This window comes from Cyphomyrmex costatus, unplaced genomic scaffold (assembly GCF_001594065.2).
Source record: "Cyphomyrmex costatus isolate MS0001 unplaced genomic scaffold, Ccosl1.0 scaffold147, whole genome shotgun sequence".
In the NCBI taxonomy this organism is placed as follows: Eukaryota; Metazoa; Arthropoda; class Insecta; order Hymenoptera; family Formicidae; genus Cyphomyrmex; species Cyphomyrmex costatus.
In genome coordinates this window covers 299,193-371,281 of record NW_017275468.1, presented here as the reverse complement: position 1 = coordinate 371,281, position 72,089 = coordinate 299,193, and the positions used below count along the sequence as shown (strand labels likewise).

The 72,089-nt window shown below is 30.1% G+C and overlaps 3 protein-coding genes across 5 annotated transcripts; 1 reads left to right on the top strand and 2 right to left on the bottom strand.

The window, feature by feature from the left end:
* Window positions 1-29,334: 29,334 nt before the first annotated feature.
* On the bottom strand, window positions 29,335-36,013 carry LOC108783303 (facilitated trehalose transporter Tret1). The gene is made up of 7 exons (XM_018551844.1): window positions 35,972-36,013; window positions 35,563-35,698; window positions 35,042-35,212; window positions 33,029-33,177; window positions 31,888-32,426; window positions 29,915-30,050; window positions 29,335-29,690 (listed from the first exon to the last, which is right to left on the bottom strand). Exons 1-7 carry the CDS (start codon window positions 36,011-36,013, stop codon window positions 29,355-29,357), a joined length of 1,509 nt encoding a protein of 502 aa, XP_018407346.1. The 3' UTR covers window positions 29,335-29,354.
* On the top strand, window positions 34,165-59,571 carry LOC108783302 (facilitated trehalose transporter Tret1-2 homolog). Of its 3 annotated transcripts, none has more exons than XM_018551843.1 (5): window positions 34,165-34,228; window positions 53,596-53,652; window positions 57,150-57,291; window positions 57,865-58,184; window positions 58,592-59,571. In XM_018551843.1, the coding sequence occupies exons 2-5, from the start codon at window positions 53,596-53,598 to the stop codon at window positions 59,555-59,557; spliced, it is 1,485 nt and encodes a 494-aa protein (XP_018407345.1). In that variant the 5' UTR covers window positions 34,165-34,228; the 3' UTR covers window positions 59,558-59,571. The 3 variants fall into 3 exon arrangements, with proteins under 3 accessions (XP_018407345.1, XP_018407344.1, XP_018407343.1); XM_018551842.1 differs by lacking the exon at window positions 34,165-34,228 and adding an exon at window positions 40,529-40,599; XM_018551841.1 differs by lacking the exon at window positions 34,165-34,228 and adding an exon at window positions 50,288-50,634.
* A 4,189-nt stretch (window positions 59,572-63,760) lies between these two features.
* LOC108783300 (cytochrome P450 307a1) lies at window positions 63,761-68,074 on the bottom strand. Its single transcript, XM_018551840.1, has 3 exons — window positions 67,404-68,074; window positions 64,626-65,417; window positions 63,761-64,089 (listed from the first exon to the last, which is right to left on the bottom strand). The coding sequence occupies exons 1-3, from the start codon at window positions 67,801-67,803 to the stop codon at window positions 63,761-63,763; spliced, it is 1,521 nt and encodes a 506-aa protein (XP_018407342.1). The 5' UTR covers window positions 67,804-68,074.
* Window positions 68,075-72,089: the final 4,015 nt, after the last annotated feature.

Here is a 72,089-nt window from a genome sequence, read left to right as displayed (position 1 = left end):
AATTTGATTTACAATAGTAAACTCATGCTTTCTGTACAAATCGCGTGCTCTCAGTCTTAAAAATAGTCTTGGAAATATCAATGTCACTAATGGATTAACGAATAAGCCGGATTCGATATTTGCCGTTTCGTTTCGTCAGCATAGTCGTTCTATTCTTGGAAGAAAAATTAACGATAAAAGAACAAACTGTACAGAGGCGAATCGATATAGGATAGAAGAGAAACAGCGCAAATGAAAGTGGTGAAACTTTTAATCGGGTTACGCGAAATTTGCGACGATGAAATTGTTATCTTTGTCACCGTTGGCGTTTGCGCATTAAGTGTGCTTTAACCGCTATAGATCTTGACACAAGTGTTTTATTTGCACATCGCAGACTCATAATTGTTTGAAACGAAACTTTAAAACAGTGTTATATTTTTACGAGTGTTTCAAGTAAGAATTCAGAACGTAAACACGAGACACATTAACTAAACGTATTTGTTTCCATTCCACCAAATTCAAGTTGCTCCTTAGAGCAACGTAGGAAATAATCCATTTATAAGCAAGCGCGCACTAAGCTTTTAACTTGTAATTTTTAAAAATAACAAGTGCAACGCCGGATATTCTCACAATTCGAAACATATTAAGAAATTTATTATTAAAATTATCGTTTATAATGTGAATTGTGTGTGGAATTCTTTGTATATATCATATCTTTTTTATTAGACTAGCCTTTTCCTGCGCGCGCTACGCGCGCGATTCAGAATTATTAGGGATACACAAACAAATCTGGAAAAGACCAAACTGGTTTGTTAATCCCCCTAAAATTACAACGTAGGTTCTCTCTTTACTTAATTTTTTAAAAAATTTAAGCATTTATACATCCTTAAAATTTTTTTCCGGATCTGTCTAATTTATGAGATTATTATTTGTTTTTTCATTTTTTCCCGTTAGTTTTAATTAACTGTCTTCATTTTAAATTATTAATTTTCGTATTCTTTTTATTTTTTTATTTTTCCCCGCTTCTTGAAATAGTCATGAAGATGATGATTTTCGTCTTCTTTTAATCTTATTCAGTTGATCTTCGTTTTTTTTTGATATTTTTCATTGGTACTTTTTCGAAAAAATCATTAATTTAATAAAATGAATTCTCAAGCAATCGATACGAACTCGAAAAATAATCACTTGGAGATGTTACAATCTTTTTTTGTGTATAACTTTTTTTTGGAGGGTGGACAAATGAAAATAACGGGTGGACAAACGTGGACAAACAGTGGACAAACGAATGTAATAATAATATTACCAATATTCGCATTTACAGATTCCAACTTTACAGAGCTGCTTTGTGAAGTTGGCACCTTAAATGCGAATATTGGTAAAATCATTATTACATTCGTTTGTCCACTGTTTGTCCACGTTTGTCCACCCGTTATTTTCATTTGTCCACCCTCCAAAAAAAAGTTATGCATAAAAAAAATTTTAACACCCCCAATTGATTATTTTACATTATTACGAAAAATATAATAAAAATAGGGTGGACAAATGAAAATAATGGGTGGACAATCACGTGCGCGTTGTGGACAAACGATACCCGTACATAATTATGAAAAATTATCACTTGGGGATGTTACAATTTTTTTTTGTGTATAACCTTTTTTTGCGGGGTGGACCAAAGAAAATAACGGGTGGACAAACGTGGACAAACAGTGGACAAACGAATGTAATAATGATTTTACCAATATTCGCATTTAGGGGTGCCAACTTCATAGAGCGCTACGCGCGCGATTCTTTTTTTTTTGAACGACCATATAATTTTCTCTTACAAAATTTACACCAAAGCATAGTCGATTAAGCTTTAAATTATAATTATATTTCTTTGCGTCTTATTAAATTCGTCACATTCGGAAAATGTTATTGATTTCCGCAACATTTCCGTCTGCCATATTGAATTAAAAAATTTGGAACACGGAATCAAAATCAGCGTTCGCGGTAACCCCCATTTACCTAATTTCGCTGAAATTTTTAAATTTTTATGTATTTCGCAACACTTTCGTCCGCCATTTTGGATTAACCATTTGGAATTTCCTAATTTTGATCACGGATTCGAAATCAGCGCCCGCGTAAGCCCCCTTAATCTAAATTTCGCCGAAATCGGAAAACCTTTAAGATTTTCGCATCTTTTCCGTCCGCCATATTGGATAAGTCTTTTTTAATTATCATAATTTTTACCATGTTTTTAAAAGAGCGTCCCCGAAAATTCCTTGTTACCAAAATTAAAAAAAATAAATTAAGGCACATATGTCTATTTTTTATTCTTTACATTATAATTTTCTTCGATTTACGACACCACTATATTTTCTCTACGTTTACTTGAATATGTGAAGCCGTCCAGATTCCATTATATTTTTACGACAATAATTTTCACGTACAATGCATAGTATAAAGCAATGGAGATGAACGCAAACCTGAGAGATTTCTCACACACGACGATTATAAAGAAACCAAATAAATGGAATTGCAAATTGTTAGTGGTGTAAAAGCTATTCGAATTCCATTCTTTCTTGAAGATAAGTAATGATTATTATTGTGTTTCATAGGTTAAAATAGAAAAAATACAAGAGAAGTCATAAGTAATCATAGAATTGTATTGTATTGTCTGTTTTTATTTATATAGATATAATTTTATAAAGCAATTTTTAATTTAATAATTTGCAATATATATCATTTTACAAAAGAAATTGGTAGTATATAATTATGTCTTTTTAAATTTTTATACTATCCGCAAGAAAGTTATTAAAAGAAAGTGCCACTTTTACAAAAGTTCTTTCAGCGCAACAGAAAACATCTGCAAACTTCTTGAATATCTACGTTCGCGAAATTCATTTCCTTTGCTACGTAAAATTTAAAGTTTAGTTCAACTTCTCGACGCAAGAGATAATGGCAACTATTAATTTGATTATAGCACGGAATATAGAATACGAAGACATTGCAAATTCTGACCAACTTGCAAGTTTCCAAGGCGCAATCTACGTCTTTAATATTCACCGGTTAATCTCCGAAATGCACAATAACGCGGGTCGTTTTACATGATTAAATACACATAATCTTGCTAGGCGCTAGTAGATTATCACATGTAATAACATGCAAAATAATATCAAGAAAAGTTCACTTTTTAAAAACATAAATTTATATGTATAAGAACTCTTGGATTAAAAAATATTACTAATATTCATACAGGAATTTTCATTTAACAAAAATTACAGCGACTTTATGACTTCAAGAATCTTCATTTTAAAATATATGAAAACATTTTTGATTTATGATGAAAACAGTACGATACTTTTCGCTATAAGAGAGAAATTAGTATACAATTAAAGTTTATATTTACAAATTGATTAAATAAAAAAAGTATAATGAGAAAAGTGACTGTTTTAAATAGGGTTGGTAAAAAACATGTTTTAAACACTTTAAAACATGCTTAATCGATGTTTTTAATATGTTTTAAACATGTTTTTTTATAATATGATTTAAAGCTTACTTGAAGCATTAAAAACGTTTAAAAAAATTTAATGTTTTATTCTTTAAAAGAAAACATTAGTCTTTGTCAACCCTGGTTTTAAAGATATTATTTTGCTTCTTATATATTTTTGGAAGATTTTATTTTGTACAGGAGATTCTTATTCTACACTTAATGGCACTTCCATATTTTAAGTGTAACGTTTGGCATGTATACTTATCTAGAAATTTTCTTTCGTTTCTCAGTCGTGCTTTTATTTCTCTTAACAATAAATTGCAGAGACTATATATATGTTCAATGTTGTCATTTGGAACCCTTAATACATCTTTTTTTTGAAATGATGTCAAAGAACGCGTCGATAACTATTTTGATATCTGCAAATTAGAAGGATGTTTTCTAGTAACATATCCATACTTAAAGCTGCGATTAATAATTAATGTTCCTGTAAATAGCACAATTTGTGCATGAAATAATTATGCGAAGAGTTATATTATATTTTATAGAATATTAATACTAGTTCTATAAATAATAATAGTTCCATAAATATAACATCATTGATATTAATATTAATTAGATAATTTTAAGAAAATTAGTTTTTTAGTAACCTAGAGTGGATTCGTTAACCTTATGTGTATTTTGTTCTAAAGGATATCATTTTATTATTAGTAACTGTCGCTTAATGATACTGTAAAACCGCTGAGTACATTGGAATAGCTCTCTTGAGAAACTTTAATAAATCATGAGTTGTTGAAGGAGACTCTCTCGAAAAAATATCAAAGCTGTGTTGAGGCACTTTACGATTCTTCAGGAAAAATTTCGTTATATTACATATTACATTTGATTTATCTTTACAGCTACCAAAACTTTCGTTGCACAACCGCAAAGTATTCAGTAGTCATATTTTATGAGGTAAAACCGTGAACTGCCGGAATGCTTGAAAATTTAAAATCTATTTATGCACAGTGCGACATTATGTCCTCACAGCAATTTCCTCTCGTTCTATTATGCAAACGCGATTAAAACTTTCACACAATTTAGAAAAACTGTAACGAAATTACGATGTCGTCAAGGGAAAAATTAAAATATATAAGAGCTCATGCAAAATTTATATGTCTTAAAGAACAGATAAAAAAAGATTTTGTAATAACAGAAGATATTATTAATGATAAATTGGTAAAATACAAGAATTAAAATACGTAATAAAAGAAATGATAACATAATTATACATTATAATTATAAATTTTAATATAATTGTAATGTATAAATAGCAGATATTTTTGCGTCAAATACATAGTCTCAGAAGAATTGATTAAAGATAAAATCAATATCAAAAATCGGAATAACGTCTTGATAAAAACTTTCTCGACTTTGAGAAACATCATTATATTTTCCTAACAATAAGATCTAATTTCTGTTGATTGCTACGGCTTGATTGACTTGCTAATTATTATGGATCAATATTGACAATAACTATTTTGCATTTTTTATATCTTTTTCGTACTACGTGATCACTTTTGCAGTAACATTCACGAGAAACATTATGTGTAATAAAAGTGCTTTAAGAAAGTATTACCTCGGTGGACTTTAAGGACATATCTGAAAACGATATAATAATAGTCAACACGTAAACCCTTTGGCATATATCAGTAACAGTATACGACGCTATAAAGAACGTTATTTGTGCAATAAATTCGCCGTAATGCAGATATATTTGCGGTTTGTATTCCGATGCGAGAATAGGTATAGCAATTAAGTTTAATATAATTGTTATTAAAACAATATTTAGATTATTAGTGGCGAGTATTTAAAAAGATGTTAATATTTTACGCGTGATATAATAAATTTCATTATGACAAAATCAATTTCATCTCGCTTAGAGACCTTACATAGTTATAACGGAGTCTGGTTACGAGCAATTTTATTAAAATCCTACGAATCGAGAGAAATACTGTAACTTATATATTACTTTACTCAATAATATTAATTAAAGTTATAGAATGAGAATGAAGTCAAAGTGTGCTGGTAATATAAGTATTTAAAGAAGAAGACATATGAACCCTCTTCTCTTGTAAGATTTTAACAAAATTGCCAAACTCTGTTATACAGTTTCTATAGTGTTTTGGGAAATTATTAAAAAAGAGACATTTTTATCCGTAAAACCAACATTATTTACGCGACTTAATTAGATTTCAAAACACAAGCTCGAGGTGACAAGTAGAAAAGCTTTTCCTCTTGTGTGATCCTTCTTCTAGAGGCATCGTTTTCGACATTGCTATGATCTACCGGTGCCAGGTAATGCTGAAAAGCATATACCTTTGAGTAGGAATTTGCGCTAACGATTCACGGTCCACTTCCCATGAGCTCGTTAAATTCACTTTTACAGTTCACCCTCTGTCTTACAACTTCACCTTCGCCTTCGATGATTTTTCAAAGCCGTCAGAAAGAAAAAACGTTCGTGAAGTCATTAAAGCGATCTCGAAGAATGCGCTCTTAAGTCTGACGCAAAGCAAGCGAACGTTATTTTTATAAATGAATAAAAAAGAAATGAATTTTATCATTTATTATCTGCACTTGTAAATTACGACCATCTAGTGGTTGATAAAAAAGTGTGCGTAAATTCTATTAAAAGATTCTTAGAACTTTTCACCAAATATTTCAAGCTTTTGTCGAATTATTTTGAAGTCGAAAGTCCTTCAACATTACTTTCAATCGTACGTCTTTAAATTTCTTGACTTATTCGTTTTCCAATCCTTTTCAGAACGGTTTATTTTCTTATCATATTTTCAAAACCCGAGGAGATTTTGATCTTCGATTCCATTATATTAGACTTTATGAATATTTTTTTCTTTGAAAAATCAGGACACTTTTCAAATAAAATTCAAGAGTTACTATCAATATTTTTAATCCAATTTTTAATCATGTTATGATTTACTATGCTAAGTATATGATCGAATTACATTTTTAACATAAAAACTGCATTGTGTGTGGATTTGAAAAGAATGATTTTAGATATTTACATTACTTAGCGTTTATATATAACTTCACAAGCAACTTATATTAAATACTTCTATGATCCTTGAACATAATGTTCTTTTAACAATGTTTTATATCGATAACGCTAATGCAAACAATTTTTCTTTATACAAAGGTAGATTAAATATAAACAAGAATTTATTTTTAAAACTTATTTTAAATTTATTTAAAAAAATTAGAAATAGAATAAGCTATTATAATTTCCAATTAAGTTTAAGAGTCGTAGGCATAAAGCTTTCAGAAACGGATGTGGTACAGCAAACAGTTTTTTTGTGACTTTCTTTTTTATGTAAATAAGAATTATTATTTTATTTAATTTAACTTTATTGCAAAGTACTAATAAGACTTACATAAAGTAATATATGGAACAATCGACAATAGTAGTTTGTAATTAGATAGGTATCAGCAAGACCGTTGTTACAAAACCTACCAGTAACAAAAAATCAAGACAAAGACAAAATGCATAAAATAAAAAAGTAACATACATACGCATGTGCGCTTATGCGCGCGCGCGCACACACATAGATAAATTCAGACAGACCCGTTTGTAACGAAATAATGAGTTTGGAAGTCGTGAGTTGTGAGTGATACGATGAAACGCGAAGCAGCAGAACGCAAGGTGGATAGAGAGGGTGATGTTTTTATTAATATATAGGAAGAGGATTGAAGTATCAGACTAATTATATGTAGGAGAAAGCGGCACGGAGAACTTGGAGCGATGCAGGGAGTAGGATAAGTAGTCTTGATATCTGGTGACGAGGGTGTTATTAATTGAGTGGAGCTTAGAGTTAAAATGCAAAAGGTGTGTCGCAGATATAGAGGAATATTGGATCGAAAGAGAGAGAAGACGAGACAGCACAAATTGAGTATAAAACGTTGCAAAATCCTACACCAACCAGATCTCTGGAAATATGGAGATACATGGTCATATTTATTGTCAACATGATAATTTAGTCTATTTTGTATGATGGAGAAAATAAAATTAAGAGGATAATCATTATCTCTAAAAATGTATGAATAGTATTAATAGGATTGTTTTGTTGAGGATGAGAATCGAGGATGAGATAGTAGTAAAATTCTGTCAACTGCATCTACTTTAATAGCGCCGCTTTTATGACAAATCGGATGATGATAATGAAAATTAAGAAGTCTTCTCGAGAAAGTTGGCTACCTATCAAAAATGATTTTATTTTCATCAACAATGACATTTCCAGAAATTTCAGAAAAAACAGCTAAATTCGTTATCGTCACTATAAAAATGTAATGACGTTATCGTTAAAGACAAAAAAAAAGTAATGATCGTTATTGAAGAAAGGTAACAAAACAGTAACGACGCGTTACTACAGTAACGCGTTACAATATGGCGTGTTCTAAAAAATCCATATGTGACGATACTTCGATTAATATTCTCAATGTGCATTTATCCATCCTCATATAGCACATGTGACACGCCCCCTTCGCCAGTGAGGAATCACGTATTTTGGATTAAATCGATTAGCCTGCTAAATCTCCCCGGATCTCAATTTGATAGAACGTTTGGAGAATAACTGCAAATTTGTGGGATTCCAGGCATGAGAGAACTAAAGCACATCTGGTTGCGCATGCGATGAATAAGTGGGAAAATTTAAGGCTCAATATTTTGTTAATTTGAGAGGTCCGATAGAACGAAGATTGCAGCAAGTACACGTAGTTGCACGAGAAGGCTTTTGGAACGATTACTGAATTGATTTCATTAACATCAAGCGGTTCTTTTCAGAATGGTTCTTTTAAATCAAATGGTTCTCTTTTAAAAACTACAAATTATTTATACTCATGCGTAGAGCCCGGATTGTTTTGAGATCGCAATGATTGTAGCTATCTCTTCCCACTTTCAATTCGCAAAGACTGCGACGCGCGGTGTAATTTCAATAGTGGGGAGCAACGGCGGTTTTACTCGAAACGAGGAACGGAAAGCAAGTGAGAAAAATACTAAAACATATTAGATACATTAAACAATTACTTTCAGATTTTCCTCATCGTTTCGAATACTTTTAAAATAACTTGTCTCAACATTTTGTAATAACTTTTATGTTTATTTATAAAAGTAACGCACAATAAATTACAGAAAAGTGCAATAGAGAAAGAATTTTGTTTTCGCAAGACCTTGGAGGCTCTCTAAGTTGCTTTTATTGTCTCGTAAAACCGCTGCTAATTGTCTCCGCCGCGTTCTCCCCTATAATCGATGCTCCACCGCAACGGCATCGAACATAACGAGTGATAGTGGAGAGCAACGTGTTACGATCGACTCGAATCGGTACGTCCGTCGGCGGAAAATCCGCGCTTTACTCATGTGCATAATTAATTTAATTTTAATGTAAATAATAATTTAAAGACAATTTAACATCAATAAATAACCTGTTCCCTTATCTTTCCCGTCTTCTCTGATATATAGTTATCTCCGTTATACTCATATATATAAATATAATTTAAAACGACAAACAAAAATAGAGCATATAACCACACGCAAGTTAGTAATAGCGAATATGTCTTATAATTACAAAATTTCTTTCGTTACATAATCAAATCATTACATGTTAGCCAAACGTTTCAGCCTTTAATATGGCGATCATCAGTGGTGTTACAAATACGCAATAATTCTCAAATATATGTTAAAACTAATAGCAACATTTGTCGTTGTCTAAAACTAAGACGATTGTTAATTGTTTTGCATTCAATCCGAATTACAATAAACTTGTTCCTTACAATAATTATAAAATATAGTAAAGTATCAACCATGTTAATTTTATTATTTTACGGATAGTTGTATATGTAATTATTCATGCCGTTTAATTAATTTCGTGATTTCTGTTCTTCATTTAAATATAATTTATATACAATACAGCCTTGTGCAAAAGTATTAGGCATCTTATAACTGCTAATTAGTCAATATTTATTATTTTTATTACTATTCAGTAGGTGCAAGATTTGGAATCGTATTGCCTGAATAAATTGTTTGTGACCTCATTTTTTACAAAAGATACGTTGATAATATTTTAATGATTGTTGATTTTTTTGATTCCAATGAAATCCTGGACATTTTTAATTCTTATCATTCTAGATTAAAATTTACTATGGAATTTGGAGGCAACTCTTTAAATTTCTTGAATGTTCAACTGATTAAAAAGGATAATTCTGTCATATTTCATTGATACCGTAAACCGACTTTTTCTGGCCGCTTCTTGAATTATTTTTCTTGACATCTACACTCTCAAAAAATAGGTATAATAATTGGCTACAACCTTTAAGGGACTTCCCTCTTGGGATGGGTATGTCTGTTCGCTCCACAAGAGGGAAGTATCTTAAGGTTGCAGCGTAAAAATTGAAACTGTGCATATGATAGCGCATAAATAGCACATAAATCCTATGTATTTGTTTTTCCAAATCGATTGTTTTTAATGGGTGGGGGAGCTTTGGAACTGACTGACTGCCTACTCAAAATTTTTTTTTTTGAGGTTTGAATAGTGCATAAATAGTGCATTATTATATAATTTTTTTATTAAAACTTTATGTACGTAATATTTTATTTAATGTATGTAATATTTTTTTAAAGTAATTAAAAATCTGTTCTATCGATAATAAAAGCTGTTCTAGCATCACCTTAAATTGGACTTAATTTAAAAATACCGCAGTAGATGTTAATATAGAGATTTCACAAAACTTTTGCAATACTCGTTCGGTAAATAAAAATTATATTGATACCACAGATGGTAGCGTTTAGCAGACTCAAAACTGTTGTGGGTCGGATCCGTGAGCGTTTATCGCTAATATTCTTCTAGATCATTCAATAGCAGCGAACGATGGCATGGATCCGTTCCGCGACAGTTAAATCTGCTGAACGCGACCATTGTACGTCTTATCCTCTTATATTTTGAGCGCGCGTGAGTTCAGTGTTATCGACTAAACGTCGGTAAGCCAAATAGCTACTATGACATAGCAAAATACACAGTAAAATAATGTTTAATTGAACCAACGGACGGTAAAACGTGGCTAAAGTATTTCGATACATTTAAGAATGCAAAAGTTGTTTTGCATGTGATATTAAATGCAATAGTTTGAAAATAAATACATTTTTTGGTAAATAATTAAGAAAAAAGAGAACAAGAGAGAGAGAGAGAGAGAGAGAGAGAGAGAGAGAGAGAGTGCAAAAGGCAGTTTTTCGCTTGTATAACTGTTGATTGTATGGAAAAAGGTCAGTATGAAAAATGTACATATGCGAACTACAAACTACCTACAAAACGTGGAATATTAAGATCGGTTAAGTCGAAAGAAAAAAAACCACCAAAAGAGGCCTTTTTTCACTCGTTTTCTGTTCATCGAGATTGAAACGCAAAGCTTTGAAATTTTCATAAAACGTAGTCCTCGTGCATGATATGTCGGTCAGACTGGCAAACAACTTAAAACTAGAATTGCACTTCTACCCGATCTGTGATTACTAAACATAGATTGCAGACTGATCATGATTTCAATTGAAATAATATTCAAATTAAAGATGAAGAACCCTAGCTGTTATAATAAACGTTTAGAAGTTTCTGAAATATGTTCTATAATGAAAAACAAAAAAACAGTCACAATCTTGGAACCGCTACAAAAGAATTACATAAAGCATATACATCCATTATAAACAAAAGGTTTGACATTGTTACTTCTGTAAAAACTTTTTAATTATTTTTCTCAGTTATTGAAGAGATATACGCGTATCAAAGTACTTGCGAGAATTTACGAACATCGATAGATCTCTGATGGCAAGTCGACGTAGTAATATTTATCCAAAGTAAGAATAACGTCCTATTAAAGCTGACGTGTATTTAATTAATAATTATAAACCAATATACGTAGTCAACCCAAAGTTATATTATGAATTCCTTGTATAGATAACCAAGATGTTACTAACAATCGGTTATGAAATCGGTTGTGAATAGCTCCAGAGTCATGGAAAAAAGGAAGTAATCATTCTAATCATTGCAACCAAGTGTTTCGACTGTTTAATAACACTGGCCGACGTTTTAAGATCTTTTTCTGCTGTTTGAATAAAAGATACCATTTCCAATGTATTTTCGCGGGCAGAACACAAATCCGGCAGTGAAATTGCTCTATCACGTCAGGTCTTTGAGAAAAGTGAGGTAAAAAGAGTAAAAATTGACGTTTTTGACATATTTGTGATTTTTTTGCTAGCGAAATAAATTTTTCTTCTACTTTCGTTTACGTCATATTAAAGTGCCAACTTTTATCTTTAAAATATATATATTTTTTTAAATAACGTAACTTTATTTTCACCGAGAAAATCAATATAAGGTCAACAAGGATTTTTATTTCAATTTATGTAAATAGTAATTTACATAAATTACTGTCAGTGATTCTTTAGTACTATAAGTAAATACTTAGTAATTTTTCTGTTTGATACCTAAAATTAGGAAAACACAAAAGAAAAATAAAAAAGGTAACCAATAAGGTATCCGCTGCTTAGTACGTATTTAATTCAATGAGATGGTGTCGGTGATAATCTGTTTTGTGCTATGGGCATATACCTATATAGATTGTTGGTCAGTGGACCAGCAATGGATGCATCCAGAAGCACGGTCACTCACTGAGCGCTTAGTGAGCGGTCGTGCTTCTGGATGCACTCAATGGCTGTGTTCAGCAAACTCAACGGTTGAGTGAGAAATCATCATTATTGGTGTATACTTTTCAATCACCCAATCAAATTTTTTAATTTCGAAAAAGTCATCAATAGTAGTGAGAGCTCTTTCAAATGATCAGTCTGCTGTTTATACGCAGTTTATAATTTAAATTCGTAATGTGTGTCGAAGAAGAGAGATCAATGACGCATTATGGTTATCAAGATATCTGAATGTTGGTCATATTGCAGCTACGTTCTACAGAAGAAACAGCTTTGCAACTGACGTATTCTTTAACATCATTTAATTAAATTGGGATCAAAAGAAACATAAGGACAAGTGCTAGTCATATATAGCCTGTTGAAATTCGAATTATTCTACTGAACGCAGTCAATGCTAAATCATTTCGCTTACATCGTTTTGGAAATTATTTGAGAGAAGCATTTGATCCAAATTAATATAATATGTGTAATTATGTAACGAGTTGCAATCGTAATGATATGTGTAATATTAATGTGTTAAATGTTACTAAATCAAAACATTACGTTACGTCGAAAGATTAATGCGACAAGCTGTAAAGGTAACGATTAAATTATTATTTTTATTAAAGAATTAATATGAAATATTAAAAATTTGCAATGAAAATTACAAATTTTATCCAGTTATCTATTACACGTCAAATATAATGTGAAACAAGGAAATCGTATTATTTTTTTCGTTACAAATGAATATCTGATAATAGGTATACAAAGTTATCAAATTACCTGAAATACAAACATTATTTGACATTATCTTCAAAGTTTATTGTCGTAATACATTACAAAATAAATTCGAAATTCAATGCAATATTTCCCAAATATAGTCCAAACTATTAATTAATAAATATAAAATCTAAGATCAGTACATACATACTTATACTTTATTAACAATCGTCTTATTCCATTTCTAGGATTATATACTTTTCTATTCCAATATTCAAATATTTAATAAAATTAAATAAATTTATTGTTTGCTTCGTCTTCTCGCTCAATCGCTTCGTTTCACGTTATATCTTTCATGAAAGAGTAAAGACTTTGACAACCATTTTAAAAAAGTCACGTTACAAGATTACACAAAAATTGTTTAATTCAGCTACATAATTTGAAAAACCATACGCCAATACGTTGCATTTCTTTTAATTATACAATTATGTTTTTTGAAGTTCTATTCCCATATACAGTTACATGATGCATGATAATAGTTTGTAATAATAATTTTTAAATCACATGATTTCGAAGATTGCGTAATGATTTTGAACAACCCGTTAAGTTTGATTTATTAACATTAATTAATTGATGTAGTCATGTAATACCGTCATGTTACTTTTTTAGTAAGTATCTATCGGACATCAAAGGAAAGCACAAATAATACTTACAGTAGTATACGCGCGAGAATTGCACCTATATTTACGATCGTACAGTCGCGATAATATCATGTATTGTTTAACCCCTTCCAAGATTCAGCTACGGTATCCTCGCATTCAATTTTAGCCATTGATGGAAAACTGTTGTCTACACATGTGTGAATATCAGAAGCGTACTCTGAAGAAACGAACACGGATATACTCAGCCTAACGTAACTCATTGCTGTCCAACGTTTCATAAAATGGACTGACAAATGATTATGAAAATTTAATCCTTCGGACGGTTTCATTTATTTTTAGTCAAAAGTTTGAAAATTGTAAGACACAATTTTTCATAATCACTGTTTTACGCTTCATCATTGCAATATCGTTTCGAATTAAAATATCGGTAATTAGCTTGAGACCTACGAAGAAAGTCACGATATTTTCGTGAACTTTGTATACATGACGAACATAAAAGTAAAGCACCTAATTGCTCACGTCTCAACACTGAAATGAAACGTCACTGTAACTGCAAAAGTGAATGCACTTTATTTAGTACAACTTGTAGCTTTAATTTCAAGAAAGGCGTATTGTCTTTAATTGGCGTAAGTATACTACATTAAATTAGGCGTAGACGTAAGTGAAAGTATTAATTACATTTAAATAATTGACACACAAACATAGTTAAAAGTTAAAATAAGTTATTATAAATTATTACTTTCATAATTTATATTTTTTTTCAATTATGAGACTATTCTACTGGTGTTATACGCCCATTTATGTAGTATCCTTCGTATTTTTTCCTTAACATCACTAAAATATAACAACGTGTGCAATTTGTATATACAATAAAATAACAAAAATTATTTCAACAGTCAATGTTGCTAAAATGACATTTAACGTCCGTATTTTATTATAGCATAATTAAATAAAAAACTTTTAGAGGTAATATACTGTTATTAGGCTTAAACGTACAATCATTCATTAATAGTGCAAGAATATACGATAATTAACATTATAATTATTTTAGCGAATAATATTTCTCCTAATAGGATAGAACTGAATTTCTAGAATATGTGTAATATATCCTGAATACACGATATTTGAAATTGATTGACTTTTATATCACAGATTGATGTCACAGTATGTAAATTTTTTATAAATAAGCATTTTGAAAAAAGTTAGATTTCTTTGACAAAACGTTGATAAAATATCGTTCATCTTTGCAAATTTATAGAGAATATGGTCGATATAACATTAAAAAGGGATGACAGATGATTCAATATTGATTTCATTCCATCTTGTTAGTGGCTAAATGTTACTTTTAAGAAGGAATATGCGCTCCTAAAAATGCTACTTATACGACTATATAAATCAAGTAATCTCGTACGAAAACTATATCCACACTGGATAATTCCTTTCTATGAGATTATATCTCTCGTATGAATATTATATCTGTATCCTCAACTACTTTTACTTTATTTCGCATTACATTTATTAAGAATAATTATAATTGTATTCGATTTTCTATACCGTTCACAATAGCGGATAGTTTCTATGACATTATGGTTGTAATATGCGATCCTAAAAAATAAATAATTTTTCCTAGAGAGTCTATGCAACTTAAACGTGAAAACTTTGGTAACGCTTAAATATCGATAAACTACGAAAAATACTTGGAGGAATATGTTGGTTTTGTTTAGCTTTGGAGAATGTCGCAAAAAGAAGATGAAATAACAACGGTTTTACATTTTTATGATTTCTCCGAAACGCAGCAGAGATAAATATATTTATAGGAGACCTTCTTTCATAGCTTATCGACATTCTACACATTCCCAGAAGTCTCGGCACGTTAGTTCTGGACTAAATGTTAAACACCATGTGGTACAATAAAATTTAACATCATAATGTTATTATTACATCATAATATATATAATGTTAATGAGAGACCGTCACTGGATATATATATGTTTAGTATAATTCTTTATTAGATTAAAACATAGACGTTTCAATTGTGGACACAGTTCTTTTCAATACGATTTGACATTATATAAAATCTAATGGACATGAGATATTATAAGTAGAAAAGTTCTACATATGAGAAGTTGTATACATAGCAAACAAATCTCTACAACGTATGGAACGACATCAATTTCTCATGTACATACATTAGATTTTGTATAAGGACTAATTGTAATTAAAATTATCGTATTCACTATCGAAACGTATAAATTTTAATTTAAACATATACATCCAGTGTCTGGCTCTCATTGGCATTTTATATATTATGATTTAATTCCACAGAACCTTCTTTATACATTTTTTAATTGTGTTATAATTACATACAATAGAAGTGAAAAAAGTTAAGAATTTTATAATTGTTTTTATAATTTTTTAATGAATGAATAATTTCGATGGAAGACATATATATAAAGTTCTGATTTCCTTTAAAGTTCTTTAAAGAAACCTTCTATAAAGTCTTCTTTCACAAACGAGAAGGTATAATTTCTATCGAAGTATTTGCAGATTTATGACCGTTGAATCTGATAACGAAGACATGCAAACAGAAAATTAACATATTTTTAATTAATGTGTAGATGCCAAAACACAAAGGCGTTTAAGTGAGAAAGAATTGAAATGCAATAATATTAAAGGTAATATGTAATAGAAAGTTGTATAAGTATAAAGAAACAAAGAAATATGAAGTGATTTCGATGATGTCACATAACGCAATCTATTATAGTATTATACGTATCTATTACGTTATCTGACATTATCGAAATCACTTGCTCGATAATATTACGATTGCAAACTTGCTCACATTTCTAAATGTAACAATTTCATAACTATGATGAGCATTTCAACTATATCTGTGTTCACCTTTATTATTTATGAATTTTCAACAATTTATCTAGTAAAACTATGTCTGTTTCTTATTCATGAACTTTTTACATTTTATCGTTTTGACTATTTTAATTTATATACTCAAAACAGTAAAGGGAAAGAGGACTACGTTACCGAAAATTTTATAGGGGTTTCAAGAGCTTCATAATTATAATTAACCGTAACATTGATAATGACCCGAGCGGCGTCAAAACGTTTGCTGTAATTTATATATTATTTTGAATTAAAGCTTCTCTGTTACACATTTGGCTATTAGCTCTCCATTTGTTTGTAATATTATTAAAGGACATACCTTGCAAAGATGTTGTATTTATATTCGTGCTTTGAATCCACATGATAATCAAGTACCATTTAGTATGGTAAACCTTTTCATTAAATTCGCAATAACGTTAATTATTTTAATGAAACAAAAATTTGTGCTGTTTTAGAGATCGAATGTGTCTATAAAGTTACCATTGCAATATATCATTTGTTTCAAAATAATTTAAGTTATATGTATATAGGACGATTTACCAAATAATTCCGTTTATTCTTGATATTCAAGGATACCCACCTAAATATATCTCCACAAAACTCACAGTGATAAGATTTTTCGCCTATATGAGTTATCTCATGAATATGCAAATGCGCTTTGTTTTTAAACTCTTTTTTACACGTTCCGCATTCGTATGATACATCTCCAGTGTATAGGTCCTTATTAGACTTTAAACATTCATCATTTCTGTGCTTTCTTTTCACATGACTTGTTAGGTTTCCCTTTTGACTGCAAATGGACCATTGTATTATTTATTATTTTTTACCAGTTAATTTAATCATTGATATTGAATTACCGAAGTATTTTCCTAGCTCCTGTTGTTCACTTAAATACTCACCCACATTTATATTCACAAAACTCGCATTGATAAGGTTTTTCGCCTTTATGAATTCTCTCATGAATATGACATTTCGTTTTGTCCTTAAACTCTTTTTTACATATTCCGCATTTGTATAATTTACCTAGATTATATAGATCCTTCATAGATTCGAAACGTATATCGTTCTTATGTTTCGATATCAAGTGTTTGTTTAGGTGTACCATTTGGCTGCAATTAGACTATTGAATTATTTACTATTTTTTAACAGTTAATTTAATCATTGATATTGAATTACCGAAGTATTTTCCTAGCTCCTGTTGTTCACTTAAATTATACTCACACACATTTATATTCACAAAGCTCGCATTGATACGGTTTTTCGCCCTTATGAGTTCTCACATGATTACGAAAATTCGTTTTGCTTTTAAATTCTTTTTTACATATTCCGCATTCGTGTGATTTACCTAGATTATATAGATCCTTCTTAGATTTGAAACATTTATCGTTCTTATGTTTTGATATGAAGTGACTGTTTAGCTGTGCCTTTTCGCTGCAATTAGACCATTGTATTATTTACTATTTTTTACCAGTCAATTTAATCATTGATATTTAATTACAGATGTATTTTCCTAGCTCCTGTTGTTCACCTAATTACTCACCTACATTTATATTTACAATGCTTGCATTGATGTGGTTTTTTATGAGTTCTCTCGTGTTTATTCAAAATCTTTTTAAGCTTAAAGCTTTTACCACACGTTTTACATATGTGTAGTCTAATTTCACGTATGCGTCTATTCTCCTGATTTGAAGTTGTCGGGGAGTTCGAGCGATCATCTTAAAATTAAATAAAGATTTTGTTATAAAGAAAAAATGAAAAAGGTAACATAATTCTCATAATTTTAAAGATACTATACTCAACATAATTAGAGCATTATCTGCAAGAACAGGCTATCTTGTAAAAAGTATAACTTAGTAAAGATCATATCGAAATGTTCAAATAACCATTTTAAATCCTGTAATCTCTATCCTTTCACACCGTCATTTCAAAAAATGTCTTGCTGATATTTTATAAAGTTATAGTGTCATATACAATGATTCATCAAATCTTAAAGTTTTATACGAATTTTGTGAAGTTGTACGCCGCGAAATGAAAATTATGCACAAATGGGTTTCACAGCTTCGGAAAGATTAAAACATTTTTTATATTATTATGTAATTTTCTTTTTCGTCGACATTTTCTGTTTTCTTCCATCGATTTTAGTTGAAGCAATAAAGTTCACACACATTTTACATCAACGTCCAATGGTTCAGAGAAAGGAAGCAGTAAAGATCACGAAAGAAACGAGGTGTAGATACCAAGAATTACCCTTTTGGATGCTTTTAAACTTCGTTAGTGCATATCTTCAAATCGCAACTTGGAATTTAATTGTTTTTATTTGTGTAATTTTACAAAGTGTCATTAATATCGTTATTTGTAGTAAAGGTCTGGAAATAACAGGTTTAATGTGTTCTTCTAAAATCTCGATGCGATGATCATTGACAAAATTATTCTACATAAAAATGTTTTTATCTTTGCATGGTGGATTACTTAATGCGTTAATTATGTTTAGCATATTTTAATGTACAATGATATTAATTAATTGAACTAAGTATGATTATAAGGAACTTTATAAGTCTTACCGCTCTGTTGGTGTATATATTCTTTTGTGTCGTTATTTATTTCTTCATTTTGATTCATTTCTTTAGAATCAATTCTCAGATTCACCAGCGATATTATCCAATTCGCTTTACTGTAACGATCTTTATATTACTTTCGTAGTTTACAAGTTGTAAATATATTTATACAATTTTACTTCCCTACTTTTTTTTCCTAAATTATAAAGAAATCCCTACAAAGTAGTAACAATTTTAAGCATAATAAAATTATAATAAAAGTCACCTGTCTGACGTTGGATAGTTTTTACATTTAATTAATAACTTTTATTTTTTTATTTTTTAATAACTCTTATACATAAATTAAAATTTAGATGTATAGATCAAGAGCAAATGATACGTTTGAATTTGAAACTGTTTGCTGACAAATAAGCACGTCAATGTCTTGAGAACGACTGATCCAATGTTTTTGTATAGATACCTATTATAAGTCTTCATATACATACATATATACTTATGTAATCTTATAAGTGATTCTTTTGAAAACATTTTGCATTTTAGTTTCAGAAATTGTTTAAACTGCAGATATATGTTCTTTATGAAAGCAAACAACCAGTATTTTTTGTTTCTCCTTAAAGCAAACGGTGTAATCGTGGTATTAATTTAAATTAAAAAATAGAGAGAAATTAAAATTATACTAGATATGCTACACAGTTTACTTTTGCAAATAACAAAAAATACAGGTAGATGTATTTCACTAAAAAACACATTACCGTAGTACAAGCACTATTCATAGCAGTAAGTGAGAGTTCTTACAGCAGAATGTAATGGCAATTTTCGTAAGAATAATAATTGCCAATAAACAAACACGCACGCACACGCACACGCGTCTTACCAATTAAGTATTGTTACTGCAAGGTCATTATGGATTTTTATTTTGATTTGTGCGTACCATAGTAATTTTTATTGCTTGATATCTAATGTAAAATTAAAAAATACTAGATGAAGTAAAGGTGGTAATCGATAAAGTATCCGCTTAGTACGTATTTAACTCAAAGAAATAGTGTCGGTGAATATCTGTTATGTGCTATATAGCTATACGGTCTGATTGTCAGTTGATCATCAATGGCTGTTTTCATCAACAGTTACGTGCAAGATTGTCATTCTTGGTGTATACTTTTAAATCACCCAATCAAATTTTTGATTTAGAAGAACTGCGATAGTATCTATATTCAGCGCTCTCTCAACTGATAAATTCCCTAAACGCCGTTTATAATACCCATCCGAAATATTTCGATGAACAGAAGAGTGATTAGTATCGCATTATTGTTATCAAGATTTCTGAATATCGGTTATATTAGAGCTGTTACGTTCTACAGAAGGAACAGCTTTGCAACTAACGTATTCTTTAACATAATTTGATTAAATACTGATCCAAAGAAACATAACGACATATGCTAGTTATATATGTATAGCCTGTTACAACGGTTGCAATTATTCGACTGAACGCAGTCAATGTTAAATCATTTTGCTTACATCATTTTGGCTATTTTCCGAGAGAATCATTTGTTCCAAGTTAATATGATATGTGTAATTATATAACGATTTGAAATCGTAATGAAATGTGTAAAATTAATGTAATATTTATTAAATATTAATAAAGTAATAACATTACGTTATGTCGAAAAATTAATGCGACAAGCTATAAAGGTAACGCTTACATTATTATTTTTATTAAATAATTAATACATGTACAAGTTAATATTACAATAAAAATTATAAAATTTATCCAATTATCTATTACACGTCAAATATAAAGAAAATTTTATTATTTTATTCTTTTCCAATATAAAATATTTTCTAATAGGTATACAAAGTTACTAAAAATTACCTCAAATACAAACATTATTGGATATTATCTTCAAAGCTTATCGTCGTAATACATATATTAAAAAAGAAAGTCCATATTACAAAAAAAATATTTCCTAAATATAGTACAAACTGTTAATTATTAAATATAAAACCTAAGATCAGTACATACATATACTTTATTAAAAATCGTCCTTTTTTGCAAATTTATAAGGAATGTGCAGCTCGATATAACATTAAAAAAGGATGAATCAATATCGATTTCATTCCGTCTCAGTGACTAAATGTTACTCTTAAGAAATAATATGCGTTCCTAAGGATGCTACTTACACGATTATGTAAAATTAAAGTACCTCGTAACAAAACTATATCCCTTGGATAACTCGTTCCTAGGAGATGATATTCTCTCTGGTATAAATATTTTATTTGTATCCTTAACTTCTATCGACGCATTTCATTTGTTAAGAGTAATTGTAATTGTATTAGATTTTCTATACCGTTCATAAACGTGATTCGTTTCTATAGCATTATGGTCATAATATGCGATCCTAAAAAATAAATAATTTTTCTTACGGTGTCTATGCAACATAAACGTGGACTTTGGTAACACTTAAAAATCGATAAACTACGAAAAATACTTGTAATATGTTACTTAGGCTTGGAGAATGTCGCAAAAGAAGAAGAATGTCACAAATAGTGAAATGAGATAATGTTTTTACATTTTTATGATATCTTCAAAACGCAGCAAAGACGATTATATTTATAGGAGATCTTCTTTCATAGTTTATCAATATTCTACACATTACCAGAAGATTCGACACTTTAGTTCTGGACTAAATGTTATATAAAATTCCTAAATGTTACATAAAATTTGCCAATGAGAGCCAGACAATGTATGTATGTGTGTAGCAAAAAAATTCTTTATTAAATTGAAACTTAGACGTCTCAAACTTGAACACGATTCTTTCCAATAGAATTTTACCGTATATAAAATCAAATGTACATGAGAAATTACACGTAAAGAAGTTGTATATGAGAAGGTGTACGTAGCAAACAAATCTCTACAACGTATGAAACGACATTAACTTATCATGTACATTAGATCTTATACAAGGACTGATTGTAATGAAAAGGATTGTATTCACGATCGGAACGTATAAGTTTTAATTTAATAAAGAATTTTACTAAATACATACATCCTATGTTTGGCTCTAATTGGCATTTTACATACTATAATTTTATTCTACAGAGCCTTTTTTATACACTTTTAGTTGCGCCATTATACTTATACACACAATAGAAGTAAAGAAGGATTAGAATAGTATAATTGATTTTATAATTTTTTTATGAATAAACGATTTCGGTTAAAGAGACTCATAATTCTGATTTTCTTTAAAGTTCTTTAAAGTGATATTCTTTAAAGTCTTCTTTCACAAACGAGAAAGTGTAATTTCTATCGTAATCACTTGCTCGGTAATACTACAATTGCAAACTTGCTCACATATCTAAATGTAAGAATTTCTTAACTATGATAAGGATTTCAACTATCAGTGTTCTTCTTTATTATTTATGAAGTTTCAACATTTTATCTAGTAAAACTATATGTGTTTCTTAATCATGAACTTTTTACATTTTACCACTTTGACTATTTAAATTTATGTACTCGAAACGGTAAAGGATATAAGGACTGCGTCACCGAAAAATTTTATAGGTTTCAAATAGTTTCATAATTATAATTTACTGTAACATTGATTTTGACCCGAGCGACGTCCAAGCGTTTGTTGTAATTTCTTTATTATTTCGAATTAAAGCTTCTTCGTTACACATCTGGCTGTTAACCCTCCATTTGTTTTGTAATTTTATTAAAGGACATACCTTGCAAAGATGTTGTCTTTTATATTCGTGCTTTGAATCCACATGATAATCAATTAAGTACCATTTAGTATAGTAATCCCTTTCATATCCATTAAATTCGCAATAACGTAAATTATTTTAATGAAACAAAAATTTATGCTGTTTTAGAGATCGAATGTGTCTATAAAGTTACCATTATATTATTTGTTTCAAAATAATTTAAGTATATGTATAGGACGATTTATTAAATAATTCCGTTTATTCTTGATATTCAAGGATACCCACCTAAACATATCTCCACAAAACTCACAATGATAAGGTTTTTCGCCTATATGAGTTCTCTCATGAATATGCAAATGCGCTTTGCTCTTAAATTCTTTATTACACGTTCCGCATTTGTATGATACACCTCCAATATATATATCCTTATTACACTTAAAACTTTCAACATTGCCATGCTTTGTAGCCACGTGCTTTTTTAGGTTACATTTGAATCTGTAAAACGATGGTTACAACTTTTATTACATTTACCAGTTATGGTAAATTAATCATTGATATTGTATTACCGAAGTATTTTCCTAGTTCCTGTTGTTCACTTAAATACTTACCTACATTTATATTCACATAAATCGCATTTATAAGGTTTTTCGCCTTTATGAGTTCTCTCATGATTAAGCAAATTCGTTTTGCGCTTAAACTCTTTTTTACATATTCCGCATTCGTATGATACATTTCCAGTGTATAGATCCTTATTAGACTTTACATACTTATCATTTCTGTGCTTTGATCTCACGTGACGTGTTAGGTTTCCCTTTACACTGCAAATAGACCATTGTATTATTTATTATTTTTTACCAGTTAATTTAATCATTGATATTGAATTACCGAAGTATTTTCCTAGCTCCTGTTGTTCACTTAAATACTCACACACATTTATATTCACAAAACTGGCATTGATAAGGTTTTTCGTCTTTATGAATTCTCTCATGAATATGAAATTTTGTTTTGTCCTTAAACTCTTTTTTACATATTCCGCATTTGTATAATTTACCTAGATTATATAGATGCTTCTTAGATTTGAAACGTTCATCGTTCTTATGTTTTGATATCAAGTGCCTGTTTAGGTGTACCAATTGGCTGCAATTAGATCATTGTATTATTTACTATTTTTTATCAGTTAATTTAATCATTGATATTGAATTATCGAAGTGTTTTCCCAGCTCCTATTATTCACTTAAATTATACTCACACACATTTATATTCACAAAGCTTGCATTGATACGGTTTTTCGCCTTTATGAGTTCTCTCATGATGACGAATATTCGATTTATCCTTAAACTCTTTTTTACATATTCCGCATTTGTGTGATTTACCTAGATTATATAGATCCTTCTTACATATGAAACGTTCATCGTTCTTATGTTTTGATATCAAGTGACTTTTTAGGCGTACCAATTGGCTGCAATTAGACCATTGAATTATTTACTATTTTTAACAGTTAATTTAATCATTGATATTGAATTACCGAAGTATTTTCCTAGCTCCTGTTGTTCACTTAAATTATACTCACATACATTTATATTTACAAAGCTTGCATTGATATGGTTTTTCGCCTTTATGAGTTCTTTCATGATCACGCATATTTTATTTATTCTTAAACTCTTTTTTACATATTCCGCATTTGTGTGATTTACCTAGATTATATAGATCCTTCTTAGATTTGAAACATTTATCGTTCTTATGTTTTGATATGAAGTGACTGTTTAGCTGTGCCTTTTCGCTGCAATTAGACCATTGTATTATTTACTATTTTTTACCAGTCAATTTAATCATTGATATTTAATTACCGATGTATTTTCCTAGCTCCTGTTGTTCACCTAACTACTCACCTACATTTATATTTACAATGCTTGCATTGATGTGGTTTTTTATGAATTCTCTCGTGTCTATTCAAAATCTTTTTAAGCTTAAAGCTTTTACCACACGTTTTACATATGTGTAGTCTAATTTCACGTATGCGTCTATTCTCCTGATTTGAAGTTGTCGGGGAGTTCGAGCGATCATCTTAAAATTAAATAAAGATTTTGTTATAAAGAAAAAATGAAAAAGGTAACATAATTCTCATAATTTTAAAGATACTATACTCAACATAATTAGAGCATTATTTGCAAGAACAGGCTATCTTGTAAAAAGTATAACTTAGTAAAGATCATATCGAAATGTTCAAAAAACCATTTTAAATCCTGTGATCTCTATCCTTTCACACCGTCATTTCAAAAAATGTCTTGCTGATATTTTATAAAGTTATAGTGTCATATACAATGATTCATCAAATCTTAAAGTTTTATACGAATTTTGTGAAGTTGTACGCCGCGAAATGAAAATTATGCACAAATGGGTTTCACAGCTTCGGAAAGATTAAAACATTTTTTATATTATTATGTAATTTTCTTTTTCGTCGACATTTTCTGTTTTCTTCCATCGATTTTAGTTGAAGCAATAAAGTTCACACACATTTTACATCAACGTCCAATGGTTCAGAGAAAGGAAGCAGTAAAGATCACGAAAGAAACGAGGTGTAGATACCAAGAATTACCCTTTTGGATGCTTTTAAACTTCGTTAGTGCATATCTTCAAATCGCAACTTGGAATTTAATTGTTTTTATTTGTGTAATTTTACAAAGTGTCATTAATATCGTTATTTGTAGTAAAGGTCTGGAAATAACAGGTTTAATGTGTTCTTCTAAAATCTCGATGCGATGATCATTGACAAAATTATTCTACATAAAAATTTTTTTATCTTTGCATGGTGGATTACTTAATGCGTTAATTATGTTTAGCAAATTTGAATGTACAATGATATTAATTAATTGAACTAAGTATGATTATTAGGAACTGTATAAGTATTACCGCTCTGTTGGTGTATATATTCTTTTGTGTCGTTATTTATTTCTTCATTTTGATTCATCTCTTTAGAATCAATTTTCAGATTCATCAGCGGTATTATCCAATTCGCTTTACTGTAACAATTTTTATATTACTTTCGTAGTTTACACGTTGTAAATATATTTATACAATTTTACTTTCTTACTTTTTTTCCTAAATTATAAAGAAATCCCTACAAAGTAGTAACAATTTTAAGCATAATAAAATTATAATAAATTGACAGCTATCACTGAAAGTAATAAGGAAGTAACAGAAAGCTGTGTCAAATAGAATTAGTTATAAATACTTAATGTCTGACATAAATACTTAAAATTATAAAGTCACCTGTCTGACGTTGGATAGATGTTACTTTTAATTAATAACTTTTATTTTTTTATTTTTTAATAACTCTTATACATAAATTAAAATTTAGATGTATAGATCAAGAGCAAATGATACGTTTGAATTTGAAACTGTTTACTGACAAATAAACACGTCAATGGCTTGAGAACGACCTATTGTAAGTATTCATACATACAGATATATTTATGTATAATTATAAGTGATTCTTTCGAGAACCAGCAGGACATTTTGCATTTTAGTTTCAAAAATCGTATAAACTACGGATGTACGTTTTTTATGAAAAGCAAAACAACCTGTATTATCTGTTTCTCCTTAGAGAAAACGGTGTAATCGTGGTATTAATTTAAATTAAAAAATAGAGGGAAATTGAAATTATACTAGATAAGCTACACGGTTTACTTTTGCAAATAACAGAAAATACAGGTAGATGTATTTCATTAAAACACATATTACCGTAATATAAGCAGTATTCAGAGCAGTACGTGAGAGTTCTTACAGCAGAATGTAATGCCAATTTTCGTAAGAATCGCCAATAAACAAACACGCACACGCACGCCAACGTACACGCACGCCAACGTACACGCACACACCTTCCCAATTAAGTATTCATACTGCAAGGTCAAGACGTATTTTTATTTGAATTTGTGGGTACGATAGTAATTTCTGTTGCTTGATAAAATTATTAGTACATAGAAAAAAGTACTAGACAATATAAGAGTGGTAACCGATAAAATATCCGCCGTTTAGTACGTATTTAACTCAACGAAATAGTTTCGGTGATTATCAGTTATGCGCTATGGACATATGGCTATACCGTCTGTTTGTCAGTCGATTAGCAATGGCTGTTTTCATCAATAGTTACGTGCGAGGTTGACAATATTAGTGTACTTTTACATGACACAATCAGATTTTTAGAATTAAATACAGATATATACACAACAATAGTATTCAGCGCTCTCTCGACGAATGAGTCTGCTGAACACAGTTTATAACTTACATGCATACTGTGTCGAAAAAGAATGATCAATATCGCACTATTGTTATCAAGATTTTTTAATATGCACATATTGCAGCTTTTACGTTCTACAGAAAAAACAGCTTTGCAACTGATGTATCCTTTAACATCATTTGTTTAAATGCTGATCCAAAGAAAAAAGAGAACATGTGCTAGTCACATATGACCTGTTACAACGGTTGCAATTCGAATTATTCAACTGAAGGCAGTCAATGTTAAAACATTTCGCTTACATCGTTTTGGAAATTATTTGAGAGAAGCATTTGATCCAAATTAATATAATATGTGTAATTATGTAACGAGTTGCAATCGTAATGATATGTGTAATATTAATGTGTTAAATGTTACTAAATCAAAACATTACGTTACGTCGAAAGATTAATGCGACAAGCTGTAAAGGTAACGATTAAATTATTATTTTTATTAAAGAATTAATATGAAATATTAAAAATTTGCAATGAAAATTACAAATTTTATCCAGTTATCTATTACACGTCAAATATAATGTGAAACAAGGAAATCGTATTATTTTTTTCGTTACAAATGAATATCTGATAATAGGTATACAAAGTTATCAAATTACCTGAAATACAAACATTATTTGACATTATCTTCAAAGTTTATTGTCGTAATACATTACAAAATAAATTCGAAATTCAATGCAATATTTCCCAAATATAGTCCAAACTATTAATTAATAAATATAAAATCTAAGATCAGTACATACATACTTATACTTTATTAACAATCGTCTTATTCCATTTCTAGGATTATATACTTTTCTATTCCAATATTCAAATATTTAATAAAATTAAATAAATTTATTGTTTGCTTCGTCTTCTCGCTCAATCGCTTCGTTTCACGTTATATCTTTCATGAAAGAGTAAAGACTTTGACAACCATTTTAAAAAAGTCACGTTACAAGATTACACAAAAATTGTTTAATTCAGCTACATAATTTGAAAAACCATACGCCAATACGTTGCATTTCTTTTAATTATACAATTATGTTTTTTAAAGTTCTATTCCCATATACAGTTACATGATGCATGATAATTGTAATAATAATTTTTAAATCACATGATTTCGAAGATTGCGTAATGATTTTGAACAACCAGTTAAGTTTGATTTATTAACATTAATTAATTGATGTAGTCATGTAATACCGTCATGTTACTTTTTTAGTAAGTATCTATCGGACATCAAAGGAAAGCACAAATAATACTTACAGTAGTATACGCGCGAGAATTGCACCTATATTTACGATCGTACAGTCGCGATAATATCATGTATTGTTTAACCCCTTCCAAGATTCAGCTACGGTATCCTCGCATTCAATTTTAGCCATTGATGGAAAACTGTTGTCTACACATGTGTGAATATCAGAAGCGCACTCTGAAGAAACGAACACGGATATACTCAGCCTAACGTAAGTCATTGATATACAACGATTCATAAAATGGACTAACAAATGTTTATGAAAATTAAATACATCCATAGACTTTATTTATTGCAGTAATATCACTTTAGTTAAATTGACAAGCAATCTAACAATTTTTGATACTTATAGCATCTTATTGGATCTTAATAATATGTTGAAAGATATTTTTTAAAATTTAACGATGTAATGTTAAAGTAATGATAAATCAAATCTGTGAAAAATAAGATTGCGAAGAATATCACAATTTGGCGTTTCGTCCCGGCTTCCACTACTGGACTCATCAGTATAAAGGCATTGTAGTGGAAGCCTACCTTAGACCTGATGAGTCCAGTAGTGGAAGCCTTTTTGTATGGTAAAAATTAAAGATTATACATATATATATATAATTTTATTTTTTTATGCACTATGTTTTACTTTTTGTTTCGTTTTATTAAGTATACATAATTACAGGGAAAAAATTGTTTTGCTAAAATGTCTAAAATTTTAGCCAAATGTAGATTTGAAAATAATTTCGTCGGAATCATAATAATTATTTAAAATAATTCAAAGAATATCTTCATCTTTTGTAGAATTATTATGTTTCAGCATCTTACATAATTACTTATTATAATGTAACAAAATTGTTTTTTATTTGAGGTCAAATTTTTAAATACTTCAGCAAAACCTTTCTTGTATAGGAAACCATGTATAGAAAAAATAAAACATTAATAATAATAAATAATTTTTATTATAACAAAGATTTATGCTTAATATATAATAAAAAGATTATAGCAAGACTTTTATAAGTATTATAACGCCATCGCACCGAACATATGTATATATATATATACAGACATGAGGTTGAATGTTGCCACGGCTTCATTACGTGGACACGAGAACTATACGGGTGCAGTGATTTGCGCACATAGTTTAGTATACATCTTCTATTTTCTTAAAAGTTTCTGTCGTTTCTACTATCTGCAATTTTCTTTTAAAAGTTTCTTCTATCTGAGTTCTCGTCTTTCCTCGTGTTTCCGGTAATGCAATTATTATAAAAAACGTGCCAATAATGGATATTATACAATAAAAGCAAAAGGTGGCATTTCTGTTTTGCGTTACCATCATTGGATATAATTGTATGATGATACAGCTGCATGATACAGCGATAGTAGTGGTAAGTGATCCCAGAATATTTATGTATTTAGTAGGATATAATTCCCCAATCATGGACCAAGGCATCATAAGAAATCCGAAAGATCCGAATCCCTGCGATTTATCAATTAATCGTGAATTCTAGCTATAATAGATATATTGATAGATCTTTTCAAGATTCTTTTTGAAAAAACTAATATCAAGAAATTAATAAATTTCAGAGTTGAATTTCTATATGTAATTATACTCACATTAAATTATTATCATAATTATAACACCATCTTAAAATGATAAACAAGAAATTATAAAAAAATTTTCTGAAATTCTTATTTTCTTACCACATAGAAAAGGAAGCAAACGAGGGGTACAACCGTAACACCGATGTTCTCAAAAAATTGCAGGTACGTTGTTAAAACGCCTAAAGAAATTGATATACCGACACCGGACACGATTGAAATAGTTCGACGACCAATTCTAGAACATACAAAAATATTTATTAGAAAATTTTTGTGAAACATTTCTAGTACGAATTATATTTACATCTATTGTAATAAGTGCAGAGTTGGGAAATAAACGCATTACTACCATTCATGGGCGTATCTCGGATTTTATTTAAGGAGAAGGTATACTAATTGGAATTAGGGATGGGTAGATACAGAAAAAATCTTGATATATCTTATCGCAATATATCGTGTGCAGAAATATTGATACAATAAAATATTAGCTGATTAATTTGCGACATTGCTGATATTGATACGGATCAGATATTTCGATTTTATTCTTTTTTAGTGGGGTTTAAATCGAATTTTTCCCCATAAATAACGAGATATATGTTATATATACACTTACACACTTCTTTTATTTTATCTACTTACATGGTTTTGATCTAATATTATAGATTATACATTATATTCCCATGGACGTCCGTAGGGCATCTGTACTATGTGAGTTTTCAACAACAACAAAATCTTTAAGAATCATTTTGTCTAGATTTTGTAGTCTAAGATTTGTTTAATATATTAATTTAGTCCATTGCGTCCTAAAATGGATGTTTTTGAGAAGTCCAAAATAGTGACACTGAATGTTTTTAAAATGTTTTTAAAATATCCATGGATCTAATCTGAATGTTTTTAATATGTCCAAACGTCCAACATGTACGTTTTAAATATATTTTTTAAACATTACTGTGCTGTCTGGCAAAATATAATTTGTATGCTCTGAACAATGGACCGTATCGAGACTTCAATATTCTTGTTTAAATGTTGATATACGCCAATATCGAAAGGAAAAAATATTGATATAAAATATCGGGAAAAAAGTCCAAAGATATTGATATTTAAAATATCGGCGCTGTATCATTCTTCCTTAATTGGAATTGAGATTTTTGTTGATGACTCGGTCGTTCGACATGTGAACGATTCATGTCGAATGACCGAGCCATCAACACCGATTTAAGATCTTGTCAATATTAAATCAGCCAATTTAATATATCAATCGGTGTGGTTCTCTCATCTCAGAGTTAAGTATCATTTAAAAAAATTCGAAGTCATCTTAGCCAAAATGTACATCATGTTCCCTTGAACATCTTTGTAAATTTTATTATTTCGATCAAACTTATACGGATGAAAACCTAAACGAAAGGTCAGAATTTATATCTATTATTTATATCTATTAGGTTTATTTATATCTATTAGTGTATAATTTTTAATAAAGTTACTTATGATTCACAGGAACAACTAGTGTTGGTTCACATTGGCATTATATATTTATAAACGAATTATATTGTTAGTCAAAGATATTGTTTATTAATTAATCCGTAGATAACGTTATTAGAATGCAATGATACTTAAACATTTATTTATGGTTGAAAACGTTATTTTATAAACATAACGCATTATCGTTACCATTACTTTTACACACAATTACAATTTACTTACATTTTACAAAAAGTAATAGTAACAGTAGTGTGACACGTTTATGAAGTAACGTTCCCAACCCTGAATAAATGTTTAATAATTATTATAATAGAGCGTAATCTATGAATTAATCACAAAAGTTTTAATAAAAAATATCTCTAATTAACAATAAAGTCATTAATTTTAAAACAACTAAAATTGGATAACACACACACCTGCGCGCACGCAACAAATCCGCACACGTTCTTATCCTTAACAATGCAATTTATTGTCATTATTTCTTATTGCAGTTAATATTGCCTTTTATATATTTTTGCATCACATAAATATAATACTTATATTATATGATAAGTGCAAACTGCATACGAAAAATATATAGCAAAAGAAATAGTTACCTCATGCTACAAAATGTAGTTATAACGTTGCCTACTAATTGAACTACTCCTACTATGACTGTGATGAAGAAGGGATCAATCATGATATCAATTCTCTGAATCATATCGACAGCATAAGTAATAATCACATATAATCCACTAAATTGTTGCAAAAGAAAGTACAGATTTAATATCACAAACGGCTTCCATACTTCTGGTAAAACTGTTGTTTTTTGGATACGCCTGAGTTTATTTCTCACATTCCAGCTCGGAGATGACTCCTTTTCGTTCTCTGTACTTAAGATAACATCTGGTTGACAGTTTCTTGGCATTTCAGAATTATTTGCCACTTCGTTACAATTCCTCATTTCGGTAAATTCTTTTTGGAATTCTATCGTTTCCTGACGTAAACCACGAATGCGAAGTAAAGAGATATGAGCTGCCTCTTTTCTATTTTTTAAGAGCAACCACTCAGGACTCTCTTGGACGAAAAAAATATTGCACAACAGAGACAATATCGATAGTATAATAAAAAATGCTGCTATCAGTCTCCAATTGTTCTAAAATAATATAAATTTATTTAATGAAATATAACCATTAAAAAATTCTAAAATGTTTGTTTATTTATTGTTTTTTTTCTAATGTTCCAGACAACATTTTAGAATTTTTTTCAAGAGAGAGAGAGAGAGAGAGAGAAAGAGAGAGAGAGATAAATTCAGACAGATCCGTTGGTAACGAAATAATGAGTTTAGAAGTCGTGAGTTGTGAGTGATACGATGAAACGTGAAACAGCAGAACGAGAGGTGGATAGAGAGGGTGATGTTTTTATTAATTTTATTGATATAGGAAGATGATTGAAGTATCCGACTAATATGTAGAAGAAGGCGCACGGGGAACTTGGTGGAGCGATGCATGGAATAGGATAAGTAATCTTGATATCTCTCTGGTGACGAGGGTGTTATTAATTGAATGGAGCTTAGAGTTAAAATGCAAAAGGTGTGTCGCAGATATAGAGGAGTATTGGATCGAAGAAGAGACTTGGCGTCATTTTTTTATCTTTTTGTAAAAAAAGATAACTTCTTCGACCATATATCACTTTCGTCATATATGAGTTGAATTACGTATTACTTAGATTTTATTTTTATGATTTTAATATTCTTACCTCTGCAACAAATCCTAGAAAATAGACGATTAGAACTCCACCAGAAAGCGATGTATTCGGAGTAGTTGTAATCATTTCTCTCCATGAAGGTATAGAAATTTCTGCTAAATAAATTTCAATGGAAGATGAACTAAGACCCATGGCAATTCCTGAAAATTCGCAAAGCATTTATAATTAATATGGATTAATCCTGTTTGTCTGATTATCATATTAAGCAAACAGTCAATGCAGAGAAAGTTCTATTTCTCCTTCTTCATTAATATAAACTAGAGTTTTCGAATTAGATAAAACTTGTTTGTATATTACATTCTTTCAATAACTTAATTAATTAATAATTAATCTTCCAGGCTTTAAGCACAATAAAGTCGAACAAAAAATGATGATTAAAAAAGTACATCTTTCTTTTGTTATACACATATTTGCAGTAAAAAATATTATATAGTTTTCGATCATAGCGGATTTGAAGTTTTGAACGGGGTTTTTAAACCGATCTGGATTGGATAAATAACGTTGCATGTGCTCTTTTATTATAGTATAGAGTATGTATAATCGTTATAATAATAGAGGCTAGGGTAACTCCGGTAAATACACTGCGCAAAGATATACGCCGTAGAAGTCAGAAACAATAGAAGGAATAGAGATAATTTTCCGGCAACTACTCTGTTACATACCTTTATGTTATATTAATATTAAGTTATGATTAAAATTTTTTATTGTTAATATTAATGAAATTATTACGAGTGGAATCGATTTATTACTGTAATAAGTAGCGCAATCATAAATTATAATCTATATATAAAATGATTACTGTAAGATGTGTAAATGACTTAATGGTTTTATTTTGTGATACATAAGTGTAGAGAAAGCATGTAGCAAAATACAAGTGCTATGCTCTTGTGTTCTTTGTTTAGTTAGTTACTTGTATATCTTATCTGTTTTGGATATACAAGTAACTAACGGAATTTTTAGCGAGCGGGCAACAGTATGGACGCTCTATTGGTAGAAGGCAGCACTTACGCCTGCGCAGAGCACACAACATATATGTATGTACCTGTATTGGCTAATCTTGAAATTGTAATTAGTCGTAACATGCATTTATATAAGACGCGAGAAAATTGAAATGTTAAGTTTAATATACGCAATATATAAAGAAAGTACCTATATAGGCAGAGAGAGAACATAACTCAAAAGAGTCAAGAAGTAAGTTAATAAATATTTAATATTTTATTAAAAAGATACCTGATATTTTATTCACAATATTGTCCATCGAAAGCTATAACCATTTCCCATTTCTCGGGTAACAAATGGATTCCGCGGTAGAAAAATTCTGATTCTTTCGAGGCGATCCAGTTTCTATTCTATGCGCTTGCGTTAATTATGTAATTGTTTAACTTTACACAATTCATATCTTTATACTATTAGAATTTCAAAGACAGTTTAAAAAACTGTAGATTATAATCGCATTACAGTGTAAAACAAACAAGAATAAATATATATATTTGTGGAGATAGCGCCAATTAATCATGACACTTCCAGTACGTATGTTCCAAAATGTTTTTAATCTTTTATTTACGATAAAAGATTGACTTAAAAAATTAAAACACAATTTTTTTACATATACTAATACAATTCTAATAAATGCAAAATTTATAAATCCACTTACTTTGTTCAACAGTTATTTAGAATTGCAGCAAAATATGGTCATTGTGTTATATAAGCTATTAAAAACTAAATTATTCATTGTTTTCAGGGCACATTTATAAAATTTTTTGTCGTTTATTTTAGAGCTCTAGAGCTCTAGTTTATTTATCATCATTTTGATAAATTTTAACTGTATTGTACCACTCAAACATCCTACACATCGTAATTGATAAGAAAAAAACACGAATAATGGATCACGGACTAAGAATAATTTATATACACATATAAATTATATATGTGGGTATATATATGTATATATATTATACTATATATACATACATGTAAATAATCTCAATTCAACGAATTTCTTACCTGTTAGTGCTCTACCAATAAAGAGTTGTATTACGTTATAACTACTCGCAATCAGAATCCATCCTAAAGAAAAGTTTATACCGCATACTATCATGGTACATTTTCTTCCATAGCTCATAGTAATAAGGCATAAAAGGCTACCGATGATTTGGGTGATTGATATAATAGAAACTAGACAAAAATTGTTTTATTGTTACGTGCAAATCAGTGCATTTTACAAATATTTTTTATTTTATAAAAATATTTCATCAATTTTTTAAATTATACATATAATTCTACTTTATTATTTTTTTCTATTTTGTGTTTATATATAAATTTATGCAATATAACAATAAAAGCATGTACAAAGATTATTGAATTCTTGGTTTATTAGCAATTCTCTTAAAAGTCATAAATATTAATTATGGCAGAGACTAATAAGACTAATAAGACTAACAATAAATAATAACAGTTATAAATGTTAATATAGGAATATATTTTGTAATGAATAAATAATACTAGAATTGTGTTAAAACTATTACCAAACAATGGTACTTCCATTTCATTTAAAGTTATCGATGACATATTACTTGTCAATACCGGAAGTACTATAGAGGAGTATCCCATAGCGGCTCCTGTATTAATTTGAGTCAAGTTGCAAATAATGATGTAAAGAAGCTGCGGCAAATTATATATGCACAGAAATTAGATATTAAATATAATATCATTATGATCTTTATTTTTATTATAATATGTTAAAATTGCGAACAATACTTTTTTTTATTTAAAATTTTAGGAGTTTAAATTTATAGCATTTTAATTAAAAATTATTTCATAGAGATTTTATTTTAAGTCACATTAAAATGAAAAAAAGTCATGATCTTTTTGTTTGTATTAAATATGTTTAAATACTTATTATTTTCATTAAACATGTTTAAATAAATTACGTACCAAAAAAAGCACTTCTCTTCGTATATTCGATTGTAGATACATTTTTATATTTACCATATTATCGATGTCTCGTAAAAATTTTGTAGAAAGCACAAAGAATTTCTATATTATATTTATTTCCTCTAATTGCACTATAATAATCTACAAGATTACATCATAACTAGTTTCAACTGACACTTTCACATGTTCAATTAATTGTGTATTTTCTGAAATAAAAAAATGTTTTTAATTACAACGTGTACACTTAAAAACAAATTTTTATAAAATATGATATTTTGTTAAATAATGTTTTATCGAACTTTTGATTAAAAATGGATGACAATAATCGCGAAGTTTTCAATCAGACTTATTGTATCGTTGAAAATAATGCTTGAACTAATCCACTTTTTTTATGGATATTTTACATATGCACAGTTATTTAACGTTTCCAACTAACGTTATCAAGAAAAGTGAAGTAAAAACTTACAATAATAGCTAACTACGTCACATAGATTATTGTAAAATATAAACTCGTTCATGGATGACCAATGCCATAATTACAGACGTAATTATGCGATGACTCAAAGAGCTCATCATACTCGAAATTTTTTGTTGTTTATACTATTTAATATTGCGTTGATGACGCAAAAATTTGACGTACTAAATAATAATATGCACATCTCTCAGTATATAATAAAATATGTAAGATACTTTGCACTTATTTTAAGAGAGAGAGAGAGAGAGAGAGAGAGAGAGTGTGTATCTTCTTTAAATACAATAAATGTAACATTAAAAACACCTAATGAGAATCAGCGCAAATATGTGAGCACAACATTTTTTTCATCGAAAATAATTACTCAGATGATTATATGATGTCTTCTTTATTATATTTAAAGAGATTTAAAGAAGAGTTTCAACTCTTTTTGAAATTCTCCCTCCTCAGTAATATTAAATTTATTATTTTTTTTTTAGATTTACATTTTATAAATTGAATAAAATCGTTTAAACTGCGGAAAGCAATTTTGTAGCACATCTTTTTTGTTAATTAATATGGTTCCGAGTTTTTTATTTGTCGCATTTAAATAGACATATTAATAATAATGTTTATTTTGGAGTTTACAGTATATATATGCCGCAAAAGATTATAGTCGATGATTATAAAATGAAATTGTAGACTCGCGATCGTTAGTAAATTATTTTCTACTTAACACTGTACATGACTTGTCTTTTCAGAGTCTTATGGTCGGATCATCATCGGTTCTTTAACTCGTGAGATCGTTCGCTCATTTATTACTCACAAGGGGACGCTCAAGCTAGTATATCACGGATTTGTTTGAAAAAAATTGAGGTGATACTTTGAGACAAAAAAATTTACACGTGTTTCGGCATTTTACTCCATAGAGCCCCGATTGGTCAAAAAAAATTAAAAACCAAACAAATTTCTGCGCTAGTGATTGCCAGTTTTGCTTGAAATTTTTCAATTCATTTTTACTTACAAAACTATTACTCGTATAAAAAAGTGATCTATACACTTTTTTCTAAAAAAATTCTCAACTTTTCGAAAACATAAGGTGCGATAATAAGCTTGGGCCTATCTTATTTTTAATATATAAATTAATTTCAATATATATCCAAAATACGAGTCATTTTTTAATATAAAAAAACGCGTTTTCGACTAGAAAAAATTGAAACATGTTATTTTTTTTCGGAAGGTTGAGAATTTTGTAGACAAAAAAGTAATAAGGTTTTAATAGATATAAATAGTTTAAAATATATTATTTTTTATAGTAATATCATAATAAAGACATTTAATAATTAATGTTTTCTTAATAGTTAAAAAAAGGTTTTAATAGATATAAATAGTTTAAGCTACCAACCGAGACATACAGTGATGTGCTTTACGTTTACGAGATAAGGTACTTCAATCACTAGCGCAGAAATTTGTTTGGTTTTTAATTTTTTTTGACCAATCGGGGCTCTATGGAGTAAAATGCCGAAACACGTGTAAATTTTTTTGTCTCAAAGTATCACCTCAATTTTTTTCAAACAAATCCGTGGTATACTAGCTTGAGCGTCCCCTTGTCAGTTCGAGAATTTTATTATTCTTACTAAATAAAATATTTTTTTGTGGGTCGTTGCTGTTTATTATTAGATATTTACATTATTATAATTCTAATAAAACCGTTTTAACTGCGGAAGGCAATAGTTATAATATAAATTTACAACTGTAGATTTATTTTAACATACATTTTATTTAAGATGAATTAGCAGTTTGCAGGAAAACTATTTGACGTAAATTAAAAGAAACAATTAAGTTGTTTAAATGCCTTTATTGTTTCGCCGAAATGCAATGTATATAAACAATATTGTGCGCGCATGTACGGTGTATGTACCTATCGAGAGACGCATGCGTGAATTTTTCCTAAACTTTATCGCACTTTCGACTAATAAATCATCGCGTCGTGTAATTGTCGTCATAACCCGTCCATACAGCATGACGTGTCGACAAAAGTTGAACGTTAATTTAAAGAGAACCAAGGTCAACAATTGATGCTCAAATTTAAGCATTAATAACATAAAATATAAGAAGGTCAAAAGATGTATAAATATCGTCTTATATTACAATCAGTGATTAAAACTTGTTTGGTAATGATGCATGCATATGATGCTGTCTGTCAGTATCCGATCGTAAATTAAAATCATTCTTCTATGATTATATGGGCAACTGTAGAAATCATACGCTTATTTAGAAATCTCTTTTAATATCAAATATTGAAAATTCTCTCTATCAATCAAAATCATGATTATAATTAATTCTGTGGATCGTGATAACAGAGTTGTTGTTAGTATTTCTGTTTATGGTTGTGATGTTCTGATATTCTAGTATGAAATATTACTTTAAAAAAAATAATGCGTTATCATTACAGTTACTTTTTGTTAAAAATAACTCGTTACCGTTAGTAGTTATTTATCTTAAGAGATAATCGCGTTATCATTACTATTATTTAAAAAAGTAACAAATCGTTACTTTTTCATTACTTTTCGAGAAATTGTTGAGTTTATAGCTTCCTCATGATAAAATTAGGCTCTTTGACGTGTTTTTGCACAAAAGACGACCGAATCTGGCAGAAACAATCGCCGGGAGCTAAACTCAACAATTATAATTTTTTATTTATATTTGTGAACATTATACAACGAATTTAAATCAAATACTATTTTTAAATATTAATGTCATTATTAAGAATGTATTTCAAGATTCACTTTTAGTATTGAAAATCCGTAGTATAAATGTAATGTAAATTATAATTTTCAACATCGCTTCAATTTTGTTAATCTGTGACTTGTGCTCGCGATGAACTAAAATAAAGAGGACATTATATACAATCTCTAAATAATTATTTTTGATCAAAAAATTTTGCATTTATATATCTGTGCTAACTCCCATTAACCTGTTTTTAATGCTATATTTATTGTATTTTAAGATTGAGAGACTTTTAATTAGTTTTATAGATTATTTTTGTATCTATATATTTTTTAAATATAAAAATGACAGTTGTATAATATAAAAGGACTAATTAGTTTTATAGATTATTTTTGTATCTATATATTTTTTAAATGTAAAAATGACAGTTGTATAATATAAAAGGACTAATAATTGTCAAATAAAAAGAAATAATTTGTCAAAATTTCGAATAAAGTGATGAGATACTTTCTTATCTTTTTTAAATATATATCTGTGGAACATTATAATGACAATGTGTTTGCATTGTTAGAATGTGTTATTTATCAGAAGATAATTTTCATATTTTGCTTCGTTTAATTCTTTATTTGTTCATTTTTAAACTTTTAAGACCGCAATTTTATTCCACTAGTCATATATTGTTATTATTCGAATATAGAATAAATAAAATAGTTGTATTAAGCTTTACCAAGAGATTCTATTGAACTTTATTGATACTCTGTCACGCATCTAAATTTGAAATAAATAAGTCAATTGGTAAATTATGCAATGTAAAAGTAAACATTTGAATTTAAAAAAAAAAATCATAAATTTATTCAATACAAATGTCACAATTAAACAATAACGTATAACGGATAAATTACATTATTCAGATCTAGCAAACACGAATATCTCTCGTAAAGAGTTAAATACATTCCAAATCTAATAAACGTGAGTCTCACTTGCGGCGCTCATATAGCAACGTCAAGTGGTTAAACAAGTCAGTTTTGGTGCGCACTTTCATCAGAGAAATCACAAGGCAATCCAAATAACTTTGCGGCCAATAAATATTGTCATCTATATCGGTAACTTTGATAGATAGCGATAACGGTTGATCGCGAAGTACATTCAGTTTTTACGTGCCGCTGTAATGTGAACAAAATTTTATTTTCGAAGAAAACAATCTGTTACTGATATGGTAATTATATCACTGTAGCGTATTCTTTATCGATAAATATAGCGTATTCTCATTTAATAGATTTTGTTAAAAGTATGTGAAATCGGTGATAAACTGTTAAAAAATATACACACGGATTTTGTTAAAGTGAAAAATTTTAATCCATTAAAGTGGTTTAACTTTTGTTGTACATACGTATTAACATCTGGAAAAATGACTTATCTCGAAGAGGAATGCAGCCGTTTCATTCAGGTAAGTCGACAGATCTTTCGAAACACGCTTCCTTATTATGTAATTATGTAATACCATTAAGTGCGTTTCAACGGATTGCTGTATTTTTAGTCAAAATTTCATACTCATGTACATCATCTAAGCTATCTAAATATTAAATTTATATAAAATAATTTCGTGCTTTTAAGAAGAATATATAGCAATCGATTTAACCTGTTTAGATGACAAACTTCAATATATAGTGACAGAAAAGTCACGGATAGATGAAGTGTCTCGAAAACAAAGCATTTGAAAAAAAGAATTTTCATGCAATTTCATTATATTAGTTGAAAAAAAGAAGTTTCATGCAAAAATCGAGGATTTCAATGAATACATCAAATACGATACTCATTTGACCTTGAAAACAAGAGTAATGGAAAAGCTCTTTAAATATCTCTAAAATTAACTTTCAAATATTTAGGTAATACGAATCCGTACTTCTTAATAATCTTGTAGTTAATATCAAAATTTGTTTAAAATACTACAGTGAAACTCCTTTTAGTTTAGAATGTTTCGAGATATGAGTTAACATTCACTTTTACTTAAAAATGAAAATATCAAAATACCCTTTAATGGCCTTGTCTTTTGACATATATTGTGAAGGTTATGCTCTTGGACAACATTCAAAGACTTTCTTTATCATCGGTCGAACACAGTGCATATGCTGGCAGTACTTGAACTTTGTTTCAACTCATATCTCGGAAAATATAATACTTAACCAAAGGGAGTTATTGCAGTATTTTAAAAATGCATACATACATCTCTCTCTCAAGACATTACCGCAAAAATAAAACAATTTAATATTTAGATTGTTCTATTATTACTTTTAAGTGTCTATGTAAAATTTGAGCACAATTTTCTTATTAGTTTAAAAATCATTGACCTAAAACTGTGTATGTGTTGTGCGTGCGTGCCTAAAAAATATGATCATTTTGCTGCATAAAACTATTATAAGCAAACGATTTTATTTTTTCAAAATATCCTTAAAAAGATTTTGATATCAGTTATAAGAATATTGAATAAAAAGTGAGAGTTTTCATTGAAAATTTTAAAGATAATTTTGAGAGTTTCCATACTTGCGCTCAAGGTCAAATGGATATCACTGTTTAATGCATTTATTGAAACCCTACAACTTTTGTGTGAAATTTTTCTCAAATGTCTTGTTTTTGGAATATTTTACCAGTCTGAAACTTGTTCATCATCATGTATTTTGAACATACATTTTCATGTATTTTGAACATACTCCCCCAATTATTTAGGAAATTAAAGGAAATATTTAATATTACATGCAGTGAATGTCCAAATAAAAGATGTCAAATAATCAAAAAGATGATAAATAATCAAATAAATTCTGCAAACTCAGGCTTAAAATTATATTACACCTTTTTGCACTATTTATTGCGACTATTGCGCGATAATGAAGTTAATGCGCGATAACTTTGCGATAATGGAATAATCTCGCAATAAGTGATAATCAGATTTAATAACCTTGTAATTACACATGTTTAACAAAAAAGAAAAAATCAGAACGAGACTAATCATTTCCTGCAGTCTTTTGAACGCTAATACGAGTCCTAAGTCAAAATTAATAAATTCAAAATAATAGATTCAATATGACGGATGTCAAAATTTAAAAAATTTGAAAATTATGCGAAAATTTATAATTTTTTTATAATTTAAAATTTTTATATTATATTTAGCAGTCTAAAAAAATCTTTAAATATAAATCAACATAATTGTAAGCTATATACTTTAATTGGGTCTGTTTTTTGTTCCTCCACTGTCTAAACTACTGCACACGGTGCAATAAGTTAAAGTGAAACAAACGTATATTTGTTTCACTTCAACTTATTGCACCGTGCGTACTAGTTTCGGCAGTATAGGAACAAAAAACAGACCCTTTAAGTCATCAATTATTTAACTCAGAAAACAAAAGTATCTAAATTTGGGTCATAAAACTATTTTTACCTCTAAAGGAAAGATGACTTAAAGATGTCTTATGACACAATTTTAGACTTTGTGTTGTTCGGGAATTTACTGCAACTTTTTTATAATCGATCTCATATTTAATCATGAATATCTTATTAATCATCACTGCCGATAAAAATTCTTTTAAGGGCTGTAAGTCCTAACAACATATATTTTTTGTAATAAGACTTTTCTACATCAAGTATTGTTATAATATAACAAAATATGTAAAAATAGTTCTCTTGCAAATTGAAAATTTCTCAAAATTATAACGCGATAGAGCAGTTTAAAAAACGAATTCAGTATTCAAAAAACTGTAAAACATTTTTCGTTCCAGCGTTTAAAAAAATGATTCTTTTGTCGAGTATTGTTACAGATAATAATAGCGATACGATCAACATCATTTCTGTATAAATTGACGTTAATTTTTATTGCCATCTCATGCTTGATGATCACAAAATTTGCAAGCAGAAATTTCTATTCTATCAAGAACCAATCGGTTTCACGAGCGAATAATATTGCCGATCAGTTTCGAAGTCCGAAGATCAGTGCGTTATGATGTACGCAATATCTTAGTGACGATTTAATCCTCTTACGCAAGCACTAAGAGTTCTGTAATAAAATTGTCATGTTGTATTACCTACAGGCTTATTATCTTAAACCGAGTTATATTTAATCGCTTCTAATTCGTATGCGCCTGTCAATCCTCAACACAGAACATTTCCGAGTTGATACACGTTTCAAGCATGGACCATGTGTCTCTTTCACAATATTCTTTTATTATAATTAAACGGTATTAGCATTGTCATTATTAAAACGCCTTCTCCAATGACGCACAATAGATCTTTGTAATTCAAATGTTAGAATGTATTACACTACTTTAAGAAGAATATGATAATTAGTTGTACTTAATAATAGATGTTATCTAAATCTAAAATGTATGTTTATATTTAAATATTCAATAATGTATATAATATATATATATTATATATAACTATTCCAGACTATCCGCGCTATTTATTTAAAAACGTAAGAAGTGGTTTTTATTAAAAATTTCGAAAAAATTGATAAATAAATCAGATATATATATCCAATAAAATCGATTTATCAAATAGTGATAGTTTAAATTTCCCTGACCAGAAATGGATTATTCAGTTTGAAAGTCAATTTTTTAGACCATGTATTTTTTATTACAGATATGAGTTCAACGCAAAAAAAACATGAATTTTTCAAATGTTTTTTTCGAAAAATGTCAACTGTAATGTTAAAATGACTTTAGAATGAGCTGGAAAGTTGGAAATATCATTTGATAGAGCGCACGTGCGTACTCAATTTACAATAAAAATCTCTTTCTTCGTTTTGAACAGGTGGCATGGCTGATCTGGGACATCTTGATCCAAATTAAAAATATATTTTAATAATGTATGTATTTATCATATTAAGGAGTTGTAAAAACCGCTGTTCACGTTTAAATAACTTTAGCTGCATATGCTATGATTAGAGACATTTGTTATATGTCATTTTGGATCGGAGTCGAATCGTTTGTAACTATATATATTATTATTATTTAAATTAAAGTTTCTGTATGGTATATTATCGGCTCTTTGCCCTTTTTTTATTTATATTATTTCACAATATGTTTTTAACATACGGGCCGTGTCTTACAACTATCGCATTTTTTCCTTAAAGGACGTATTTTGAGATAATTTTATGACAAGAATCTTAATACAAAAATATCGAGGTTATAATAGTTTTTAAATTAATAGCAAGTAAATTTTGCTGATCACAGAACTGACATTTCGCACGCTCAGGTATGACGATATGACAAATGGTGATGTGAGCCATAAGAGCCTCGTTAACATGCAATATTTTTTAGAAAGTTGTTTGAAAAATATTTGTACAATAAAAGAATATATTTGTATATTTTTCTTTTTTAAATATATATATACACACATGTGCATAATTTATATGCATATTCAACAATAATAAAAAAAGGGCGAAATAACAATCAAATTTTAAATAAATATACTGTAAACTTTTACATAAATTTAGACGTTTGATAATCTATAATTATAAATACATAAAATTACTCAATTTTTCTTAAAAATTACTTAAAAATTAATATAAGTATTTAAAAATTAAAAAGAGTGAATCCGTCGTAACTAGTTATTTTGACTCGTAATAATAAAATTTAAACAGCGGTAAAAAAAAGATATATTTCTTAACATTACTGGGTATCATCTTAAAAATTATTCTATTTTAGTTTTAATAATTTTAAATAATTTTGATTTTTAATTATGTGTGTATGTAATTAGTTTTTTTAGTTGTAATAATTTCGATCTTTTAAGTTAAGTTAGTTCACTTTTCGATGATTGATAAAATATTTACTTAACTCATTTGAGATAATAAAAATCACATTCAAAACTCAATTTTCGGTGTTTTAAATTGTGAAAAAAGAATGAGATGCGCTAAAGATTTAAAATATGTTAAATTTGTATGTATAGATTAAAATAATAAATTTTTGTAATCACAGAGAAATTTTAGTTTCTCTCTCTCTCTCTCTCTTCGGATATAATAAAATTAAAGAACCCATTTTGAAGGTGTCTATCATCATTACTGAAATAAAACACTGTTATTTGAATCGTCAATAAAAACTAATGAGATACAATATTATGTACGACAATAATCTCAATCCAAGGTTGCTACGTATTAAATGAGCTTGAAAAGGTAAAAAAGGAAACAACTCACAAATTTAAAAAAAAGTCCGCCTATAAAAGTCTTCTGCAATTAATGCTACTCACATAAAAATGTTCACGGAATTCAGCATAATATTACATCATGCGTTAATTACATTTGCAATTGCATTGACAGTTGTTTTGCAAGTATTAATATTTATATGCTTACGATGTCTTGTGATAATGGTGATACTGTCATTTGTAGCAGATACCAAAAATGATGTGAGATGCGTTGTTGTTTTTCTAATCACAAGTGTCGCTTTTTATCGTTTTGGGTACTCAACCATTGCAAGTGTAGATTACCAAGAAAAATAATTTCATTGTTGCAGCAAAATTATCATTGCTAATTATTGCATATTCGTACTACCAGCGACCAAATTTAGTTGATAGAACTATAATTTTGTAAATCATTTGTTATTAAAGAATTTCTTTTGTTAAAAAATTATTTACTAAAAATATTTATTTTTATAAAAAATTACGTTAACTTATTAAAGCAAAATATATTTATCTTTAGCTAATATTTTTACTATTGAAGCAAAACCATGTTCGCACAAATCCATCATGATGATAAAAAAAATTTCTTATTGTAATCAATTTGTGTTTTTACAGGAAAACTTGATTTATTATTAACAACATAGAGTCCTTAGAATTGAACTTAGACGTCTAATTAAAACGTTACTGTTACACGAAAATTTATGTATGCATGAGATATTGATATGATACATACTATTCTGTGGATACAATCGACGCAATGTTACAAACTCTTTAAAGTGTTTTTTAATATTGATCAATTTGTTCTTCTGAATTGATCCATTAAACGCTTCAAAGCATTTGTAGCGAGACTTTGACTACAGCCTATTGTAATGATGTATCAGTGACACAAAAATCGTCTGTGTGCAAATCCTACTTGAGCTTAAGACACAGTGCGAAGAAATAGCGAAGATGATAGAAATAACACAGTTTCAATCTATCAAAAACTGGGTATTCCGGTGTATCCAATTTCTGATAAGTTGAAACTGTGTTATTCTTATCACTATCGCTGTTCCCTCGCATTGTGTCTTGGACTTTACACTACGACTAAAATCTCTCGTCTTTAAGATCTCCACCTTAACAAATAACATGTTTTCTCATAAGAAAGATTCGACGCTCATTTGTATAAATCAGGAAAAATTAGATCCACTTCATACAGGCTAACGATAGTGTGTGTTGGATAAAATTATTTATTTTCTTAATATTTTTTATGTTATTTATTTTTTTATTGAATTATAACTTCCTTTATATTTTTATTACCTTCACTGACTGAGCTTTTCTCTGTATCATAACGTGTTGTTATTAATGTTATCATACTCATTTTCTAATTTATTTATTTACTTTTTGTGCTTATATCTATTTATAAATATTATATTTGCTATTATTTGCACTTTATTTCCGGCTCTTAGGTTGTACATTTTATGGAGCTTTTACTTCTCACGAATTTTTTTTTTAATTTCTTCATTTCTCATTTATTCTGGATACAAAAGTTATCCTAATAATTTTTGTTTGTCTCATCATATAGTTTATTAATTTAATGTGTTATATTGATAATAGGCGAGTCCTTGGACACTGCAAATGAACTACATCGGATTGCTAAAAAAAATTGTTTCATAAACTTTTCGCTACATTATGTATGGTAAGAGCCATTCTTGTTGGGCGATCAAATATCAGTCGGTCTATATCTCTTGTCAAGCCAAGAGAATGACAGTTTATTATTAGATATTTAAAGACTACACATTATATTGATGTGAATCAGATACGGATTGCGTATCACGAATCATAAAAATTAATGTTCAATTGTGCTTTGATATCAAATTATTTCGTTAATGCAGCAAAAACGCTTTGATAATTAAATAAAATTTATTTATTATTTGTTATATGTTTTTACAGCAAAATAATTTGTGCAATTATAGTTTTAGCAAAATTACAACTAGCAAATAGCAAATCATATTATAATTTTACTAGTAGATACATCAGATTAAATTTAGAAAAATACAAGAATTAAATTTCCATTAATGTAAACATTTAAGTAAATTGTAGGTATACATTACGTATAAAGAAACACGGTAGTATCTCTGCGTTTGTCTCAGCACCAAGATACTACAGTATCTTCTTAATAATGCTCTAAAGATGAATTTAGAGAAGAATATCATGAACTTTACTTAAATTATTGCAAGATGGCATTTGATAATATACAATTTACAGAAATGTATTATAATTTAAAGTAAAGTATATTTTTAATGGGAAGGATGCCGTTTGTCTGCAAATTGATTATCTACAATCTACAACATCACTTGCCTACATCACTTTTGCCAAGAGTTCGTTTGCGCACAAAAATTATTGTTTACCGCTCGATTGCTTATGTGCGCATTTTTGCGCACAAATAACAATTTCAGAAACAGAGTTACTTTTGTCTATACATACATTATTGCTTATACGTAGTATTGCCTACAAGTATTATTGTCTACATCTTGATTGCCTACATGCATTTTTGCACACAAATAAAAATTTAAAAAACAAAATCACATTTGCCTACGTGTACAATACTCTGCCATAAAAATACAAATTATTTTCTTATTCAATCTTATATATATTTGTGCGTAAAGGCGTTTGTATAGATAGACAATCGATCTATAAGCAATAATTCTCTTGCGTAAACCATTTGTCGGCAAAAGTGATAAGCAGGCAAACGATGTTTAGGCAATCGATTTGTAGAAGCCATCTCTTTTTAATGTGGATGCCCATTTTAATACTAAACGTATCGAGATTTAATATATACCTATTTGTACTGTAACCGATCAAATGACATGTCGCAATAAATAACGCTAGGTTACACGTGTTTATCAGATTTAACAAATAAAAATATAAATAAATGATGTAAAATTAATTGTATATATTTAATAGGAAAAGTCATGAAGTCAAATGTGAAAAAGTGATAACATTTCATGCGAATTTTCTAATCAAAAGTTTACAACCGGTCATTTGATCGGGTCATGGTACGTTTAGTGTTAAAAATCAACGATAAATTAACGGATATGTCATGATACAAATTATGTCATGGTAATTACAATATACATATATCTCGTTCGAGGAAGTTACGCAAGCCAATGTCATGACGGACGAAGCGCAAATAAGACCGGAAAGAATTTAGAAGTCGTACGATAAGTTTGTAGCGCAGAATCAATCGAAGCGTGAAGTTTTATTGAAATCTCACGCCAATTACTAATTATAGCCTTTCACTTTGATTCAACAAGATTTTTTCAAATTAAATATGTCCATACATGAAGTTATTATAAATTCTATTTGCTACATATAACGCGAATGTATGACATAAAGATGCAATCACATCTGATATTTCCGAGTATGATCTATTGTGGATTGATTTAAGCGCGGAAAGGTACTTTTCATTTTAACCAAACTGAAATAATTAAATTTATTAACATTTATAATTGTTGAAACAAAATTTATAAATATCAAATTGTACATAATTTTTTTAAAATAATTAATTGTTCAAAAATCATTGAATTACTTTATAATCCAAATATAATATAACAAATGTAACATACAAAATTTAACATAAAAGAGTATATATAAATTCACAAAGTGAATTGTACATTAAAAAAAAATATGGCGATTTCCTACTATAAATGTATAGATTTTGCTTCAGTTTCATTTCGCTTTCTTTTCTATACGATATAACCAAATTATACATTTTATTTTTCTTTTCCTCTCGATCAAAACATTCTCTTACGACATTGTGATAAAATATAATCTTATCATTAATGTCACTATTAATGTTAATTACAGTGTCTTATTAAACAGTATAATACCAATTTGCGATCCGTTAACTATCAATGATCCCTCGATTATCTTTTTGCGTATTCGCCTCTTATCAATACAGAATTCTCGCAGTAACAGAAATATACAATAGACTGGATTTATATTTGATATTCGCGCAAGCGTCGCTCAGCGATACGACGAATCATCATGCTGTGTGAATGGTCCCGGAGTGGAGAATACGGCCGGGTGCAGCAGATAAATTCCATACGTTGTTCTCAGTCAATAACGAGTTCTCAGTTAGCTCTGATCACAACCGCGGTTACATCGGAAAACTTACGTCTTGCGCTAATCGAAAGACTCGCGGAGTCGAAATATACTGGATGAGATTTTCTCTAAGGCATATATTCATAAAGAGAGATATTCTCGAATATTTTAAAAGAAGCTCGATCGTGCGACGTAAAAAGACTTGACATATTTATAATACTTTTTAACTTATCACGGTAAAAACGATCACTCGGACTGATAACAAATATTAGACGCGTACGTTTATAGATCTGGAAATAAAGAGACTCAAACAATTTTTTAGAATTGTCCACAGCAATCTGATGAATATCGAATACATCATTTGAAACAATAAAACCGCTGATCGGAAGTTAAACGCGTTTATTTTTTTAAAAATCAAAGAAGGCGTTATATAAACGGTTTTATAGATAGTTTATAGACAGTTTAGAGAATAAACAACTCAAAGTAAGTCGGTGTTTATTATACGTATATAGGATGATAATTTATCTACAATTCTAGATAAAAAATATTGAAAACGGAAGAAGGGGGCGCAATCTCGTATTTAGAACTCCACGATATATCTATACTACGGGATAGTAGTTAATTTACTTCAATTCATTCAACGTTTTCAACAATCGAATTTCAAATCACTTCACGCTCTTACGTCTTCTAAAATTAAAGTGGACGATAAATTAATAATTAGGATGGTTTAAAAAGTACTTTCCAATATACATGATATCGAGATTATTATCTTATCATCAAGATAAATATCAGAATCGAATATTGTAAAGATATATATGAAAGATTAAACCGCGACGAAGAGAGAATGAGAGGTAGCACTTGTAAAAAAGATAAAAATGACTGATATCCTTTTCTGATAACTTTTTCTAAAATTATAAATAACGTTTAGTGCGGAAAAATCACTTATTCGGTGATTTTTCTGCATTACAATCGCGTTACATTATTAATTATTTCATTAATTCAGTTAACTATTAAGAAATACAGTTACAGAGAAAAGACATACATCATGACGAACACAGACATCAGTGATACGAACGAACAAGCAAACACTATAAGTAACGTGACAGAACAAACAGATGTTAACAATACAGATGAACAAGAGGACGTTAAAAATACAAACAAGCAGGTTAATAATGCGAATGGACAAACAGATCTTAACAATGTGTGTATGCACATATCGACGTGCATGGAAATCAAGGTATGTACACATTTTCATCAAGATGTAATATAAATCTAAATTTCAAAATGTATAATAATAATAATAATATGAGCTATAACGAGTAAATTTAACGAACATTAAACATTAAAATTACCAATAAGAGCTGACATCGCAGATAGTAACGTGTAATTCAGTTCATTAACAATAAAAATCTCAATGTACTCCATTAAAGATGATAATATAAATTACTACAGACTTTTTAGTTCCAAAAGAAAACTGTCGATAACAGTAATATCGTTAATTCATTTCTTCCATTATCATTCTAACTTACTCAAATGCATATATCTGTCTTTATCTAACATATTGCAACAATATCTCTTGCAAGACCTACACTTACTAGACACAATTACTGCTCTGTTTACTTTTCACACCGATTTTACTGGTAATATACAAATAAAACTTATTTGTATAAAGGGCAAATAAGAGTAAATAACAATCACCGCGGTTCTAAGTGCGTAACAATACTTTAATGTCAAGATTAAAAAACCACTCCAAGTTTCGACTGACTTTCAGTCATCTTCAGCAATTTTGCTGTTATGTATGCTGCAACTGTTGCAAATCATTGTTAATTTGAACCGATATTTTCCAAATACATCTATGTATTTATACAATTTAAATATATACAAAATTTAATTAAAATAAAATTAGACACTTTGCTGGATTTCGTGTAAATTTAATCATTCTTTGCTTCTCAGCATCAGGTAGTACTAGAAAAATATTGTTGTATATAAAAATAATTTTATATATTGAGAGCAATTAAAATGTTTCTTGCTTTTGTTTTTCAAGTCTTATTTATCATTGCACAATCGCATTTGTTCAGGGGAGCTTATCACGATTTATCAAGTATCTTTCTGGATTTTTTTTTCACTTTCCGTTTAAGAGACTAAAGATCTATTTTTGAATACTTCCTAAATTGCAATAACGATTCGTAATTCACCAACTAAGTTGGACTAAAGTTTAATATCTTTTTAGTCCTTATTTTCTTTAACATTATAAAATAATTCAATAAACTACACTACGAAACATGCAAATACACATATATATTATGTTAAACATATTAATTGTGTTACATAAAAAAATTGCTTATCTATTGTTAAGATTATCAAATCTATTATTATCCTTATTCCCAATGATGTAAGTTAATATCTGCCTATATCTCTCTTTATCCTAGTATCTAAAAACTTAATGTAAGTGCATATTTAACAATTAAGTTATATCTTTTAAATCAGTAATTATAATTGTAATTTACTTATGTTTTACTTTGTATCTTATATAAAATATCATTTTTCTTTAAATACATAAATACAATCTGCTTCCAACATACGCGTGCGCACACACGTATATAATATATAAATATACTATATTCGAATAATATGCACGAATAAAAATATTGGTTCCACTCTTTTAAAAGCTGAATTAATATATGTATGTAAGATAACATATTACCAAAATAAAAAAATAATTAGTGCTGTCTCTCTAATGCAGCGTTTATTATTTTATAACGCGATTGAACAAAAAATTAATTTAATTAAACATGAGTATTGAAAATTGAGACTGAAACTGTATAATCTTTTTTTTTTGGAAGTTTTGATGTTTAAGTAGAAGAAAGAAATAACTAATAAATGTAGCTTATACTCCGTTAAAATATTGATAAATTTTTGTTATTTATGTGTCTTTGTAGTCTATATGTAGTAATAGTATATGTACATATAAATAAATAAAAAAATTGTTTGTAACATATCTATTATTTTTTTTACAATTTTCTTCCATATTACATTTAATTGCGATGTTTTTAAACAGTTTTAAACAATAGTTTTATCTAATCAATCATTTATTAGTGGGAGATAGACTATGAAGTTTGGAAAAACAGTCATGAATCTTCAGAATCATGAAACTAGAAGTAGCATCAAATATAATAAAAATTCTTTTTAAGTTACTATTAAAGCTTGTTTCATTAATATACATAAACGATTGCAAGAAATTATTTGAAAACGAGGCAAAAGTACTAGATTTGGAAGTACATACGTACCCATGCGTTAACCTCAACACACACGCACGCACACCCTCACACACATACGGATATAATACGAAATCCGAGCAGCAACCCCTTCTTGAATTGCATTGGTTAATACTAATGTTGGAAAAAAATGTATACATAATTTTAAGACGTTGTATCTCCGCAACAAAAAAATTGTACGAGATTTTACTTTTTTAATTTTTAAGAAGTCCATACTTGACGATGATTATCGTGACATTTGCGAAAAAATGTATTGCACCTCACAGAATGAGACAAACTATACAAATCTTTATAGGAATGTAACATATATATCCTTACTTCAGCGAGTATTCGTAAAGTTAGATGAATTTAAAATTCATTGAAAGCTTCTTAAAGTACAGCTTTTATTCTTTAGAATAAAAACCTTTTAAATACAATCATTTTTTACAGAGTTATGCTTACTTGAAGTTATGCAAAATTTTGAATTTTGGAATTATGTTGCGATAATTTTGTTAATGAATGTAATTTTATATTTACATTACTTTTATATTCAATTTTTTGATAATATGAGGGTAGTTTGAAAAGTCCGTACAAAGTCTAAAATATAGCACCACTAGTAAGTATCGAGATTTTAGAGGATTACACCAAATTTCAATAGATCTATTATTCTGTGTTTGGCGTTCATTTGAATTGATCAAGTTTCGTGGTTTGCGAAAAATGGATTAAAAAGAATTTTGTGTAGTGTGACCGCGCAAAATGATTCAATTTACGCTACAAAGTCCTTCCACATTACCTTATTTCTTAAATTTGGACAAATACGCACCACAAGCATATGAAAAAGGTATAACACAAGTCTAATATAAGAAGAAAAAGAAGCCTTAAAATTATATGCATCATGGAAATGTACTTATGACTAAAAGTTCTATTAATCTTCTTTTTTGCAGATGGAGCCCAGCCTTACCGAAGAAAAAAAATGGGAACGAACAGGAACAATCTATCAAGTATGATAAATAATCTTTTTATATACTTACAAAAACAAAGATAAGATCACACATAATTCTTTTTTCGATTAATTATTTCCTGTACTTCCTGTAAAAAGATAAAATTCGATTGAATTTAATGTACGTACTATATCGTCTTCATGAATGCGAGAGAGAGGGGGGGAAGGAGGGAAGGAGGCAAGGAGAGGAGATAATATCACATAATACTTATCAAATCAGAAAGTGCTGATATAAATTATTTCTCATAAAAATAACGAATCTATTTCTTTAATATAATATTATCAATTATTGCTTCATTAATCTATATAAAAAAAAAGCAAGAAGCTAATAAATATGATATTATCTATAATTAATTTATTTATAATTTAATACTGGATTAATCTATTTTTGCGCTAATAAGACAATACTGAATAGGCGTTTAATACGTTTTGCTGTTAAAATATAAATATGATTTCTCAGTAGATTCTATTTTTTTGTAATTTTTATTAAGATATTTATTGTGACGATCGACCGAGAATTTATGTACTGTTCGATTTTCTGTCGAATGATTTTGGAATTGAGAGATGTAGTAATAGAGATAAAATGTAAATTATAAATGACGAAATAGAAACGAGATATGTAGTACAACAGATTTCCTAGTCAATTCAATTCTGTCTATTGTATAATAAATTATGCAGATTGTTAGGAAACGTTTATAAGTTTATATAACTCATAAGCGACCGTTAATTACAAAAAAGTTTGCAGACATTATCGTGTTAACCTTGCAGTAACAATCACTCATTAGTTACAGAATATGTATAAAGATTACGACGACAACAAATATATCAGTTTCGTCCAAAAAAGATCTCGCTTGTTTTGGTTCTTAATTGTACTGTCATCTATATTTGCTTTTTTTATATACTCGCGGAGTACATTTCTTGATTTTGTATAAAATAACGATGCTTACTTGTAAAATGGAAAAATTATTTGATGCAAAAACTGCAGTTCTCTTCCCTGTTCTATCATGTAGAAGTAGAAATTGCAATATTTTAAAACCAATATTTTTAAGACCAACATTTATTGTGTGATGACATAATACAATAATTATATATAATGCATATGTTCATAGATAATATTTCGTCCCCTTCTAGAGCTAACAATAAATAAACTTTGACATGCATTAGTGTGCATCCAACCAAATTTGCTATTAGACATTATATGAATGAATTTGGTGGATATGCCTTTTTTACAGATATACCTTTTTGAATCGATACAGGTTATCATACAGTGTGCAAACAATATATTATTTTATTAAAAATTAGAAAGTAAGCGTTTTGATCTCAGTTTTAGGTTCTCTTCAGTACAATAAAATTCAATCGATACGTAATATATAATTATGTGAACGATTCTTATAAAGCGCGTGTCTTGTAAAGTTGTGTATATCAATATCTAGAGGTCATGTATAAAAACCATCTGATTATTCTCCATTGTTACACATCAGTCCATCATACTGCCAGATTTAACGAAGTTGATAAATGGTACGCATTGAGATATTAACAGTTGGAAATTTATACTCCAAATGACAATCATCGGTTATAATTATATGGACAAAATAAAGTTAGCAAATCAAAAAATTATAGCAAGAAAGTTCTCGGAAAATTAAGCAAAAACTTATTTGTAAATTTTTATTTTAAGCAATTTTTAAGATATAAAAATTTTACAGCCGCGTACAGACTATGTGTAGGCGGTCAACTCTGAGTGCATAATTGCACTAAAGTGCAACTCATCATCAATGCTCATAATGAATTCGGTTCAATTCAGTTGGACACACTATAGTGCGCATTAGTGCATGTTAAAATCATTGTACACTAATTTACATAAAAATAAAGTGCAAATATTTCAAATTATAAATAAAATGTAATGAGAATTTCATGGTATAATTTATTTTTATATTTATATTAAACACACATTTTTATGTCAATTTGTATACAATGCTTTAATGTGCATCAATGCACACTGGCATTTAATCAAATTCGCTGTAATATTATCGTGCGCATGACTCATACACAGATTGTCGTTTAAACGTAGTCTGTATAATTAATCATATTTAAACCTTTTGGTATCTTAACTCTTCGTAGTTGTACCTCCTGATAATTTTATGCCAGTCACACAGGAAGCAAAATTATCTCAAAACTTTTAATTGATTGTCGTATTACATTTTATTCTTTAAAATTACTGAATATACTTTAAATATTGTAGAAGATGGAAATGCAGTGCATATTTTAAAGATTTTAATTTTGACATATTAAAAAAGTCGTAAGATAAAGATTCTTGAAAACTGTTTTACAAAAAAAATCATAACTATTTTAATTTTTAATTCTTCTTAATAAAAATTTATAGCTATACTTTACAGCGATATGACACTTTCAGAAAAAAAGTAGTGCAACAGTTCACACGTTCCAAAAAGATATTTATTCTAAAAAACAAAGAAAGATCGTTTTTGAAAATAGTAAGAGTGTGATGTTATTATACAGTAAGAATATAACTTTCTTTGAAGATAAAAGTCTCAAACTTTTTACGAGGTCCTGTGGACTCCTGGTGACCACAAAAAATTGTTTACAAAATAAAAATATACAAGTTTTTTTTATATAATTTTTATACACTTTCTTTATAACACTTTTTTTACTTAATTTTTCGAAAACTTATATTTACTATAATATTTTAATTTACAAATTCAGGGCATTTTGTATAATAAATTATACATAATTATGTGTCTATTATATATAGGTATTTTAAATATAATTTTTAATGGTTATAATTACATGTGAAAATGTTTTACTGAATGCTTATCTCTGATGTTCCATAAAATTCTAAAGCTTAAGATTAGTCATGATAAGATATATTCTACCTATACGTTATAAGATTTTCCACATTTTTATCTTGATATCTTGAAAATATGCATGAAAAACGCTACGTGTTATATTATGTTCAGCCTTTAAACTGTGTATAACGCTTATATTTATATAAGATTTTAAGATGTATGTATTTGCTGGCTACGCCTTTTTTGATCTCAATAATTATACGTTATTCATCCGATTCTAATATTTGCATGTGTAATAGCCGCAGTTGACGCGATAAGAAAATTATTCAGATAAAAAGATTCGATGTTTAGTTAACCTTAGCCTTTCGTAGTAACTGTGCAATATTTCTCGTCTCTGTTTGCACTATTTTTCGCGTCATGATTCGCAGCTATTAATAATCTATATTACTTATACATTTTCTGCTTTGTAGAGAAGTTTACGAAAGTTCTACCCTTCGCTACGAATACAAATATTTTTTTTATGAATTTCCGATATCGCCGATTCTACCTGACTCAAAAAGCTTTTATCCCTTCCTGCGAATACAAATATTTTTCATAAAATTTTTTTCGTGTTGCTACCATTTCGTCATCATCGTCGTCAATTTCTCGATATCGTCAACCCGATTTGTCTCCTTGATTCGTAGTTTTTCTTTTACAGCTATTGATGGCCTTATGTGCCAATGTTGTGGTGTTGGGTCCAGCAATGGGTTTCGGTTACAGCGCTGTAGCGGAACGTGCGATGAGAGCGGAGAAAGCTGACGGTGATTTACAACTTGATGCTTATCAAGCAAATTGGATGGGTTAGTGTCAAAAAATTTCTTTAATGAATTTTTTGCAATTTCATATCATTAAAATAAGTAGTCTATTGGCAAAAGTTATTTCTACTGAAAATTTTTTTTTGGAAAGAGCGAAACACTTGTATAATTTTTATTATTCAAGCAATCAATAAGACCTTTATAAAAAATAAAGAAACATTTATTGTTTTCATTAAACATTTTGCAACTAAAGGAAGGATTTTTAGCTTTAAAACAAAATATTCGCCATTTTTATTGAATGGCTGATGGATGTATTAACTGTATTCGCAACAATAAGGATTTAGTTAATTCTTTTACACTCTTTTTCTTACATCAGTAGGGATAATTAAAATTCTTTTGCAATTAAATCCATTTTTCTTTCATGATTTTATACTTTATATTGTAATTGTTTTTGATTTTTTTTTAATATTTAATTTAATTCATAAACAAAGAGCTAAGGATTCCAATATCTAAATTTTTAAATAGGTATTTTTGGTTACAGTTACTTTTGCTCTTATAGAGTACTTAAATAAATTTTAATTATTGTTGTCAAAAATGATTATTATATTTGCGCAACAGCTACTGTATCAGCGTTAGGTACACCTATCGGTTGCCTACTCTCGAGCGTCGTGATGGGACGAGGAAGAAAAATTAGCATGTATGTGACATCATTGATCTCAATGGCGGGTTGGGTGACCATTTACATGTCCAACAGTTACGTACAAATCTTGGTTGGGAGATCAGTTTCCGGAATAGCCACTGGTATGGCATCGGTTCCAACGACGGTATACGTGGGGGAAATAGCGGGACCGAAATGGCGAGGCACGATGGTTACATGGACTAGTATTTCTATCGCTCTCGGTGTTCTCATTGTTTACATCTTCGGATATATTTTTCAGGTAAATGTTCACAAGCAATAGGAATAATAATGCACAATCAAATTCAAATAAAAAAATAAATCATAATGTAAATAACACAAATAAGTAAGAAGCACCAAACGGTCAAGATTGAATCTTGATATCTATAATAATATTTCTATATAAATTTTAAATATATATTTCAATTAAATAAACTGCACGCTGATTACTGTCAGATTTGGAACGCAATCACAAAACAGAGCTTAAATTAATCGTCAATTTAATAATGATGGTAATAAACATCTTATTATAACACCGCAAAGAACTCATTGCAAAAATTATTACTAACTAGGGTCGTTTTTCTTTTCAATTTGATTGAGGCATGTGATGATACCATATTGTCGCAATAATCAATATTAATGGTAATGCATAATCTTTCCCCCTCAAAGGATAATTGGCGACTAGTGGCTTTAATATGCGCTTTATTTCCACTGTGCGCGATCGCCCTCGCTTTACTGGTGGTACCCGAGAGTCCTTTGTGGTTGCGAGATCGAAATCGGCCCGATGAAGCGCTGGAGATCATGAAAAAGTTCCGCGGAATACCAAAGGACCAGCCAGCACCGGCGGAAGTCTTGTTTGAACTAAAACCGCGTCAGCAGAAGAAGAATCAAAACGTGCTGAAATACCTGACAAAAAGGAGCTCTCTAGTACCGTTCGGCATAATGGTCGGCTTCTTCTTTTTCCAACAATTCGCCGGGATCTTCGTTGTCATATACAACGCCGTTATAATTATGGATAAATCGGGTGTTCAAGTAGATCCTTTCTTCGGAGCAATATTGATAGGCATCGCTCGTTTTATAGCCAGCCTCTTAACAGCAGGTGTGTCCCGAAAATTCGGTCGACGAATACCATCGGTGATTTCCGGCATTGGGATGACGATTTTCATGGGAGGGTTGTCACTTTATTTATTCCTAATTGAAAAGGGAACTGTCATGGCGGATAATGGAGTAGTCCCGGTGATTTGCATGGTGATGTACATATTCACAAGCACCTTGGGTTTCCTGGCGATACCGTTCGCTATGGTAGGCGAAATATTTCCGTCCAAAGTTAAAGATATATTATCCGGCATGACGGTCGCCCTAGGTTATGTCTTTAGTGCGATAACCATTAAGATGTATCCAAATATGGAAAAACTGATGAACATGTACGGCGTGTTCCTTTTTTTCGCGACCATTTCTTTAATTGGTGTAATATTTATCTTATTATTCTTGCCCGAAACAAAGGGAAAGACCCTACGCGAGATCGAGGACATGTTCTCGACAAAAAAGAAGGTCTTCGAATTGCAATCGGTGGCAGAAAGAGTAGTCGAAGAAGTAATTGTTCCGACTCCCGTCGATCTTCTTCAAAGAAATTGAGAATATTTATTGCTTATGCGGATAAAAATAACTGCCAAGAGTAGATAATATTAAATGCTTGGTAGTCAAAACGTACATCTGTGTACGAATACTAAAGTGTCTCTACATAATTTGCAAATTGCAAAACGTAGTTTATAAACGCAGACGCAGAATAAAAATTTTAATTTGTTTTTAATTGCTTGCGATTAATTTGTCTGTATCTTGCATGCGGTTATTATCATTCTGCGTCAGCATTTGCGAATAATGTTTTGCGCTTTGCTAATTATGTAGAGGCATCCTAGACTGTCGATGAAAGAAATACAAATGTAATGTCACATAAAGAAGAAATTATTTAAATGATATTTAAAGAGTATATTGAGAAGTAACAATATTTCTTTTATGTATTTATTTTTAATATGTTATACGTATAGAAATTTTGTATCATATATTTTGCAAAGAAATTAAAGAAGATAAAATAGGTAAAGATATTTGCTTAGAGCTCAGAGAAATAAAACGTTATATGATGGAACTGTGTTGTCATCTCGATAAAAGTTTTGTCATTACGAAAACAATGCTATATGTTAGTACTTAGGTTATACTGCAAAATGTGTTCGCAAGTTTCATTGTAATGAGAGTAGGTTTGTACTAGGTTGTGGATCTCGCAAGAGAGATAAGTAATCTCAAAGATGATATTTTTTGATAAGACAGTATAAGACAGTATATATTACATTGTTTAATTAAGACTTAATATATGTATACATGGTGTCTGCCAATTAATAATTAAATTCCTGTATAAAGACAAATGGACTAAACTGAATAAAAAAGTTCTTTACCATTTTGCAATTTTCGCAATAGTTAACCATTGCAAAAATTGCATTTTTTATTCAATTTGATCCATTCTGCTTCCATACAAAAGTTTAGTTATTAATTATCAGCTACGGTATATATACCGTAGTAGCACAATTATTAGCACAATAGTGCCTAAATAGTAGCCTTACATCCCCAACGTTTAATCAATATATCCCCAAAAAATTGCTACTAGAGTATTTGGAACATAATCTTTAAAATTGTTCAAATTTATTGTCAGATATTTCAAAGATTTTCCTGTTAAGAAAAGTATTAAATATCATCATGGACGGTGAAGATTTAAAGGAAAAGCTATTGCGTAATATCGATAACATTTTATCGCATAATACGCATAATTAATTAAATATAAAAACTTATCATTTTAATAAATTGTATTACTATTCAACAATTACAAAAATTGTGAATATAAAATTGAATGAAGGCACACAAAACTTATTTAAATGTGCAAGTAAAACTTATTCCTAGCTTATTTTTTGTAAATCTTCTTGTAAATAATTAACATGTTAAATTTGATAAAGTTGACAGATTGGTACGGTGATAACGATCAACAGTCGGTCCGATAAGCACAGGAAGGAGTTTCAGACTCGCGTGTTATACTTGTTATTACATATTTATTTATAGCTGACAAGTTGCGATAATAATCAAAGTTTTCTCAGCGATTAAAATGTCATTTTGTACAACTATCTTTTACAGTTATAAGTGTCATTTTTCTTTGTACAAAATACATACACACATATACGCACGCATACACAATATTTTTTGCGGAGAAAGCGCGATGATATTGACAAAAGTTTATACGAGCTTTATCATACAGTATATCAGTTCATCACGCGACTGATTAATAAATTATTTTCTAATTAATTGTGATTTATTTAAGTTATATTAAGTATGTATTATATACGCCGATATAAAAATACATATATATCATATTGTATATACATATGTGTATCTCACGTATTTTATTAAAATATTATTAAAATCTTAAATAATAAATTAACAAATGGCGTAACAATCACGATAATTAAATAACAAACACAAAATAATGTACACTTTACGAAATGTGAAAGCATGGGATATACCATATGTAGGGTCCGGTGGAGAAACGAGGCGACAAAGGATAGAATGATTAACATGATTACTGACAGTAATAATAATAATGATAATAATAATAAACAATATTAATATAAAATAATTGTATGTGTAATAATAATAACCTAATGCTCTAATAAATGCTTGATACGATAAAAATGAATTATTATTTATGATATAATACAGAAAAAAAACTACTCCTTGTCGAGAATAATTACTCACCAAACACCAAAAGTAACAATAACAAATAAAAATTATATAATGTTAATTAATGTTTGGTGGGTATTATTTTATAAAATACGATTTTATTTCAAAACATTTTAGAAACAACTGTAAAATTTTTTTGTATCAACTGTAATATTCTAATTCTATTTATATCTCTTTTCCTATATTTTTTGCTTTCAAAATTACTCCTCAAGCTTTCTTCACACTAAGGCACTAGAGATGTAGATATTCCTATCAGCCATTTTGGGTCCACTTGACTGATTGGTTATAGTACGATTAGTACGTGGTAACAATGTAAATATATCAAAAATTAAAATAAATTGCCGTTGAGAGCCAACACAGGATGAAGATGTGTAGTAAAATTTATTTAGTTACATATATAATTGCAAATTGAATACGTTTCGACCAGTTTCGATCTTAATCCAGGTCCTTTCCAATACATGAAAAATTCAATGCATTGAAAAGGACCTGGATTAAAGTCGAAACGTATGCAATTTGCAATTATATGTAACTAAATAAATTTTACTACACACCTTCATCCTGTGTTGGCTCTCAACGGCAATTTATTTTAATTTTTGATATATTTACATTGTCACCACGTACTAATCGTACTATACTTATTAGTCAAGTGGACCCAAAATGGCGGATAGGAATACCTACATCTCTAGTGCCTTACTTCACACTACCTCACGAAATGTAACAATATGAACAAGACAAAAAATACATGTATGATGACTTAACAACAACAATCATTTAATATGTAGGCAGTGCAAAAATTCGTATTCAATTTATTATTCAAAATTAATAATAAATCGGGCACAAACTTTTGTACTGATCTAATATATTAAGAAGAACAAGAAAAAAAAAATAAAATTGCAATGCATATCTCTACATATAAATAAAAATAAAATCATATACCTTCGAGATAAAAAGTACAATGTTAAAATCTTTTACAAAATTTTTTTATGGAAGAATTCTGTTTCATCATATACCACAAAAATGTGTACTTACTGTGTAAATTCCTAACGTCAAGTTTGTTAAATTTAAACACCTTAAGATTCAAAGGAATTATTAATTAATTTTAATCTTCTTCAAAGAAAATTACAGAAAAATTTTTATTTCATTTGAATCATCGATATTTTTCAAGTAACAAAGTTATATGTATGAATCGTTTGAACTTGATTTTAATGTGATAATGTTTTATTAATATAACAAATTGAAAGATTTATTTTTTACACCAGTAGTAACTAAATGATAAGCAATATATAATGTTTTAAAAAATTTTTCATTTATATATAATCGAAGTTTAATAATCAATTATCCTTTAATAGAGGATGTTATAAATTGATTTTTGCATACAATAATTTTTAGTTGTAGTTTTCAATAATTTTCAAACAAAGATTAAAATTTTACAATTACCCAATAATTAAAAAAACACTAAATGCTCTCTCGAATTAATTATCTACAATGCAAAATATTTTTTGCAAAAATCATGTAACTCAATTAAATCGAGAGAGAGAGAGAGAGAGAGAGAGAGAGAGAGAGAGAGAAAATATTCTATAGAAAGTAAAATTAACAAAGATTTGAACTAACGAAACTGGGCTCCGCGCGTATTCGCGCCTAGAGCATAAGTCGAAGAATGATTCAATTAGCTATCTTAACGACCTAGTAATGTCAGTATTCTCGTTCTCGTATCTAACCTTCCCTACGTAAGTAAAGCTTCGTTGGAATTAAAAGCCTCTTTTTAGCTGCTGGTCCTCCGCTACGCGTAACGTTAATAAAAACTTCGCAGATATGCAAAATAGTCTTACATTCGATAACATCATCAAGTGAGTTGATATTTAAATACCGAACTATTTTTTTCAAATATGCTTTCTACTCGGATCCAATTGATCTCTTTGATTACTGATGTTCCGCGTAACCGGCAAAGTTTTCAGGAGCCCAGCTCGTGGTCGGATCGTGGACGAGAAATCAAATTTACGCTCCGATTTCATCGGCCAGATTCATTCTTTCTCATTGATTTATTCTTTCGCATTTTCTATCCTACCGTTTTTCGAAACGGACCTTGAAGGTGTCCGCGGGAAGTGCCAGATTGCCAATAGGAACCTTGTAATTCTCCTTCTCTACCGGCAATATATTGAAGTTCTTCAGCAAGGTGGCTATCGTCGAGAAGCTAATGTATTGGACCATTTTGTAACCCATGCAGGATCTTCGGCCGCCCCCGAAAGGAAGGAAGTGTTCTGGTTTTAGCAGTTTGCCATTCTGTATGAATCTCTGAGGCATGAATTCTTCAGGAGATGTCCACAACTCTTCCGACATATTTAGTTCATAATTGTTCAGGAAGATAAATGTGTCCTTCTCTATTTTGTAACCTAGAATATAAGATCAGGATTTATATAAAATCAACGAAAAACTGTCACAATTTTTTAAATAATTAATAAATATATTGATATTAATATTATTCAAAATATAAATAAAATTCTTAAATAACTATTTTTATAGAGATTTGCAACTTTCGCTAGCAGTTTCTGTAAATTGTAAAAACAATTACTCTCTAGTCAAGACGAGAAAAGAACGATTTCCTTGAAGTATCTAAAATTTTAGTTAGATACAGATCTAAAAATAACTTTCTCGGATTATTAAAATAATCTCGGATTTGGAAATATTGCTCATCATAGTTGAGTTATCTACATAAAATTTTATACCCCTTTCAGCAAAATTGTTCTTTTTGTAAAATTCTTGCCTTGCTTTCAAAAAAATCGCGTTTATAATTTACAAAAATTTATGACATTGCGAGCGAAAATTGCAAATTTCCACATCTTTCCGTTCTTTTCATTTACGTGTCTATTTTGATCATTTATCTATGTATTTTGATGATGCATTAAAAAGAAGAGAGAAAATTACTCACCGGCAATGGAGCTATCCTGATTGGCGACATGCGGAACGATCGGACTGGCGATCAATCTGATTCCTTCAAGAATTATAGCTTCTGTATACGGCATGTTTCCCCTGTTCTCTAATCCGATGAAGTTGCTCGTAGTCTCGATCGCGTCTATCTCCATCTGCGCTGTTTTCTGAACGTGCGGCCGTGTAGCCAGGAATCCTAGAATCTTTACGAGGAAGTTGCCGACTGCCGAGTGACCTCCGACGATGTCTTCCAGCGCGAACATTGTCATGTTCCACGTCATCTTGGGCTCGGCATCCGTCTTGATGTGATTTATCAAACAGTCCACGTAGTCTACCTCAGATATGACTGACCTCCAGCTGGTCGCACGATCTTCAATTATATATTCCTCCACGAACTTTCGAATTTCATGGGTCCAAGTCGCCATCCTCATCATGTTACGCTGATGGAGTGGCATTAGGAACGGCATGAAATCCGCGGCATACCCCTGGTTCACTTCGTAGAAGACTTTGTCGAAATTCTTGAGCATATTGTTAAACGAATCGTGGCCGTACTCGAAGCTTCGCGAGCAGAAGTACTTGAAGAAGATATTCGCGCACATGTGCAATATCAGCGGCTTGGTGTGCACACTGATACCAGAGATGCCGGTCAGGTGGTTAATCAGCCATTCAATCTGGTCGCCGATTATGCCGTTCAACTGGTTGTATCGCGTGGTAAAGGCGCGCGGGAAAGTATGCCCCCGTAGCATCTCTCTTCGCATCTTCTGGAGGTCTGACCAGTTGCAGAATGCTAAAGCTGTAAGAAAGAGGAAGAATTATTTAATCGTTATCCTGTTTCAAATATCTAAATGACGTTGATCGATATTGAAACTTTTCTATTTAAAATTTATGTATTTTTTTTTTAATTTATTATTTTACGAAAATATGTATTTCAGAAATATTCGGGATAACTGCCTTTTCCTTCTTATTCTATTTAAGACCATTTTCAGACGTTCTTCTCTAAATATAGCATCAATTAGTTTTGCTTTCATCGCGTTGCAATTTATAGTAACTTACAACGGAAGCAGCTGACGTCAGGGCGTCGTGATGGTAAACGTATATGTATATTCTACGAATGTATCGCGGCTCAAATTACTAAATCAAGAAAAAGATAATCAGCAGAACTGCGGCGGCTGCGTTGAACTTGGCCTTGTTACCGTCCCAGTGCGCGTAACAACGCGTTTCGAAACATCATCGTTTTGCGAAGAAAAATTCACCACACACTCCCTTTCTACTTCGTGCACCTTCGCGTGCATTACGTACGCGGAAATGTAACGCGAACGCAGCTAGACGATACGGCATCGATTCTCCATCCAGCGAACACGGCAGAAAATCGATTCGCCGCTCAGCGCGCTTAATATGAAATCGAAGCGTGAGAGGAGACGGCAGTAGGAAGTGACCCGGTTTCTCGTCATCCATGCAGCGTGCCCGAGAACCTGAAGAGCGGCAGCTTCGTCCCCCCGTATTTGTTTTTTTTCGTGATAATCCAACGAACATTATTAAATCGGGAATAAATAAATTACAATATATGGACACTTTTTTTAGTGTTCTATAACAGGTTATTTTTCTTCTTGAGTTTCTTTTATATACTTTCCATGATCCGATGATCAAATCATGAATAAATAAATTACAATATGGAAAAAATTGAGTGTTTTATATCGAGTATTCTTTGGTCTTTTTTATACAGTTAAAAATATGTTACGGATATCTTGATAATAGAAACGATTAAATGAAACACGTCTGACGAAAGCTAAATCAGAATATGCAAACGTTGAGAAAGGTTAGTATAGAAAACGTATCATTAATTTATTGCGTGTAACGAAAAAGTCATAGGATTAGTTATAGCTAATAATAATACTCATTCTGCAATAAATAAAGCACTTTATGGAGGTGACCGTATTAAGAGCCGCCGGCGCGTGTGACGTGCGCGCGAAATTAAAATATTCCGTTGCAATGCGTACGAACGTACGCAGTGGAAAGAGTTAATGCGCGATCGTCTTGGATCGCGGGACGTGATGGCGTGTGGCGGCGGTAATTCTGATGGTTCAGCCTTGATCCTATTTTCCGACTGCCGGGTAAGCCAGGAACGCGTGAAAGTGGTACCGTGACCTTTTCCGCCTGCACTTGGTACCGCTTCTTAAGCTGACCTTAGCGTGAGTTTCGGCGCGGACGAGCATGGAATATGCGTACACGACAAGTAAATCATGCGTTGTGCGTAAGGTATGCGTGAGTATATGCGTGCTCACGTGTCTCGTGCGCGCGCGACGCGCGACAAGGTCATTAGCATACGATTTTTCAGAAGTTCTCGAACGAGGTGCTAATAAACTGCGAACTTTCGGCCGACGCTGTATCGATGATTCATAATGATCAGTCGGAATTTCTGATCTCCCTATTGGACGTGTAATCGGAAAACATGCTCGCAACGTGACCCGAACCGCTGAGAGAGTAATTTGCTGCACGTGCGTAATCGATCTTTGTTTCGACAAACGATCTAAGAGTGTTAACTGACCACGGATCATCATTCGATTTATTAATTAGTAACATCGATAAGATAATAAATCGTCCAAAAGCTGCTTTAAATATATAAGAGATGTAAATGTATATAAAGATCTCCCCCACAATCTTATTAATACTTAATCTCATTGATATTAATTTGACCGTTCAAAAACTAGATCTAATTTTGTGTGAATTGATTCTTAATTAAAAGCTTACAAAAATAATAAAACAAAAATAGGATACTTACAATTCTCCTTGTTGCCACAGAAGAGGAGATGATATCTAATGAAGTTTGGCCTAGAGTCAAAGTGGTGGCCCTTGACAATCAAGACCTCCTTGATGTTCTCCAATCCATTGATGACGACGCAAGGTACAGATCCCATCTTTAGCTTGATTATCTGACTGTTGTAGGCCTTGACGAGGTCGCCAAAAGCCTTGTAAGGCACATCGTAGCGTCCCAAAATATGAAGAGAGCCCAAAATTGGCCATGGTTTCGGTCCAGGTGGATCTAGTAAATCGGATGACTCTTCGCTGTCATATAATTTCTTCGGCCTCTTCTTCAATCTGATATGATCCATCACGATCAAGACCAAGGCCACTAGAACGACGGCAAGTAGGAAATACGTCGTGGCGCCAATAAAAATCATTCTTCAGCACGATCACAAATTTCTTCACTAAAGAGAATCTTCTACCTTTTCCTTCTTTTACTTCCTTTACAATATTTCTTCCCCTTTTTTTTCTGGCAATCTGAAAAAATTAGTTTTCCAATGCTTCTTAATGGATATATTTTGCTATCAAGATGCTTCGATCGTGCTTCTCTCCTTTCTAGAACTTTGGTTTATATCCTTTCTGCAGGATATAGATTCCTTTGAATCAAAGCACGCGTTGGTCTTGATAATCGAATTGTCTTTGCCAATATTTTCTGATAAGACGATCCTTCGAACTCTTAAGCAGTCTCTTGCTCACTTCGCCAGAAACGTCAACAATAGTCGACCTTTCCAAGACGATCTCAGACGTGATATCTTCACCGCGAATGAGTATCAGCCGATCGGGACGCGAGCTCCTTGTGGCCCGTCTGTGAACGGTCCGCCGATCTGACTCGGTCTGTGGGGATAGGATGGTTGTCCGGCTATCTTATATAGCCGGGCGTAATGTAGTCAGCACATTTGCGTCGAGCACTGTGCGCCTCAACCCCATACATATGGATTCATGTTGAGACAAGATGGGCAACAGGAGGAGGAAGGAAGGAGGAGGAGGAGGTGGTGGCGATAGAAGTGGAGGAAGACGCGAAAGAGGAGGAGGAGGTGGTGGACACTCTTGTATGGATTATATGAGCGTACCCCTCTGCCTCTGCTTAAACAGAGACGAATTTTAAGGAAACCTGAAGGAACGTACTCACTCGCGTATGGGTTGGTAAGATTCGCAGTCTCCAGAACAGAGGGAGAAGGGCTGGAAGGAGGCAGACGCGGCAGCGGAGGGATGATCGCGGGTACATCGGAGAAAGAGGGAGAGGAAAAGGGCCCCGGAGGCGGTGGAGCAAAGAGCAAATCTACGTAGTGGTAGGGACGGGTGCTAGTGGAAAAGGTGGGGAGAAGAATCGCCCAGTAGGGCCCGCGGTCTCCTGGGCCCAGGCTCTGCAAACGAAGGGACGCTTCTTGCCCTTGACTTCTCTCTTTAAGGTGCCATCGGGTTTTCTGGCAGCAAAGTAGTGTGCGAGCGTATACTACGTGTACTTGCAGCTGCGCCGGGACCGACTTGATCGCCGGTACCACCCGATGTACTCGCGGCCGAGAATGTCGGAGTCGGTGATCGACGGTAATTTGCTTTTGGTACACTACGGGGTACGTAAACGGGAAACGAAGTTGCCATTTTCACGTGGTAAGTGGCTGATCGGCATGACCGGCATGACGTTTTCAAACTTTTTAAAAGGCGAGAATCTCGTAACAATTAAGAAGATAGATTATGATTACCCTGTACGCCAAGAAACAGGATAAGAGAGAAGATGAAGAGAGAAGAGATCCGCGAATTTTCAACATAATAACAAAATAACAGCTCAGTCATATAAAATAATAATAAAACAAAAGAGCAAATGAATGTCAAGCGCTGGCAGTAGTTAGTGCGCATAAATTAACAACATCGTGTTATTATTAGAACAAATACAAGTAGATTGTCTGAGAATAAATTACAAATAAAATGTCAGAACGTTTCGATTTATTATGCTCGCGTAAGTTCCAGTCATAAAAAACTAAAGTTGTTAAATACGTAAAAAGAGTATGTCATTCACAACGGTTGCATAGCCGAGTGATCTTTATTTAATCCAATATTATTATTTATATTATCCACCAAAAGTTAAAAACCATAAAAAAAGCAATAGTTTGCAAAATTACATCAATTCGTAAGACAGTGTGATGATAAAAGATTGCTATCAATTGATTATTTTTAATATTAATTGATTGATCGTTTCTTTATATTTATAAAATCAATCAATAGTCACGAATTAAAAGCGATAATATTAAATAAAACTGTCAAGAAATTTAAAATTAAAAAATAAATCAATCATATAATTGTTCTCAGAATCAAATAAATTATTTGTCACTACTGGTGAATCCATAGGGAGGGACCATAGCTCTTCTCTTGGAGTCTCCTTTTTTAAAAATGTTTATAACAAAATACTATGTAATATTTTTAATAAATCACAATTTTGGTATGTTTAAAATAAAGAATATTTTTTTAAATAAAAATATTTTTTAATGGAAGTTTCTGAATGTAAAAAACGTAGATCCATCGTTTTTCTTTATTACTTTTTTGTGTTAATATAATTTAAAAAATGTTATGAATTATACATTTAAATAATAATTTATAATATCCTGCTTTTTTCGTGATCTTAAAAAATTTCACCTGCGGCGCGTTAATGGCTTCTCCCTTGACAAATTTTTGGATCCACTAATATTTGTCAGTGTCATTTTGCATCACTGTCAATGGAGAACATACCACGTGTCGTAATTAAAAGATAATTTGAGCAATAGCTCGCATTTCAAAGCTTATACTTCATTATATTCCGTTTTGACATTGTAAGGAAACATAAACGCTTCATTATACTTGTAGCGATTATCATTTTTGCAAAACTTTTCCTCCGTGTTACACCGCGGCAGACTTTGTTTACGTCTGGAACGACTTATTTTTGCATCGCGAAAAATCAATCTGTCGATCTAGAAGCTAAATCCGTCTCAGAAAGATGCGGTATGGCGTTACGTAAGACACCGTGAAACAACTATGCGAATGCATTTTGTTCGACGAGAAGGAAGTGAAATACATGCAATTCTAATGATGTCTTCTTTTCCTTTCATCCATATTAATTTAGTTTACCGTAAACATTGTTTTAAAAAAACAAGCGCGTTTAGTCGGTCTTCGAATTTTCCTTAGAATAATGAAAGAGATAAGTCACACATATACACATGTGATGCGTAAATTTGTGTAATTACAGCAGTAAGAAAAATTAAAAATAAAAGTTCTTGTTCTGAAGATATTTGAGATTAACATGTCCGTATTTTCCATTCTGTGGATGCAAAAATAGAAACACGATGTTATCTTAACAATAAGAAAAATATATGCATCTTGCTTATCATCAATATTGAGAACTGACACGTGCCGTTTCTCTGGCACATAAATGATTCGTAAATTGAGAATGAGTTCTATAACAGTCGTTTCCTCAGTAAGAATGTATTATATTAACGATAGCGGAAAAATATATGAATTAAAAGTAAATCGAGCGAAAAAGAAGTATGATAGTTTAATAAGGAAGCATACAGTAAGGCAAATACTCTTGACTCCTCCAAAAATCTAATTTAATGCTGGCCAATTTATTATAATACTGGAAATTACTCATTTTGAATATTGAAGTTCTAGTCACTCATCACTACCCAAGGAGAACGACACAATCAAAATAATGTCAATTTGACGTCATATTAACCGAATTTAGTCATTTTTTGATCGTGATAAAAATCTCGATTTCAAATGACTTAAAAATGACTTTATATTGACTTTTTTTTTTTACTGTCATTCTTTTTATTTTATCATCTGAGATTGAGATTTTTGTCATATATGATATATTTTAAACAACATAATTGATAGAACCAACTTGTAAAATTCACTTCTTTTATTATATTAAATAAACTATATATATAACTTATAAACTGAGCTACATTATAACAAACTGTCAAATCAATAATAATATATAAAAGTAAATATGATGTAATAGATTTCTCCCCGACACACATATAAAGGAACATTTTTTAAGTCTATTCTATCGATTGTAAATATTGCGGTATTAAAAAATATTTTCATTCGAATATAAAATTTGTAAGAAATTTTATATATATTATGTACTTTCTTATGTCTGGCGTGTTACAATCTGAGAGAACAATGATGAGTGAACAAGAGCTTTAAAAGCACTGAACAGCAATGCTTTCAATGCTTTAAATATAATTAATATACTAAAAAAAATATAATCAAACATTATCTTCCGGTATTGAATTCCTATAAAGAGAATTCATTCGAATTAATAGATGTGAATAATGCATGAGAGTTATGGTGCACCTCCTCCGCCGGATTCTCCCGCTGCCCCTCCTCCCCCCGGAGGACAGAGTGGTATGCCCCCACCGATCAGTGCCGCGGTTTTTTTCCCTCTCACTAGCCGCGACAGTAGAGAGATTACTTCATCCGTATCGAGTCGTATTATCGAGAGTCGATTTCTGGGAAGCTAGCGGTACCGGCTTCTCTGCCCGCCACCGCAGCTGCCAGCTCTCTCGCCAAATCAACTCTAGAGACGAGGCGCATAACGGGAAAGCCCTCTTCTCCGTTTGCGAGTCATGGCCGGAAGCTCGCCGCCGCTGTCATCGTAGTCATCGTCGTCCTCTTTCTTCTCGTCGTCGTC

What these genes read in the sequence shown, in the direction of transcription:
- LOC108783303 (XM_018551844.1), bottom strand. Translation starts at nt 36,013, where the DNA reads ATGTATCTACAATCGAATATACGAAGAGAAGTGCTTTTTTTG. An exon ending in AATGGAAGTACCATTGTTTG is followed by an intron (nt 35,213 to 35,562) that starts GTAATAGTTTTA and finishes ATTTTTGTCTAG; the next exon opens with TTTCTATTATATCAATCACC. An exon ending in TTTGCTTCCTTTTCTATGTG is followed by an intron (nt 29,691 to 29,914) that starts GTAAGAAAATAA and finishes GATAAATCGCAG; the next exon opens with GGATTCGGATCTTTCGGATT.
- LOC108783302 (XM_018551841.1), top strand. Translation starts at nt 50,443, where the DNA reads ATGACGAACACAGACATCAGTGATACGAACGAACAAGCAAACACTATA. An exon ending in GAACAGGAACAATCTATCAA is followed by an intron (nt 53,653 to 57,149) that starts GTATGATAAATA and finishes TTTCTTTTACAG; the next exon opens with CTATTGATGGCCTTATGTGC. An exon ending in TTATCAAGCAAATTGGATGG is followed by an intron (nt 57,292 to 57,864) that starts GTTAGTGTCAAA and finishes TTTGCGCAACAG; the next exon opens with CTACTGTATCAGCGTTAGGT.
- LOC108783300 (XM_018551840.1), bottom strand. Translation starts at nt 67,803, where the DNA reads ATGATTTTTATTGGCGCCACGACGTATTTCCTACTTGCCGTCGTTCTA. An exon ending in CTGTGGCAACAAGGAGAATT is followed by an intron (nt 65,418 to 67,403) that starts GTAAGTATCCTA and finishes TCTTTCTTACAG; the next exon opens with CTTTAGCATTCTGCAACTGG. An exon ending in TCAGGATAGCTCCATTGCCG is followed by an intron (nt 64,090 to 64,625) that starts GTGAGTAATTTT and finishes CTTATATTCTAG; the next exon opens with GTTACAAAATAGAGAAGGAC.